The sequence below is a fragment of the Rattus norvegicus genome, chromosome 2 (genome assembly GCF_036323735.1).
Source record: "Rattus norvegicus strain BN/NHsdMcwi chromosome 2, GRCr8, whole genome shotgun sequence".
Lineage (NCBI taxonomy): Eukaryota > Metazoa > Chordata > Mammalia > Rodentia > Muridae > Rattus > Rattus norvegicus.
In genome coordinates, this window is record NC_086020.1 from 171,158,978 (window position 1) to 171,231,066 (window position 72,089).

Below are 72,089 nucleotides of genomic sequence, written 5' to 3' on the forward strand. Positions count from 1 at the left end.
CACAAAGCCAAGGAGACTCCCTCTCTCTGTTAGGCCCTTGTGAACAGTGAGGGAAGCAGAAAATGCAGATTTCTGAGAGATGAGAAAAAACTGAAAGTGCAGAGGAGAAGTCGCTCTGGGGTATACGGAGAGCGCTCTGCGGATCTGAGCTATTAGGTGTTTCAGGAGCATGACAGCTTGTTCTGGGTAAAGGAAAACAGGCCTCCTTCTCTTCAGTTTGTACTCACCATGAACTCCATGTTCACCAAGACAGACATGGTGAGAATCTGGGGGTGGGGTGTGAGGGGAGCATGTGGAGCTGAATAGATTAATGTCCTTTTGAGGCCTGAAGTTCTTTTTACCACAAGCGTCTATGGACTCTGTCACAAAATTTATCACTTTTTCTCTTTTCAAAATAATGATGAACTAATTTACTTTCCTTTATTTATGATAATGATATTTTTTTTGCCTTTGCCAAAAGAGTTTTTTGGTGATGAAGAAAAATGCAAACTTAAGTCGCTTGCACAAGGCCACCCAGCACTGCCTCCAGACAACTCAGAGAAAAGACGGCATGATCCAGAGCTTTGTTCTGTGGCCAGCCGCGGCTGGCAAGAGAGTTCTTTCCTGACAGAAGACAGGGTGCCATCAGAGTTCCTTTCTGGAAAGTGACTGATGGAGATGACTTTGGACCGATCCCCTACAGAAATCCCTCTCTTCTTGGGTTAGACTCTTCCTCTCTCCACCATAATAGAAGAAGAAAGCACAAAAACAACAATGACCAAGCAGCGGGCTGGAGTCAGAGCGCTGGGAGGCGCTGCCGAACTGGCAAAGGAGAAAAGCATGATGCTCCTCCAGAGGTTGGTGTCAAGGGTGCCTTTGGTTCCCTGACTCTTGGGAAAAAACGGAAAACCAAGGCGTCACACCTAGCAGGATACGATGCTGCATTCCTCAGGCCCTGGTTTCTCCTGTGACAACAGCCCTTCCTTCTAGTCTCAGACAGCCTCCTGGAGCTAGCCCTACCAGCCAGCACTCTCCATGCCAGCAGGACTGTGTGAGTCCTTGAGCCCTCTCAGGGGCTTTTCAATGTAGGCAACACTCGTCTTCTTACCTTTCCTTTGCCTCCCCAGGACAGCCCACACATCACTCCCACCATATAGCCTTTGGGCTATCACTATATGCCCATGTCTTCCCTCTCTGGATTCCTCGCACACCCAGAATCCCACTTGAGGAACAAATCTCCCTCCCACTTGTGTTTTGCTTAACGAAAAGCACACATTTCACAGTCCTGGTAGGGTAGTGACCCAGAAAGCCAAGTAGGTATCTCTTGGCTAGTGTTTTCCTCTGCGTAGGAACTCTTGAGTTGAATTGGTTCAAGCTGCACAGTGAGGACGACAATAAACAAAAGCAAATGCCTTCCCACACCGTTATCACCGTTCTGCTGCTGAGGCTACAAAGGAGGTGGGCAACTCTCCTGCCAAAGTTTCCATTCTGCTCAGTCTTGGGGTCAAACAACAGTGCACATCTGGTTTGCTTTAGCCTTATCAAACGGGGGATTTTTTTTTTCTCTTTGATACTTGCTGGTATAAAAATTTGCCTATGATTTTGAAGAAAACCATGAGAATGGGTGGCATATTCAAGCCAGTATTCTCAGCCTCAGAACGCCACTACCTTCGCATTCGCCCACTATCTACTAAAACATCCGTAATTACCACGTAGCTAGCTGCCTTGTGTGCTATGCTGGCCCTGGCAGCGCATGGGTGAAGCAAGTAAACAAATGTTTAAAATCTACGCTAATGAGTGGATTGTGTTGTAGAATTCTAGTTTCAATAAAATAATAAAGACTCTACGGGGAGCTGTCGAAGGCAGGTAAGGATACCTCCTTCTGTCAAGTGCAGTTTCTGCCTGTGTGTGGCACACTGTTCTACACTCTAGGTACTCTCCCAACATCCAGGGCCCAGGTGAAACGTCCCAGGCCACTATGATTTTTTTTTTTACTCTGACCTAAAGAACACAAGGAAGCAGTTAGCCTGCACCTTGTGTCACACGTGTTCTGGTGACATGTTAACTGTCTGATCAGATAAGCTCTTCCCGGCCCCATGCCTTTCATCCTCGCTTGGGATTACTGGACTCCGACTGCTTCACTTTCCAGTCGGTTGAGTCACCAGACAGGGAATGGAGAATACAAGTCATTAGTTTGCAGATAATTTGATACTGTACATGGTCCTTTCAAACGTTTCTTCTGTATTTATATCTTGGCAAAGGCAGACAACATTGTTTGCAGTTCTTCTATTGTCTTGCCAGCTTCTTTTCTTTTTTCTGGAAAAAATCAAAGAAAATAAGACGCAGGATGCATCAAGCCACAACTACTTGGCTCTCAAGCTAGAGGGTTTTTCTACTTTCCCCCACCTCATTCCCATTTCACTAGCGCTCTCTCTCTCTCTCTCTCTCTCTCTCTCTCTCTCTCTCTCTCTCTCTGTAGCTTCAGCTTCTGGAGACTTTCCCAGGGCATAGAATCTGCCCCCTATGCTGCTTGAGAACAGGCTAATCTTCTCCCTCTTTCACACCCCCAAAATTAAACATTCCTGGAAAAAATTATTTTTTTCTTCAAGGTGAGACTGACCGGCTTAATCTCTGACAGGTTTTCCACTTGTGTTGACATGAGAGGAGAGAAAAATTAGGTGTTCCACAATGGGCTCTCTAAGAATGCAAGCAAAAGAACCTGTAATCTAAACCAGTCCAGAATTCCAGTATTTGGGGCATGTCCTGCACTTTACAAATTGTTAGAGCTAACCCCCTTAGTAGAAAGAGAGAAGTGTAGGAATTCTGAGTGACAAATGAAGATATGCCCAGTACAGCATGTAGCAGCAAGCCAAGGCAAGTACGGTCACAAAACTGTTCCTTTGGTGACACAGATGGAAACAGAGGCATTCACCAACATTCAAGGGCAACTAGACTTGAACATAAATTTTAACCTTTGAATCAGAGAAAATTTTCATTTCCATGTTTCCAATATAGCACACATGGCTGCAACAATTTATTGATACTGTATTTATCTACTTCAGGTCAGTTGTATACCTGAAATATTTCCTCCAAATTAATAGATTGAGACTTCTGTGTGGGTGGCACACGATGTCTATCGCCCCTGATGCATCCATTGATGGTTAGTTGCTCTGGTAATGTGCAGTGGTCAGACAGACCAAAGTGGGGAGTTGGACCAACCTCCAAGAAGAGCTGCAAATATCCAGTCGAAGGGTATATTTGATTCAGCTTCTTCGTAAAGGATTACATCAGCAGGGCAGCCACAGGTTTGTTAATGAGCGCGCGCGTGCGCGCACACACACACACACACACCATATACACACAGAAACACATACACATAAACACACACATACACACACACACACACACACACACACACACACACCATATACACCATACACACACACACACACAAATAATTTGTCTTTTCAGTATAGATTTCAAAACACCCAATAATTTCAATATCAATATAATCATGGTAGAAAGCTGTGTCTGAATGGGTTTTCAGTTGGTAAGTGCCTGAATGGGTTTTCTTTTTTGTTGTTAATTTGGGGATTTTGTCAGTGTTCTGAGTTACTAGGGACAATTAAAGAAAGAGGCTCACTCATGGCTGAATATAACAAGAAGATCCAGCCTCTCTGGACTGAATCTCAAACAGCTGAGCAAAAGCATGTTTACTGATTGTTACACAAAAGCTACTTTTGGGTAAACAAGTTCCTTATTACAAAGTCCCTATACACACACATACACACAGTAGGCAAAACTGCAAGACATTCCAGGTGTGCCAGGACAGTCTTGTGACAGAGTCATGGAAAGGCTGTAAAGCTCTCTCAGAAAACAACTCTATAGATAACAAAAAACAATCACGGGTTTCTACAATGATTTCTTCAAGGTCAAAGTACTTCTAGAAAAGAACTATTCATTTCTAATGTTTACTCTAGATACAATGATGCTACTAGATTTCCTGCTACAGAATGGGAGAGTGTGAGTCTTACCTCTCTGAGGAGAAAGGTATCCTGGCAATTGGGAGACAAGGTAACACCACACAACAAACCTCACACAGATTTATTGGGAATGACACGGGAGGCTGCCTCTGCTTGGGAAAGAAGCCCCAGAGAACTGACAAAAGGTCGGTTCTATATACAGGTTCTTGTAGGATGGGGTTGGAGAAGTTTCCAGAGTGGCCTGTTATTGATGGGTTTTTATGACCTGATCTTGGGGTAAATTCATGGATGAATGGGATTTTATTGAATGGGATTTTATGACCTATGGCCCTAAGGCTGGGAACTAGCCATTAGAGTAGTCTGGGGTGGGACCTGGCCTCTCTCCTCAAGGGGCATACAGACAGAACAGTTAGTGTAGAGGATTAGATCAGCTAGACAGACACCCCCTTTTCTGTTCCTTACAAACCTAACCCCTAGAACGTAGCACCATTGCAGGTAATGACTAAAGGACACAGATCTTGTTGGCTAAATGTATACTTTGATATTCTGCTAACCAAAATGTGCAACTAGTGGTGATTAATGGGCCGATGCAATCAGAAAGGTGAAAATATCAAAAAATAAAAACAAAAACAAAAACAAAACAAAACAAAAATCCATGGAGTCGCTCCTGTCCACCCTGACAAAGGAAAGATCCAGGAAGGTGTAAAAGAGGGGTTCCTGTGCATGATTGCCAGAGTGACCCTTGCAACACCAACCCATATCTGTAGAGAACGTCACACAAGCCCTGCAGGAGACCTACTCAGGCATCAACCAAAGCTACTCGTGTTAAGCGTCAACTGCGAGGACAGTGGCTTCCAGATATCAGTGCTACACTTAATTGTTTTCTTTAAAACTCACTTTCTCTTCACTCTTTCTGAATCTGCCCAGAGTTGACCACAGTGTGATAAAAGATAAAAGATAAATGGCCGTCCCCAAATTTCTCCTCCCTATAGATCACTATATTGCTATACCATGCACTTTTCTTCAAGGAATCTCCTGATTTAAAAAAAAATTTTTTTAAAGATTTATCTATTCTTCCTTTATGCAAATTGGTCTTTTCCCTGCATGTGTGTCTGTTCGTCATGTGTATGCAGTACCTTCAGAGGCCAGAAGAAGGGGTCAGATCCCCTGGAACTGGAAATACGGATGTTTGTGATCAGAAATGTTGTACTGGGAATCAAACCAGTTCCCTGGAGGAGCAAGCAGTGTTCTTAACCGCTGAGTCATCTCCCTGGCCCCTTGCTCTGATTTGTAAAGGCTGATGCAGCAAACTTAAGGTCAATGCATTATGTAGCTTTGCATCATTTGTAATCCAAGCAGCAAAGAAAATACTGAACTGTAAAATAGGTGTGGAGAATATAGCTATGGTAACCATGGGTTCCCAGCATTTACATCCTACTTCAAAACACAGTATGCATCCTGTTCTTCCCTGCTCTTACTTGAGCCATTCTTCCCCTCAGAGTTATGCATGTATGTGTATGTGTGTGTATATATATGTGTGTGTATGCGTGTGTGTGTGTAATACATTATATATAAACTAGGTCATATATATATGATATATTACATGTGCTTATATATATTTGTATATAATATATAAATATGTATATATATGAACCAGGATATGATTTGTATATATTTATATAATATGTAATATAGAAATATATATTTATATAATATATAAAGTCATGTACATATATATATATATATATGACTGCATTTAAAATGGGGTTTTTGCAGACATTTGTATCATTAAGATGAAATACATACACAATGGTAATTGGACTTAATCTTGGACTGGTGTTCTAAGGAAAGAAAACTAAGCACACACACATAAAAGAAAGACCAGGTTATGACAGAAGCAAGACTACAGTGATCTATCCACAAGCCAAGGAGTGACAAAGAGCACCCAAACCACCACCACAAGAAGGGACAGTATAGTGGAGACTCTGAATGTAAGTGCCCTTGTGAACACTCTTGGTTCAGATGTAGATTTCGTTTATCTAAGACTCTTGACTCTTTTTTAATAAGACCTTGCTCTTCCACTCAAATCCAGAATTCAGGAATGCAGAAAGTATCATAAAGCCTTAACAGAGAACATCCAAAGATGCTCTGATAAAGAGCAAGTGAAAAAACCAACAAACCAACGCAGTCTCCATTTCATCTCCGGCCTCTACTCTCCAGGTCCCTGCAGAGGCTCTTGCTCCAAGTGCACGCACTGTCTTCAGCTCCACCTGGTGTGACTGGTGCTGGCTTCTCTACCTGGTGCAGGTATCTCACTCCCTCACACTGCTCAGTCATCCTGAGCGGGAGCATGCCTGACATGAGGAGACTCTGACCTCAGGATTAATTCTCGTGGTATTAATTCTGTTCTTTAAAACATGTAATAGTTTTGTCCAAAGGGCTCACAGGCCTCTTAATGAGCTGGATAGTAAAGAAATGTTCAAAGATTAAGGGAGACGTGAAAAGGCCTTGCAAGTTGGCTTGAAGGAGCTTCTACTGGTTAGTTGGGTTAAATAGAATAGTAACTAGTGACAGTAGTGCAAAAGCACATTGAATGAGGTAAATAAGAATTGTTGTTGAGCCAGGGAAAAATGCGTGGAATTAATCCTGCAGATCTATTGTTTGATGTTGACTGCATAGTGAATACCACTGTGTGGTCTATGCAAAATTTTGCCGGGAAGGTAGTGCTCTTACCACAAAAAACCCTTGGTAGCATAAATTTTAAAACCTAGAAATAAATAGGCAGAAGAAAACTCTTGGAGTTGGAGTGTTACCTTGTGGGATTGATTGTGACGGTGGACTGATGGCTCTGTACTAACCTAAAGCTTCATCAAGTCATGTGCAGTAAACATGGAAAAGTTTCTGTATCTTAATTGTACTTCAGAGAGGTGGTAACAGACAACGAACAGTCCAAAGCAACTGAAATGATTCCTAAATTGTCTTGAAAGTTATAATTATTACAACAATAATAAAAAATTGATGGCTGTGTGACTTTGAAAAAGTGGCAGGATACTTTCATGACCTCCCTACTTTCTTCCTCACAAACTTTCCTGTGTCTCCCCACTGGTTACCTCTTAATGACACAGATAAAAATAGAGAGTTTCCAGTGGAAAACTCTAGAAGGCTCCACCTAATCTGAACGGTTTACATCTGTACCATTATCATGGGATACGGGCACAGGCCTCCTCATAATGTGCACTAGGAACCATGTGCATCACCATGGCATTTGGGCCAACTGGGTAATTTAAATCTAGTTGAGCAAAAAGCAGTCCATCCCAATATCCATACTAACCCTTAATCGGGGATTGACTCGAGTATCATCTGCAAAATAACTGCCCTGAGGGAATCACTATCCCTGAACTCAAGCAGTATTACAGAGCAATAGTGATAAAAACTGCATGGTATTGGTACAGAGACAGACAGATAGACCAATGGAATAGAATTGAAGACCCAGAAATGAACCCACACACCTATGGTCACTTGATTTTTGACAAAGGAGCCAAAACCATCCAATGGAAAAAGGATAGCATGTTCAGCAAATGGTGCTGGTTCAACTGGAGGTCAATATGTAGAAGAATGCAGATCGATCCATGCTTATCACCCTGTACAAAGCTTAAGTCCAAGTGGATCAAGGACCTCGACATCAAACCAGACACACTCAAACTAAGAGAAGAAAAACTAGGGAAGCATCTGGAACACATGGGCACTGGAAAAAATTTCCTGAACAAAACACCAATGGCTTATGCTCTAAGATCAAGAATCAACAAATGGGATCTCATAAAACTGCAAAGCTTCTGTAAGGCAAAGGACACTGTGGTTAGGACAAAACGGCAACCAACAGATTGGGAAAAGATCTTTACCAATCCTACAACAGATAGAGGCCTTATATCCAAAATATACAAAGAACTCAAGAAGTTAGACCGCAGGGAGACAAATAACCCTATTAAAAAATGGGGTTCAGAGCTAAACAAACAATTCACAGCTGAGGAATGCCGAATGGCTGAGAAACACCTAAAGAAATGTTCAACATCTTTAGTCATAAGGGAAATGCAAATCAAAACAACCCTGAGATTTCACCTCACACCAGTGAGAAGGGCTAAGATCAAAAACTCAGGTGACAGCAGATGCTGGCGAGGATGCGGAGAAAGAGGAACACTCCTCCATTGTTGGTGGGATTGCAGACTGGTACAACCATTCTGGAAATCAGTCTGGAGGTTCCTCAGAAAATTGGACATTGAACTGCCTGAGGATCCAGCTATACCTCTCTTGGGCATATACCCAAAAGATGCCTCAACATATAAAAAAGACACGTGCTCCACTATGTTCATCGCAGCCTTATTTATAATAGCCAGAAGCTGGAAAGAACCCAGATGCCCTTCAACAGAGGAATGGATACAGAAAATGTGGTACATCTACACAATGGAATATTACTCAGCTATCAAAAACAACGGCTTTATGAAATTCATAGGCAAATGGTTGGAACTGGAAAATATCATTCTGAGTGAGCTAACCCAATCACAGAAAGACATACATGGTATGCACTCATTGATAAGTGGCTATTAGCCCAAATGCTTGAATTACCCTAGATGCCTAGAACAAATGAAACTCAAGACGGATGATCAAAATGTGAATGTTTCACGCCTTCTTTAAAAGGGGAACAAGAATACCCTTGGCAGGGAAGAGAGAGGCAAAGATTAAAACAGAGACTGAAGTAACACCCATTCAGAGCCTGCCCCACATGTGGCCCATACATATACAGCCACCCAATTAGACAAGATGGATGAAGCAAAGAAGTGCAGACCGACAGGAGCTGGATGTAGATCGCTCCTGAGAGACACAGCCAGAATACAGCAAATACAGAGGCAAATGCCAGCAGCAAACCACTGAACTGAGAATAGGACCCCCGTTGAAGGAATCAGAGAAAGAACTGGAAGAGCTTGAAGGGGCTCGAGACCCCATTTGAACAACAATGCCAAGCAACCAGAGCTTCCAGGGACTAAGCCACTACCTAAAGACTATCCATGGACTGACCCTGGACTCTGACCTCATAGGTAGCAATGAACATCTTAGTAAGAGCACCAGTGGAAGGGGAAGCCCTGGGTCCTGCTAAGACTGAACCCCCAGTGAACTAGACTGTTGGGGGGAGGGCGGCAATGGGGGGAGGGTTGGGAGGGGAATACCCATAAGGAAGGGGAGAGGGGAGGGGGGAGGTGGATTTTTGCCCGGAAACGGGGAAAGGGAATAACACTCGAAATGTATATAAGAAATACTCAAGTTAATAAAAAAAAAAGAAATATATGTAATAAAAAAATCCTAAAAAAAAGAAAAGAAAAAATATGTGAGGTCCAAATTGTAATGAATAGATAAGAAGATATTTGCAGTAAGAGGTACTATTAATACATATGAGAACTGTAAGGAAATCATTTAATATTTTTGTCATGAAAAATAACTATAAAAATAAAGTCTATTTTAATTTAAAAAAAATAACTGCCCTGAGATTTTCCAATCTGAGAAAAAGGAACAACGTTAACCTGATTGAAGTAGATCAAAGAAAGAGATGTGACTCCCAAACGCAGTCTGTGCCTGGGCTGAGTCCTGAGCAGAAGACAGCTCTTTGGTGCACCGAAGGGATGCCAGGCAAGCTTTAAAGATAGACTTTAGATTAGATCGTACAATTACATCAAATGCATATGTTCTTATTTTGAAACCTTTGTCATGGTTCTATTAGAGAATGCTTATTCCTAAGAAGCACACACAACAGTGTGACAGAGTGGCACATGTTGATCTAGAAAAACATAATTACTTTCAAATTATTAAAAATAAAATGTGTTTATGTGTACATATATATGAGGAATTTATACAATGATTCTTCAACATCCATAGGAATTGGTTATACACCTCATCTCATCCCCATCAAAACCCAAACCTACGATGTTTAAGTTCCTTATATATTCTCATTGTCTTTATAAGGGTTTTATTACTGTGAAGAGACACCATGACCAGGGCAACTCTTATAAAGGAAAACATTTCATTGGGACTGAATTACAGTTTCAGAGGTTTAGTCGATTATCATAGCAGGAACCATCATAGCACACAAACAAGCATAGTGCTGGACAAGGAGCCAAGGGTTCTACATCTTCATCCACAGGCAGCAGAAGGAGACTTGTGCCATGCTGGGATAGCTTGAGCATAGGAAACCTCCTCCACATGACACACTTCCAACAACAAGACCATACCAAGCAAGCTCATACCTCCTAATAGTGCCAAGCACTGAAACAGAGGTGTCTATGGAGCCATTCCTATTTAAACTGCACACTTTCACACAACAGTATAGAATTTGCATACAACACATATCTTTCCTTATAATTTAAATTACCTCTGCATTACTTGTATTGCACTACATTGTGTACAGTGTAAACTCAAAAGAAAGGTTTATCATACTAAGACTAATAGCAAGGTCACAAAAAACCACTATATGTTTAATAATGATGCTTTTATAAGGAATATCTTGAATATGGCATTGGTTGAATCTATAGCAGTAGAACCCACAGATATGGAAGGGTGATTATACAGAGGGTGGGGGAGAGGAAGAACTATCATAATGCAAATAGGATGAAATAAGTAATTGATAATTTATATTGAATTAATATGTGTGGTGAATCATAAGAATTACTGGGTATAGTTTTCAGTATTCTTGTGACATTCTCTCTAAACTTGGTATCAGATTTCAGTAAAACGTGATTAGAAAAAACAACATGGTCAACAATAACCGTGATGTTTCCAGACAACTTCAGGAATCTCAATGCAGTGCCTCACAGGATTTCTGCCTGACCCTGCTGACTGGTCCCTTAGTGCTGTGCTTGTCAGTTTTATCCACATGTAGGGTTTTTTCCTGTAACTATGGTATTTTATGCTGAGATCATACAACTTTGGCTAATCAAAAGAAAGATTCTAGCATGAGGGAAGAGAAGACCCCCCATCCCAGGGAAGGAAGGGACAGGATTCCTGCCATTCTGACAGGGGCATGGCATGAGGAGAGTAGACATTCTCCTGTAGTATCGGTCCCTGAGAGGTACAATCTAGCAAGCACAGAAGTTCAGGGGGCTTTTATTAGCAATGCTCGCTGGAGGCTGTCTTGGCAAAGGGGGCAGCATTCAACAGATGAAGCCACATGCTCCATCACCCCTACAGATGTTATCTCCGAACAAGTTCCATTCAAACATAGAAATTGCACCCTAACTTTAGCAAGTGTTTTCATAAATCCACATTAGCTTTCTTAGAATGTAACCCCTACAGGCATCAGGGTTTGCAAGAATGAGCAAAGCTAATGTCGTATTGGTGTGGCTTGAGGGCTTGCGATGACAGACCCTCTGAATTATTTGTTTCTATTAGGCAGACACAGGACTCATGGTCCAGGTCATTGTCAACAAGTATGCATAAGCCAGGAAGAACAAGGAACTTATCAAGAGAAAGGGGACACAGACTGAGTACCGAGAGATTTGTGAGTGTTCTGGAAAAAAGAACTTTTGCCTTCAGATATAGATCATATATTTTTCTAACGTTTGCTTCTTTTCATGAAGAAGTCAAAAATGATTTGCAATCGAGCACACAGATTTCTTTGAGGTAAATAACAATTTCTTCTGTTGGAAGCCTTAGTTTTCTCATGGTTCATCCTCTCTGCAACCCTAACATAAGGACATTTTATGAGGAGGACTCAAGTCTGGTGGCTTCTGCCTTGTCATCCCACCAGTACGTACCTGTGTAAATGTTCAGGGCTTCCCTCTAGAGGCCACTCAGAAGGAAGCTCATGGAGGGTGAAGTGAGCAGACAGACAGTTCTACATAGCAAGGCCAAGCCCATCCACCTGTCTTGACGGTGCTGAGAGGATTTCGTCCGGCACACTTCCTGCGCAGTGATTCTGCACTCTCACGAGGCAGCTGGATGTCGTTTGGATTTGGCAGAAGCAATGTATTAAAGACATAAACAAGTGTTTCCTCTCTTCTCCCTTGCTATGTCACATTTCACTGCAAATACACCATAGAGGACTGCCATTCTAGAAACATGTTATACAGTGAAAGTGCAGTCTTTGAATCTTGATGGAAAATACTATAAAAGTTAAAAGTGGAAAAATTCAGAGATTAAGTAAGTGAAACGGAAGATAAAATGAAATCAATTTATATTTGTTCTCTATGGCTGACACAACAAAATTCCAGAAACTTGCTGGCTTATGATAAATACATATATTAGGGTATATATAATTGGATAGTACTTAAATATGTATTTATCTATGTATGAATATATGAATATAAAATAATATAAATATATACTATGTAAATATAATATATAAATATGAAATATATAAATAAATATACAGAAAATATATCCTTATGTATATTATCATTCAAGAAAGCTGAAAGTTCCAAATCAGGTGGAAAGCCAGTGCTCTGTCTGATGCCTCTACCAGGTGGCAGGAGGAAGAGTCAGAAATACCACATAAAACTTCAATGGCATTGGTCATGTGACCTCAGAGATTCTCAATTGGCTCAGGGCATCATGGGATGGAGAAGATACAAGCCTTGAAGAAAATGTGGAAAGAAGTTGACACTGCATGCTTAAAACCTAAATCCTATTCTCTGGAAACATTAAGCTGGTGAGATTTTTCTCCACTCATTAAAAAACAAGAAGAAAAGGAAAAGAATATTAACTGATTTATTTTAACCTCTAATCCCTCCTTAGACCTTAAAGGAAGATTGATCATGTGAACAGAGGGGCTAATTCTATTGCAATTCTTTTGTCTTATGATTATGTTTTTAGGAGCTTACATGATCATCATGTATTATTAATCAAAATAAAGATGAATTATGCCTTCATTATGTGTAGGCCTCAATGCAATTGGGAGCTTAGCTCTGCAAAAGTAAGTTTTCTATAATGAGATGAAAAGGAAGGGTCAGGCCCAGATTGAACTGGAAAATCCCAATCCATTGCCTCGGGGACTTTACAGATTGCCTTACATCTAACTCTGCCAGGTCTGACTCTTCTCTCTGAAAGTGGGAAAACAGAGCACCCCACATCCACGCACATGCTGACAGACTTGAAAGGGGAATACATTATACTCAAAATCACCCAGTTTAATCTCAGGGCACAGTCGGACTGAACAAATAAGGGAGGGCAAGCATTTCCTCAGAACAAAGCAAGCTCTTTCACTTTTGCAAAAGACATGATTTTATGCTTTGGTTAAGCACAATCACCCACACCTCTACACTTACTAAAGAATTTCCCTTCTCTAAAATCAGAGTAGGGTGGGGTGTGTGGGTCGAGGCAGGAGGCCACACAAATTATGCGGTCTAAACTCTCCATACATTACCTTGTGCTATGTGGATATGTGGTGGCTTTAGGAGTAATTCAGAAATAAATGTGTTAGTGTGTGGAAATTTAGCCTTCATACAATAGACCTTAAAGGGTCTCCTGGCACATAAGAGGGGTCTGATAAAGTGTGTTCCAGGCCGAAGCTTTAAATTAAGTATTTGAGAATGTCATCCAACAGAAGAAGGCTAAGGGAAATAGTTGATAGAGACGCAGCTGAATGGTGAAACCGCACACCAACTGTGGAGTCTCCGAGAATACTCTTAGGTACAATTTACTAAGGCAACTAAATAAGGGGCAGCCATAAATTGCAGAGGAATACAGATGTCAGTGGACTCTAGAGCCACCTCTAAGCCCATTAAAACTTTAAACACTCCGATGCCTCATAACCCAAGAGGCTGAAAATACAGGGGCAGCAACTAGCTTCCAGGAGACACGTATGTGCGTGTATGTTGGGCGCGCGGGTGATTCTTACTCCATTCTCCTGGTATTACAATTGCATCTCCAAAAGCAGAACAAAGTGCTGTTGGAAACCATCACGGCGGCCAATGTAAAATGTAAACCTCTACAAGATGAAAGATGCCAAGAGGGCTACTGACCTCTCGAAGCTTTCCCAGGGACTGGCATCAAGTGAGTGTTGGCAACTTTCTTTAAATACAATTCCTTTATGCCCACATGCATTCAACCTTCTGCTGAAGAATGCAACTCTGGAGTCAGACCGAATTCCAACTCCACCACTCATGGGTACTCATGATGACCTTGAACAAGCGGGCTAACCTCTGGATCTGGTATCTTACCATACCAGTAACATGAGAGAATCATCAAATACCAAGCTGTATTGCTCAAGTTCCTTCACAGAAATGGAACCAGTCAGAAGAGCATGTAACGTTTTTAAATAATATAAGGAGTTCGGGGCTGGAGAGGTGGCTCCGCGGTAAGAGCATTTGGTGTTCCTGAAGAGGAACATGGTTCAGTTCCAGTAGCCACATGGCAGCTCAGTCATCTGTAGTTCTAGTTCAAGTGACTCTATTACCCTCTTCTGGTCTTTATGGGTACTGCAAACACATGGCACTTAAATACATGCGGGCAAAATAATCATACACATGAAAAAAAGAAAAAAAGGGAAAAAAAACACTCTTTAAAATAAAAGAGAATTGACTTCTATGCTTACAGTAGCTGAATATCAGAGCAAGAATAATGGTGCGGGTCAAGCTGGAAGGTCACCAAGCCTCAGAATTTCCTTATGTTTGGGAGAAGTTAGTTTTGTGTTCTGTTGAAGTCTTAACTAATACATAAAACCCGTCCATCCAAGGAAGTGTTTTAGGCTTTCCTCATCTATCAATTAAAATGTTAATCTACCCCCAAAACCATCCATACAGAAACATATCCAGAACTGTGGCCCAGTCACCTAGACATACAGCTATTGCATGCTTATGAAGTATTTCTACAGGATTAAAATAAGTTGACTCATGTCAAATACATAGAACTGCTACTGTTGCATTATGACTACTCATCATAGAAATGACCATCAACATTCTTGCTTAAGAAAAGTTAAAAAGAAGCAAAGAATCCTCATTGGCTACTTCCCAGAAGCAGGAATTAGGTCTAATCACAAGGAGCTCTGGAAAATGTGAGGCGGGAAGAATAACCATCATTTGAGGAACGCCAGAAATGAGAGGATAAGCTGGAGCAGGGGCTTGCAGGAATGGAAAGAAAAGATGACGGAAAGCAGGAGAGAAGGCAAGGATAGCCAAGAAAGTTACAGGAGATTTAAGAAGAGAATGGTATGGAAAAGGAGGGTGGAAACATTGACCACCAGAATATCTGCTGCGAGTTTATATCTTTTGTATAGGGAATCTACACCCAGGAAATCTGAACCAAGGCAACTGACTACCAGACTTGAACAATGACGCCACCAACTGACCTGCCAGCGAGGATGAGGGAAATCTCACAAGGCCTTACCCTTAAGAGAAGAGCTACAGGTATCTAGTGCCTCCTGAGGTGGGAAGAATCAATCTTCCCCAGTGACAAGCCCAGGAATTGTTTAACCAATACTGATTGCTCAGCTTAAGACCATACATGAACAAGCAACACCAAATGGACTCCTCAGTGGATTGTGTTTATATATTTATACATATGAAGAAATGTAACGTTAAAAGGTAAATGAAAAATAGAACTATAATAAAGATTAAATAACAAAAACAGGAGGAGGGCCGCTGTGCCCACCTCTCTATGAATGACAGAGTGAAGAAGAACATCTACATTAAGTTGAGTACATGATGTGATGTGGTCCAAGATGGTGACCACCACTTGCCCAGTGACAACTGCTTACAGATAAATCAATGGAAAGGGGAGAATTAGGACACTGGGGAAAAGACAGAAAATTACATGAACCCTTTTCATTCAGTTTTTCACAGTGCTGTGCAGCTTATCTCTCACTTTAAATACATTTACTGCTCTGGATTTATAGCATTAATAAATCCAGACAGAAATTTATTCTGCTCAGTCAAAAGTCTCAAACATAACACTGCATGTTAGACAGTGACAAATTATGTTATTGCAACCTAACTCCAGTAGACATTCGTAATCCAAAAGGAAAAAAAAGGCAGAAAAATAAGTTATGAGGTCAGGGCACCAGTAAATCCTCCCATGTGATGTAGGTTAAGAAGGGGCTCTCAGAATCAGGGATTTGAAGTAGGCTTCTAACGCACTATTGTTCAATATCAGAAATCTCCTTCCAAGGATGCTGCAAACACCCCTTTTCTCTGTAGGTGTGTGTGTGTGTGTGTGTGTGTGTGTGTGTGTGTGTGTGTGCACATGCTCATATGCATGTGCACACTTTATTCAAGTAAAGACTTTTTCCCTTGTGAAAGCCATTCCCATCATGTAATGAACTTCAGTAGAAGAATAGAAGTCATCAGACATAAATTTCATTTAGGATTTACTTTTTTTTAATTCATCTTTTACTACTCTTTCATGCCCACATCTTAAAGGTTCCATTGTTGGCTGCTGAAGAGATGGCTTAGTGAGTAAAGTTGGTTGCCACCGAGCCTATGACTTGAGCTCATTTGCTGGAGCCGACATGGTAGAAGGAGAGAGCTGCCTCCTACAAGATTTGCTTTGACCTCCACACAGATGCTGTAGCAAGCTCATAAAAGTCACATACACAACCGCCCTACCCCAAAATAAATAAATACAACAACAATTAAGAAGAGAACCGTGTTCTAGTCATAGGAAGAAATGATTGTATATCTTAAGACCTCTAAGACACATAAAGAAGAGGATGACAATTGAAAAAAACTAGTGCTTTAGTATCCCAGGTGGCAGGTTTTAATGCAATAGTGATTACCATCACTTGATCCCTGTTGCTCTTGAAATGTCTCTACCAAGACATCATGAAAATTCTAATCTGTTCCAATAAGATATCAAAACTATAAGCTGAGATTCTTCATATTTTCTGAAAACAAACCAAGCAAACAATTCCATGGGTACTTCTCAAGTCTGTGGGCACTTAAGTCCATGGTTACTTATCTATTAGAAAAAGGCATGTAGCTTGAAAGATCTCCTCATTAAGTGTTTCAAATGAACTGCCCAGTTTTTCTTCACTGATTTATGAACCCAGTTTTTCTTTACTGATTTATGAGAAAATTAGATCATTTTCGTAAGGAAATGATATAGAGAGACTTGACTTTCCCTATAGTGGTTACAAAACATAGCATGTGTAGGTTGTCATATATTGGGCAATAGAAGGATCAGATAAGGAACATGAAAGCTAGGAGACCTGAACAAAGAGCAAAGTAGTTTTACAGTGGCCTTCCAAACTCGAGTGTCTCTGGACTGTCAGGGAAGAGGACACCCTCAGTCTTGGCAGGGAGAAATCAGGAATAGCAGTTTGGATGGCAACAGTAAATGTGATGTGTTAGAATTCTTCTAGACTGACAGAATACCAGTCTGCCTGAATAGGACTCACATGGTAAGAAAGAACGCAGACTCAAGGAGAGAAGTGACAGACCCATAACACATCAGATAACTCTCTGGGAACCCCATGTTTTCTTTCATTGATAATATGAGTTCATTTGCATTACCAGTGGCCTGGAAAATCTGGTTCAGTGTCAACAAGTATTTGTTGGATGAGTGATCCATCTACATTGCTAACATCCATTTATCACTAAGCTCCATTCAACAGCCATTAATTCTGATGCAAAAATAGATGGATGGATAGCCCTACAGGCAGCAAATTTTCCCTGGATGCCACGGTCAAGTATAGGGAATGGTCAAATCCCAAGCATATGCAAATTCTTTATAGGTGGTGATTGTAATGGTCAATTTTTCATCACTGTGACAAAATACCTCAGACTGGCATAAGGAAAGGTTCATTTGATTCGTGATTTTAAAAGTTTCTGTCTTTTGGTTCCATTGCTTCAGAGCCTGAGAAGAAAGTACATTTTGATAGGAGTTCATGATAGAAGACATTGCTTATCACATGACAACTAAGAGGCAAACACCAACAACCTCTTCAAGGGTTCACCATGCATGCATTCTGGTTGGCAGTTCAATCTCTATGAGCCCATATAGGCCCATGTCACTTGATTCAATAGATTTTCTTGTGGTGTCCTTGACCCCTCTGCCTCCTCCAATCCTTCATCCCCCTCTTCCACAGGATTTCCCACAGACAAATATTAAGTGGTTAAAAGCACTGGCCACTCCTCCAGAGGACCCAAGTTCAGTTCCCAGCACCAGCTTGGTCACTCACAACCTTTTATAACTCTACTTCCACTCTCTTCTGGCCTTGAAGGGCACTATACAAATACAGTACATACAAGCAAGATATACATATAAAACAAGAAAATAAATCTTATCAAATGAATCTTCAGCATATAAGTGTCTTATTTACTTTTTCTGTTATTGATTTAAAAAAAAAGCCAATGAAAACAACTTAAGGGTTGATTTGGGTTTAGAGTTCCTGGGGAACAGAATCCATCTGGCTGAAGCAGCATTGCAGCAAGCAAAGAAGAAAGGACAGCAGGAGCGGGAGCGGGAGCGGGGGCCGGGGGCGGAACCGGAGCCGGACCCTGGTTGGTTACATTGCATCCAGTTTCAGGAAACAAAGAGTAAACAGGAAGTGAGGCCAGACTTTAAAGCCTTAAGGCCAGTCCCTAGTGACCTCTGCTTTCTAAAGGTTCTAGAACTTTCCTAAACAGCCCACTAGATGGACAAAATGTGTTCAACTTGGGGGCCTATGGAGAATATTTCCATTGAGCAAGAATGGAACAGAAGTCTCTGACTCTCTTCCCCTCCTCCTCCTCCTTCTCTTCCTCCTCCTCTTCCTCCTCCTCCTTCTCTTCCTCCTCCTCCTCCTTCTCTTCCTCCTCCTCCTTCTCTTCCTCCTCCTCCTCCTCCTCCTTCTCTTCCTCCTCCTTCCCTTCCTCCTCCTCCTCCTCCTCCTTCTCTTCCTCCTCCTCCTCCTCTTCCTCCTCCTCCTCCTTCTCTTCCTCCTCCTCCTCCTTCTCTTCCTCCTCCTCCTTCTCTTCCTCCTCCTCCTCCTCCTCTTCCTCCTCCTCCTCCTTCTCTTCCTCCTCCTCCTCCTTCTCTTCCTCCTCCTCCTTCCCTTCCTCCTCCTCCTCCTCCTTCTCTTCTTCCTCCTTCCCTTCCTCCTCCTCCTCCTCCTTCTCTTCCTCCTCCTCCTCCTCCTCTTCCTCCTCCTCCTCCTTCTCTCTCTCTCTCTTCCTCTCTCTCTCTCTTCCTCTCTCTCTCTTTCTCTCTCTCTCTCTCTCTCTCTCTCTCTCTCTCTCTCTCTCTCTCTCTCTCTCTCTCTCTCCCCCCCCCTCTCCTGGCTTGACACGATTTAAAAACAAAGAATGGAACAGGAGAGGTTAAACTCTGACATCTGAAATAACTGACTTTCTTTATTTGAGAGAAAGCTGTGCACCACTTTCCAGTTTCTTTCCTTTCCCCCAGCACATACACTCAAAATAACTTAAAGCAAGCAAGGTAGAATACTGCTATCTTATAAGTATTTAAACCAATGGTACCCAGCCAGGTTTTTGGGGAAGTTAAGAACTTCTGTAGTTGCCTGAGGCCCTTTAAAGGACGTATTCCTCTCTACTTGAGTTCTCTCTCTCTCTCTCTCTCTCTCTCTCTCTCTCTCTCTCTCTCTCTCTCTCCCCCATGACCCCCACCCTCAACCCCTGCTTCTTGTTGAGTCAAAATGCAGACAGTCTTTCTACCTCTCAATTCTGCCCAAGAAGGATCATCCTCCTATGGTGTGCTGTGATCCTCAGAATCTGTGAGCTGGAATAAAACATCCCTCCTTTTTCGTGAGATTATTAGTTATACTCCTCCAGAGCAACTCCATCCATGCCACCAGCTTACGTAGCTCACTAAGCACAGTGGCTGGGCAATGGAGTTGAGATGAAGACGGGGTATGGCTCAGAGCTCATTTGCCTCAGCAATATCCTCTTCTGAATGTCCACTTTCCAAAGTTAAGAAATGTTACATGGTTGCGAAATTATAAACTTTGGCAGTAACTAACGTCTAGGCTCTTACTCTTTTTGTCATCGTGACTGGCCTCCATCCCAGCCCCTCCCTTTGGCCTTTAACTCCTGTCTGCAAGTCTCACCTTGCCCTGTCCCCATCCAGGATTTCTCCCGGTATTTGCAGGAAGCTGTGGAGAATATTATCATCATGTGTCTGCAGTAGTGGAACAGATGAGCTGGCTGACTAAGAAGCTGCCTCTCCCCATAAGGAACCCACAGACTGGGGCACTGCACTCAAGTTCACTGTTCAGCGTATCGATGATGCTTTTACTTTCTGAATGCCTCTGACCCGTGACCAAAATAGAGGGCACCACCCCTACCCCAGGAAAGGAAGCAGTGAGGCATAAGAGCTAGAGCATCCTGTTCCCTAGACCGCCTCTAGTTGAAGCCTGCACCCTTGCCACCTAACGGAAGGGACACACCTTGCCTTTACTGAGGAGAGTTCATTTCATCAAGACAGAAGCAAGGGCTGACCCTGTCCATGAGGGACCGACCATATCCTGCCCCCGTGGTTTTTGCTTTATGTCCTTTCAGATTGGGATAGAAATTAATGAGGATGGGGGGGGAGGATTAAAAATACATTTCCATTAGCAAAAGAAGCAGGAAGCCCTGAGATGGCCAGGAAGGGGGACATTCTGGTTTCCACAGGTCTCTGCTTGCACAGCTGGCCTGAGCAGGGCTGGATTCCTGCATGGTCCTCCCGAACAGAGCTCTACAGGTCCTGACTTCTCCACAAGAAAGAAGCAAGATGGCAGCCCTTGGCCTCAGGGGACTGGTGGAGACTTTACGGGCTGTTTTCAAAATGAGAGCTAAATTCCTGACATTGGTCTGGGAGGAACTGGTGAGGATAAGGGAAAAATGGGCAGAAGCCAGCACAGCTTTAGTTCAGATTTATGGTCCAGCCACCCTGGGATTCCCAGCAGGCCTTTGCTACATGGTGCTTTTTTCTCTCTCTCTCCTCCTAAAAGTTTGTCTATCTGAGCCAAGTCTTCTCTCTTCCTTCCCTGGAGAGAACAGGAAAAAGGGCCTGCGTCCTGCATTTGAAAACATCTGGTGGGACCATCAGGGGAGAAATACGAAAGCTATAATTTAACTTACCTTTTGGGATAGGTTTTATTGCATTTGCTTTCTTGGATGAAAAAAAAAAGTTTGGCATTTCCCCATTAGTTAATGGGTTCGGAATTTTATTAATCAATGTCGAAATGTTCATAAACTAACGCCACCTTTTATAAGCAGGGGCAAGAACCATTTCCAAATGCTTCCAGTCAGAAGGAATAATATTAAAATGCAGGTTGCTTGTGTGCTAAAACCAGTCTTTGGGGAGTGGAGCATAAGCTCTCAATTATCCCAATCACATCCAGAGTCACAGACCAGGACCAGAAACGCAGCCCAGACTAAAGAGTATCCACAAGACTCAACCTACAGGATTCCCACTGGAGCCCAGGTTGAACCCTTCACTTCTCTGTATCCTACATTGCCCGAGCAGACCCCTGCCCAGCCTTCACACCGCCCCAAACACTGTCAGAGTTGATGACTACTAATGACACATCGACACACGGGAGGTTCTTGCGACCACAGTGGCTCTTCATGGAGGTTGCACATTGTGCTATTGTCTCACTCTGGACTTCCCTGGGAATCCCAGGCATTGTAGTCTCCTTCAGATGAACTCAAGCAAGATGAACAGAGGACGTGTGGAAGACAGGTAGTTTATTGCAGAGTAGAGCAGAGCACACTCTATAGAGGTAAGAGTGGAAAATCGCCAAGTAGACTTTTGTGTTAATTGACATTTTGGCAGACTTTATACCAGTTCTAAAATTTAAAAAAAAAAGTACAAAGGAGAACTGTTCCCGGGACACATTTTCCTGTCCAGGCAATCAATGGAACCATTTGGGTTGATTTAGGACAGGAACAATAATATGTCCTTGCTCTTAATCAGGAAACTAGGTGTCAACTGTACAAGGTGTAGCTGGTTATCTATTGTTGACTTTCTGTATGAGTCTTTTGAATAATCTGAGCCCTGAGATTTCAGTTCTTGGTTTTGTGTCTGTAGCCCAACATTACTAGCCTTTTTCTGCTCTAGGTCTACCAAAACCTAAGCAAACGGCCTCATATCCTGTCCCTACAGACGAGAGCTATTCTAGCTGCCAACACGTCACTGCTATGGTTAACTATACCCTTTACACATGAGGCAAGATGAACTCTTCTTCCCTTAGACTTCCTCTTACCAGGTATTTGGATATAGGCAAGGGAGGACTAGGCAGCAAACACAGCCTTTCCACTGTGAGGCAAATGACAAAGAGAAGTGAGTGTATTCCCACTTGTAAATGTCATAAACATATTCTATATCAGATTTGTTCATAGCAGCTCCAAACTATAAAAACCAAAATGTTCATTAGAACAGGGCAGATAAACAAAATACTGTTTGTGCAGCAGAATGATAAATAACAAAAAAAAATGTGTAAGCCACATCTGCACTGACATGGCGTTGGCCCAGATCCTAGAGATGAAGGGCTTAGCCCCACCAGACAGCCTTATTTCAGCCACGAATTAAAAAGTCCAGACCACTCTGTACTTCAACTCACCCCCACACGTACACATACCTCAAGTTCAATAATTTGCTGGAATGACTTATGGAGCTCAAGAAAACTTTGCTACTGCTGTTTGTTATAAAGGTTACAACTTATAGGGAGCAAAATGGAAGAGACACACACGGCAGGGCCTGAGGCAGGATTGAGCTCTGTCTCCCTTAACGAGAATTAGAATCCAGTACACTGACGTGTTCACTAACCTAGATGTCGGTGGAATCCTTTTATAGAGTTCTATTCCAAAGGAATTATTGATTAAATCACTGACCAGTGGAGATGAACTCTACTCTTAGGTCTCCTCCCTTCCTTGGAGATGAAGTTCCAGACAGCTTTCTAATCATGCCTTATTCTTTCCACTGATTAGCTCCTATCTGGAACTGTCTAGAGACCCAAGGCACCAATAATCTTACCCATAAACTCACGTATGGCTGCAGAGAATTTTCAATATCAGGAAATGCTCCTAATATTGAATTTCATCCTACCTCTTGGGAAATCCCAAGGTGTTTAGGAACTGTGTCAGATCTTAAAGATCAGGTTGAAAATGAAAGATTACTTTTTATGACATCACAATTTCTACCCAACGTAGACATCTGTTCTTGCCTTGCCTCTTAGGATCCTATCTCATACATAATTTCTTCAGCCTGGAATCCCCCCCCCCCGCTCCCCGCAGAACCTTCCATCCATTTTCATTCCTAAGGCACTTGTTGAGTCATGGTTTTCTCTAATTTTCAAGTGATCAAAGGCCATTCATTGTCTACCAGATAAACACTGTCAGATAAACACTTTACTGGTTGGCTTGGCACTGAGAGTCTTCTGCAAACAGGCTTCTAAATACCTCTTTATGTTCTATTTCCTCCCCCAATATAGGTCTTTCTCTTAGGTCGAAGGAAGCATATGAAGAGTTTCCCTAGCTATGTGTCCATTTTCCCCCCACCCCTTTACTTTTTCCTAGCAATGTTTCCTCTCTTGTCTCCCTGTGTCCCTGCTACAGCACCGTCTGCTGAGCTCCTGCCTGTCCCTTCTCAGAACCTCTGCTTACCCATTTCCTTTCCCAAGAGAAAAATATCTCTTTCTGCTCTCAGTTTCCCTTTTCCCTGTTTGTATTACGTCATGTCACCTCATGATGATTTAAGTCCCCATTTCAGTTGTAAGCTCACTTAGGACACATCTTATTCCTCTTGGAATTAATGCACCTTGAATCTACCTAAGATGTTCATAAAATACATGGAGATGAAAAGAACAAATACAGGAGGGAAAGGAAATTAATGACTAGGTAATAGTTATATTGAACAAAACTTGATGAAATCATTCTCACTTAAATTCCAGCTTAGAAGATTAGCTACATGGATGTTTAAATTATAATTGGGTAAAATCCACTTACAAAAAATTACTGTACAAATGATGAAACCTCACAGATACTATGTTGAAGCTTCCTTCTCAATTCAGACTAACAACTGTGTTTGGCCCCCCCATTTCTGTGGGCTTCATATGCAAGGATTCAACAACCACAAATAAAAGCACTCAACAAATGTTCTGTTGGTCAGAAATGGTGGATACACAGACTTTCTTTTCTCTTGCCACTATTCTCAAAACAATATTGCACAACTATTCTCACTGTATTTAGTTTCTATTGGTGATTACAGGGAATCTATAATTTAAGGCATCAGAAAGATTTCCATGGGATGACATGCAAACATTATGTCATTTAATACAAGGAACCTGATTGTCCACAGTTGGTGGTACCAGACGGGGGAGTCTTGGAACAACCCCCTCAATTCTGGGGGCTGGGCCTAGTCTTCTTTAACTAAAGCCAGTCTGAGAACCTGGCTAAGGCTTAGTCTCTGAATTCCTAGTACACATCTGCTTCTTACACAGCCAGGTACAGCCTTTCAGTTCACTCAGAACTAATTATAAGAGATTCTACCCCTCACCACAAATGTCACTGGAAGAAAGTGCCTGACTTCTCTGAGGCTCCATTTCTTTGTAAAGTGAGCCTTACAGATCTACTTTTTTTAGGTTCTCTGGAGAGCATAAATAGGAGATGCCAACTTCAGCAGGAAAATTTCAGCTGTGCTTTCTACCTCCCACCTAGGTGTGCTCTGGCTGCAAATGGCTTTGGCAGAAAAACAGGGAGAGTTCTCTCTTCCTCGCTGTGCACTGGAAAGACATTTTTAATTATTCTCACCAGTTTTGTGGGAAGTTGTAACAGGAGGCAATTTGAAGCAGGCCCTCGAAGTCATATGAATTCCTTCCACCTCTGAGTTAGCTAAGACCAAAGGAACTTTTGCCAGACAGGAGAGAAACATTCCAGTCTGATGACATCAAGAGGCCTGTGGGGTCATCCAGGGAGATCACGGTAGAGGATGAAGACCGTGACCTTCATGATAGAGGCTTTGGGAGAACATAAGGTGGTGGGGTCGAGCATGTAAAGTGACAAAGGCAACGAGTACTCCTGCTGGCTTCTTTCGATGAAGACATGCCTTGATCACCAAAAAGCAAACACCCAGGCATGCTCTTTTAAAATGCCAAAAACAAATGCAAGATTTTCCCTTGGAAAACAGTATCCACACTGTCAGACAACTTTGAAGGAAGATGAGAGGGACTGGGCCTGCCTGGTCCTTTTATGCTCAGACAGGGCCTCCGCACACATGAAAGCTACTGTTCATTGCTGGGCCAGAACCACAGGCCAAGCCTCCGGAGCTCTTTGGCTTTCCTGAGGGATGACCCAACGCAGTGCCAGCTGGCGGTGGATCTGAACAAATTGGCAGGGTCCCACCTGCTCTAAATGAGTGCATGTGTATCTCTCAGAGCCCAGGCAGATATTCATTGACTGGGCTAATGAAAGAGCTTAAGATGTCCTGCTCGCCCACAATGGAGCCTAAATCTCAAAACCAAACTCCCCGAGAGGACCAAGTAAAAAGACTTCACTCCACAAGTCCTCTGTAGAATGACTCTACCCAAAGAATCAAATGCATTTTTGTGGAGAGAAGCTGGTTGGGTTGAAAACCACCCCTGCCTCCAAAACCAACCACTAAACATAAATCTATATCCTAAAGAACATAGCCCTATGAAAACTGTTAATTTAATCTCAGAGGAAAAGGGGGTCTGACTAAAGTCATCTCAATTCTAAAGTGGATCAGATGAGATCCATCCTGCGTCATCGCACCCAGAGCCTTGTCAGTATCCCAGTGTTGCAGTGGTGGGATTGGAGCATGCATACTCTCCTCAGGATCCCATAAACCATGGAGACAAACCAGACCCAGCTGGAAAGGCCGAGGAAAGGAAACCCCAAGGCATTGATTGAAGGATTGATTCTACATTCTTTCTCCCCCCCATTTTTTGTCCTCTGATAAATCCCCCCCATCACATTCTTTCTCTGATTCCTTTTCATGCACACTCTTCAAGATAATGGGCCTTCTCTTTGGTTATAATATTTGTCTCTTCAAACTGTTAGAGGTGTGATCAACTAATTACTGTGTGATTGTGTGTGGGTTTAGCCAGTTGGGGCAGCTCAGTAAGACGTCAACAAACATCAGAAGACAAAGGAGCACCTTAGAAACCCCTCTAGAGCCAGGAGATGACAGCGCCCAGCAACCAGCCTGATTGTGGCGAGTGGTCATGAAAGGCCGCCATGTAAAGACAATTGATCTGGGGACTGAGGCACTTCCTTCAGATGTAAACAGAGAAAGCTCCTGAGGTTGAGGCTAAGTTGGAGAATCAAGGGGACAATGGGACAAAGGAGAGTCCTGCTGAAGACCCATGAGCTCCACATACAGTCAAGTCTGAAGAGGAAAGAAGTTAAATCAAGAGGTGGGAGGAGAACAGAGGAGGACACACGAGTCATAAAACAGAGAACAGCGTTAAGTCCCAACTCGGATCACACCTCCGTCATGAGATCCCTAAGCAGAGCCACTCAGGACGATCTGATGAGCCCATGGAGTCCAGCATCAGGTTCCATCACTAGCTCACCAGACAATCTCCATTAAGAAAATCCATTCAGCTTCTGCTCCACAGCCCACAAGTTCTCTGCTCCCTCCATCCATAACTAGGGTCATAGAGAGGCAGAGTGACAGTAGGCACAGCTCAGCAGCCCCTGGAAGGGAGCCAGTGCAAGACAAGCAGTGGGTGCTTTTCTAAATGTCTTGAGATGACTCTTTAGATGAGAGAGGCAGGGGCAGCAGCAGGCCACTGCCCATTAACCATAACTCAGGCCACCGGGTGAGAAGAAAAGGAGGCTGGTGAGGCAGCCAGAAAGACATCTTCAGCTCTCGGTGCTTCTCAGCCCTATTGATCTGGAAGAAGGGGATTCAGAGACCCAGACACATAGGCTCCTATTCTGTGCATCTGTTGTCCTGGACAGCAATGGATGGCCTTTCTACCAATAGCTCTAAGGCCCAGTGGAGTCAAGAGCCTTCTCAGAATGGACAGGGTCACAGAGGTGGTAGCCAACCCATGCCCCTCACACATACTTCCTAAAGGTGAGCAAAAGTGAAGTCTGTCTTTGCTTTTACCTTCTTCTTGTATCACATTTTGAAGACAAGCAGAAATTCTCAGAAGACATGTAGACATTCTCAGCTAGTCAGTAACACTCTAGAATCTTCTGCACTCCATTTCTGATCTAAATTTGCCAGACCATGAACAGAAACATGCAGCTTTTTAGGTGTTTGGGGAAAAATGGTAAGAGTCACTTGGTGGAATGGGTCAGTGTTCACCCCACATTTCCCACAATGCTATATTTACGGATCCATCCTAGAGAAATGTAGAAGGATGGATGACTAAAATCAGAGATTGTTCAGGATTTTTTTTACAAGATCAGAAGGATTAAGTATCAAAAAGTGAAAATGTAGTTGAGTGAGTTAGAGCAACAAGGACTCCTCTTGACCCAAATAATTCCATACTACATTTTATCACCAAACACTGTTTATATCTGATGGAAGTCAAAAACAATTAAAAGCCAGATGGTCCTATTTTGGTGAAACAAAATGAAAGGGAAAGAGAAGGAAATAAAAATGTAAGGAAATAAAAGCGATTCTGAGAATATATCCTTAACATGCTAACATAGTTCTGTGCACTGTGGCTTTACTTTGCTTCATGATTTTGGCCTAGGGTGAGCTTTACTTATTCTCTATATTACTTTTTAATTAAATGAAAGGAGGAGGGAGGAGAAAGAGACAAATAGAAAGAAAGTTAAAGGGGGTTCTGTATGATGAGATTCCTGTTTACGAGGCTTTTACTACACAGGTACCTTAGTGGACGTGCCTCACCACCAGAATCTTGAAAAATGTCCTTGTGGATTTTGCCCAGGGTCCCAGGAAGCCATCAGCACCCAGTAGGGACAGAAGGAAGAGACATGAGGGACAGGATGGGAATACACTTTATTCTGTAAGTCCTCCAGCTGTGTGTCCAGCAAATGATTCAAACTAAATCTCTTGTTCCAGAACCATTTTTGTTTTCTGAGTCACACATTCTGAATCTACAGGAAAAGGAGAAAGCCCTGAGGGGATGCGCTGCTCTAAGGAGGCTCTTTCACTCCATTTCTCTCCAGTCCAAGTAAGAGGAGTTTAAATCTTTTCTTCCTTTGGAGCATCGGGAGCATGTGCTTACGTATCTCAGGGTGAGCAGCTGAGAGAGCTGGGCTGCAGGCCCTGCCCAGCATCCACTTCAGTCCTGAATTCCTCAGGCCCTCATCTATAAAGCAGATAAGGTGCCTCTAGTTGTAGCCTACTCCTACTCTAAGCTCGTCTCATGTCACTTGGGGGTGCTTCATGGGTTTTTGCCAGGAATGTGGGAAGGCATCAAACAAGAGGCAAAGGAGATACCAAATGAACCCTTCCTTGTGTTCACACCCCCAGATATCAAGAACAGCCCATGTCTATCTCTTCTAAATATTGAAGCTCAGCAGAGGCATCATCTGGAGGAGAAAAACTTTACAGCTAGAAATCTGGGAACGAGCAGTCTGTGATCTGGTTCTGACATTCTCTATAGCTCTACATCACCTTTAAGCACAGAAGACCTCTCCTGGCTTTTTTCACTTGAGGCAAACACAGAGGACCTGGACCCTTCTTGTACTTTTCAGCCTGACTGTCTTTGGCTCATACTGCACAAGGCTGCCACACTGGATTGCTTCAGAAGTAAGATGAAAATATTCACTAAAGACGTGTTATTAAGTCCCCCGTCCACAAGAAAAAAAAAGTGAGAAACCCATGGAGTTGGCCTGTCTACACAACACCTGGCATCAATTAGCCCTGGCAGTGTCTGAGTGGCTCTATGCAAGCGTGCTCAAAAGTGAAGTGCAGCTATTTGGGGCTCTTTGCTTAGATTCTGTTGAGTATTTTATTCCATATGAGGAAGTGGGTAACTGCTGAGTTCGTAGCACTGGTACATGCTATGTAGCAGTGTGAACCTAACACTCATGTATCTGTGTTATATGGGCGATGCCCTTTCGTACCTGCATTTAGAAGTACACATGGCTGGGAGTGCTATGTGGCTGCTTAAAATAGCAGCATCAATGAGGAATTTTCAAAACCATTTGAGCAAGATTGAGAGTTCTCCCTATTCCTGGAAATAAGGAGAAAGAGGTGAGGGTAGGAGAAAGGAAGGGAAGGAGAGAGGAAGACAAAAGAAAATGAAAACCCACTTTAAAGCTAGTTTTACAACCAAGGTAGTATAAATTTCCAACTTGACTGAGCTAGGAGTTCTTGGTCTGTGATATTGCCATGAACTTGATTTTACTTTGTGTTTGATTTTTATGTTTTGGAGCAGTCTCATGGTGTAGCCCAGGCTGATCTTGAACTTGAGATCCTCCTTGAACTTGAGACCATTTAGGATGATGTGAATGTGCCACCACACCAGGCTGCATTTCTATGAACTTGAAAAGCAGAATCATCTACAGAAAAGGTTTCCATGAGTATTCCGCAAACAGTTTGTGCTTGTCTCTTCTGTGGTGTTGGTGGGGCTCACAAGAAGAGAGTTATGTTGACAGAATCCAGAGCAATAGAGGCCAAAACCATCTGAAGGAAGCTGAGACAATAAGATTGCTAACAGCTCATGTAGAGGAGCCTCATCTCCACACCCTTCCCTCCCCTCACCCAACCCAGGTCCTGAGGAAGATCTGAGAGCTATCGTGAGATGCTTTGGCCTTCGAAAGCACAACACACAGCAACTTGATCCCCAGCCACTAAGGGAAGGGAGAAAATGAGGGAAAGGAACCCATGACTCAAAGATCTCAAAGTTTCAATTAATTGATGTATCTTTTTGACACACTCACAACACAAAATAATAAACTAGGGAGGTGATGGGTATGCTGATGTACGTCACTGACTCCAATTTTACTCCGTGAATACGCACAATTATGGTGTGTCCAAAATATTAAAAAAACAAACATGTCACCACTTACAGAGGACTTAAGTAATTAAATAAAATAATAAAACAACTTCATATGCTCAGCGACAACCCAAACAGACTGTTTACCTATGGCATACCAATGTTTAAAGTCTTGAACTAGTCACCTTTCTGTTGCTCTGATAAAACACCACGACCAAAAGCAACTGATAGATGAGCACATTTGTTTTGGCTTAGAGTGCCAAAGGGACAGGGGTCCACAAGGCAGGGAAACATGGCAGCAGGCGGACAAGCAGTTTGAGCTTACACCTTCATCCCAAACACAAAACAGACTGGAAGAGAATGGAGGTTTACATTCTCAAAGTCCATTCCTAGTGTCGTACTTTCTCCAACACGGCCACACTTCTCAAACCTCCCTACGCAACATCACTACATGGGTTGCAAATGTTCACATGCCTGAGCCTGCAGAAGACAGTTCTCATTCAAACCACCACAGCTCTTAAAAATTCTTAGAAACAAAAGTCTTTACTAAAGAAAGAATGGGAAAAAATGTAAGAACACATCAAAGGCTGGAGATAGGAAGTTTACCAAATGGCCTGTGTGTGGAATTTCCATTGATCACAAACTGATAGAGTCTAAACTCATCTGCTATCATTTCTACCCTAAATCACATTGGTATTAAAACCATCGAGGAACAAAAGAACCAAATCAACCATAGATACCAATACTATATGTAGGTTTTTATTTGAAATGTATTTTCTTTAGTATTTATAGTTAAATGTTTACCCTTCCTGGGAGGCATCAGACTGAATATTCAACACGACTCTTCTGAAGCCTGATTCACACACATTTAGTTAAAGTTTTGGCTCTCAGGGGACAGCAGCATGAATACCTGGGTTTTACATCATCATTGGAAGGTTCCGAAAGGAATGAAGATGCATTCTTGTTTCTTACGACTTCATTCTCCACCTTTCTTCCCCTTACTAGCTGAGGTTTTGGAGCAAATAATGACAAATAAATGTCGAGCTTTTCATCAGCATTGAGCTTGACTCTATCTTTGTGCATTTCCCTCAAAGGACCCTTCATGGTGAATTGCTCACTTGCTATCAGACAGCAAACACATCTTAGAGATTCATCAAAATGACAAAGCTGAGCCTCTAGGGCAGGGAAAGGTCAGCAGACTTCGGGGAGTGCTTGGTTTGCCTGAGTCCTTCATAAAAGCTCTCAAGATGGGCCCCCCTTTGTTGCCCTCCATTCTGGTGGAAATGATTTGGTGAACGCTCTGCACCTTCCTTTCCCTTTAGTACCACCCTTGACCTCTCACCCCACCCTTTCACATTAGATCTCTGTGCTTCACTGGCCTTTCCGGATGAGGAAGAGTCTCACTAAATTAAGAATGGACCTTTTCAGAAGAGGTCAGTCAGCCTGCCGAGTGGTGAGAATGAAGCTGCCCTTTCCACTTTGACCATTGACTGAAACTCTATTCACAGGCTCCAGGATGCTAGGGAGACAACTCTCTGGGAACTGCTGAGGGACATCAGGTCCCATTCCCATAACCTATGCCCAGTCACCCTAAAGAATCAGCCACTAGCCATAGCTCCCTCCCACCCAGCTACATGGTAACCCAAACAAGTCCCTTCTATGTACATTTTCTGTAGCGTGTAATTGCCAACTGGTGACAGGGAAGAATGGGAAGGAAATGCATTAAGAGAGCTTTGACAGAATTATTGTCACAAGGGCCCCAATCCTATATGCCAAGAGGAAACATCATGACAGGGCAGTGCCTGAGGAAGGACTGTGCCCTGAGTTATTCTATAAAGAACTCATCGCCTTCACCAATGCCACACACACCATAAACATTGGTGTGTCTCCTGAAAACACAGATTCTCACAGTCACGAGACTGGCAAGGGCCTTTAGAGTCGTGTCCTTTCTGCCATGAGAATTCTCTTTCCAAATCTTCCACAAAGGGCTACACAAGAGTAGGAACACTGCTAGTTCCCTATAATGGATCCAAATTAGACCCGGTGTTTTATGACAGTCACCATGTTTTCCTTATTTTATTGGTTCCTGGGTTCTTCCTGGAGTGCCTCCCATGACAAGATTCTGGGCTCCCCTCTTGTCCTAGTTAGAGTCGCAGTCAAAGTCAGTGGAGAGATGGAAGTTCAGCCACATGTACACTACCATTGTTCCCTAAAGGCTGTACTCGAGTTCAACCTAGGATGCTCAGAATAGAAAGTGTGTGGAGGTGAGAAGTCAGGAGAAGAGGATGTGGGAGTGTCCTGAGCACACATTGTTAGGGGAGGAGTTAGAGGACTAGGGCTGAATTCCTTGCTGTGAAAGGACTTCAGTGTTAGAAATAATTAGAAAATTGAAGTGTCCATGGACAGCTATACAAGGACTTTTCATACTTGATCCTTATGAAAAGGTAAGACTTGTCCATCTCATTATACAATCAAACAAAAGAGTATCATAGAGTTTCAATGATCTGCCTAAAATTCAAGAGCCAATATGTGGTAAATATTTTAATTGGCCAGATCATCTAATATCTGTTGGTCAATAATACATCATAGAATGACACACCACCTCAAACTTGGGTGTGTTTTATTTCTGCCTTTTAGGTTTTTCTAGTCACCCCAGTTTGATCAATATTTCTTAGCTCTATCATTATCTACTATTACCCTGAGTACTTTTCTCATCTTTCCAGACTTGCAAACTCTAGACTTGGCTATCTTCCTGGTCCCACAAACCAGCTCTGTGAGAATTCTTCCCTCACTGCTATATGTGGGAACACTTCTTTACCTCTTTCAGGGACAGGGTAAGATCTCTGCAGTCAGGCATGATGACTGTGAGTAATCAGAGTCAGCTCTTGTGGGTCTTGGCCTCAAGATGCATTAGATGTATTTTAAGTTTTCTAAATTCTCCTGCTAAATGACCTCCAATTTTATATGTATAGGTATACACAAATGTAGGTATCCATCTGTGTGCATGCATGTGTATGGGAATATATGTATATATTTATACATGTGTGTACATGTGTATGTGCATTTGTATGTGTGTAGATGTTTATGTGTGTATACACATGTGTATGAACATGTATGTGTGTATTTCTCTCTCTTTTCCTCTCTCTCTCTCTCTCTCTCTCTCTCTCTGTGTGTGTGTGTGTGTGTGTGTGTGTGTGTGTGTGTGGTCTTTTCCAAAGAATATAGTATTCTTAGATGCTTCCTCTTATCAGAAAGAGATGGGAGTTGAAAAAATGACTAAGTACACAGTTGGGCTAGACTGTCTGTCTATCTATCTATCTATCTATCTATCTATCTATCTATCTATCTATCTATCTCTACATCCCTATGTATCTCTGTGCACACATGTGTGCCAGAGTGTCTGCATTTTCATGTATGTGTGCCACGCTACACACATTGAGATCAGGGGACGGTGAACAGGAGTTGGTTCTCTCCTTCCACTATATGGGTTCTGGGGATCATATGCAGTTCATCAGGCTTAGTAGTCCCCGACCTTTTAAGCATTCAATAGATAGCTTTCAACAGTGGCTTCTAGACATGACAGGACTATTACATTCATGAGCTCCCAGAAGCAGTGGTTATCTACAAGACCTGTACATAAACAAGCCACTTACTAGCCCTTTATAGGAAGGGTTTCATGAGCCCTCCACAAATAACTGTGGAGGTATGGATAAGTTGATGGGCTCTCGGGGTATGAGTTGGTTTTCTTTAGGGTATGGTTGACATGTTCCAATGAATGGCCCCACACCCTTGTACTCAGGAACATAAAGGCAGCCAAATTAGAATAGGTAAGTTGTGGGGAGAGGGAATTGAAGGAGTGGGAAGGTAGGAATAGACCTGAAAGTGGTCAGGGTGAATAGCACCACAATACATTGCATGAAATTCTCAAGGAACTAATTTAAAATGGGGAAAGATGATATTCAGCATAGTGCACATTCTATTCTGAAGCTCAAGAGACCCTTTGCAAGTGACTCAGCTTCTGACACAGTGGCCAGTCAGGCATCATTAGAGCATGCCCTGTAGGATTCCCCTGAGACTGAAGGTTGGTATGGTGTTCTTATTAAAGAGCATGGAGCACTCCTGACAGCTGCTTATAAACCAACGGACCATGTGCTTAGGTCATGAAAACTAGAGCAGTCAAACAAAGCCAACCCAACAATTATGAAAAAAGAAAGAAAAACAACCCCTTTTTTCTGAATCTGTTCAAAGGACAACGAACTTATAACCCACGATGAAATTTCTTTAAAACTCTTGTTTTCCAGGAGGTGGGAGAAGAAAGAGGGAGATCTCAAAGGGTTCTGGTCTTTTGGGAACCCTTAGATGGTTTTAGCATGTTGGGGGAGGTAGTGCACATGGAGGACTTTGGCTGTACTTGGGGAAACAGCTTCAGATGAAGCAGAGAGTCCATTTTAAAAACCATTTGAGGGCTGGGGATTTAGCTCAGTGGTAGAGCGCTTATCTAGGAAGCGCAAGGCCCTGGGTTCGGTCCCCAGCTCCAAAAAAAAAGAACCAAAAAAAAAAAAAAAAACCATTTGAATTGAGGCCCAAGATATGTATGCCTTGAACAAGATGATTGTATTGAGGTTGGTAAGCAGTTAAATTGCAAATGTGTACTACAGGAAGAATCAAGAGGAGTATGAAGTGCAAATCCATACAGAAAGATGGCAAGCCTTGGTCGACAGAGAATAGGAGTGAATAAAGGTCACCTCAATATTCCCCTAGGTACTTGGTGGGCATGTTGCTTTATTCCAAAGGACTCTGTGTCATGTTCCAAATACTTTACTATTTTGTGACATTAAAGTCCTCTCCCTCCCCCCACTCTGCAAAGCAGACCTTGTTCCATTAATCCTTTCTAACAGCAATTGAATTCATTTCCCATAGGTCCCAGCCGACAATGATATCTATCATTTTGACCAATAAGAAAAAAGTACAATGAGACAAAAATGCTAGTTTAGGACCCAGCATCACAGGACAAGAAGGATGGACACACTTCTGCAGAACACTGAATTACTTCTGAGCTGTGAGGGTTTAAGTGGAGGCCATAGTTCACCCATGAACCTTGGATCAGAGGAATTCAGTTGGATGATCACACCCTTCCTTTCCTTACTCTGGTCATTTTGAGTTGTAACCTTCAGTAATTCTGCACACTGTGAATGTGGCAGATTGGTTAGCCAGGGAAGGGCTTTTTCTAATAGATGGATTCCTTCTTAGCTCGAAACCTGTTTCCCAGTGCACGCATCCAAATTACTCTGCCTCCTAACAGCTGCATGAACAGATCTAGCAAAGTATACTAAGGTCCTTGGAACTGGATCTGACAGCTAACAAAGGACTGCTCAGTTAAAATTTAAAATATTGTTTAACTTCTATTTACCAAAATTTTTATTTAAATTCTACATTCTCCCTACAATGCCAATGTCTATTCTTACTTGACAATAATAAGTAGAAGAGACTTCCAACTGGACAAAACAGATGAAAGAATACATTCACCTCCATCCCGAAAGGGCACCAAATCGTTCAAGTGTTCTTAATCTGCAAAGACAAAGTGATCAGGACAGGGGAAAACGGTGAAAGGAAACACCAAATAAACCAGAATCTGCAGAGAGCAGTGGTTAACACCATGTATTCTAGCAAAGCAGAGGAAGTAGAGACCGAAAGGGGCTTCAGAGGAGATACTCAGCAAACAAGTGGAAATCAGAGCGATTTGGGTACACAACATCCAGGGGAAAGCTAAGAGCAGATGCAGCAGTCTCTGAAGGCAGGACAGGGAGCTGGTGGAGAGACCAGGAGAACTGGTTGATGGTCCTTAGAGCCCTGGGGGGGGGGGAGAGTAAACAAAAACCTCTATGAGCCTTAAATTAACAACAGATCCAACAAAACTTGGTAGCAAAATTCCCCAGTGGAATCAGGAGAATTAAGGGAGCCCAGAAATGCAGATATACAAAGAGAGACTACCTGTGTCTCCCCACCGCTAACAATATTCTGCTTCCAAATCTTGAAGCCTACACACTCCAGGAAAAATTCACTGTCAGGGATTAGCTACTCTCCCCACTGAGGTAGCAAAGTACATGACAAAGTAACTCAAGGAAGGAAGGAAGGAAGGAAGGTTATAGTTTGGCTCACAAAGTCACAGCCACTCCATGACGCAGATCGCTACACTGTATCTGCAGTGCAGAAACAGACGAAGAAGAGTGTTAGTGCTCAACTCTTTCTCCTTTGCACTCAGTCTAGAACCGAATCTCAGAGCCCGTTGAATGGTACTGTCTACCTTCAGGGTAGCTCTCCCTATTTAAGTAAACCAGTCTCAAGCCTGACTTGCAGACTACCCAAAGAATTGTCCCGGTGCTTCTATATCCTGTCAAAACGATTATTGATATTAACCATCATGGTCTTAGACAGAGGACTAGTGTAAGTGACATATGAGGGGTTCCCTAGGAAAACTCTCTGCCAGTTCTTGATTCTTCCTATCCCAGGTTTTTGTGAGCAGAGCAGGGAGCTGTGACCAGAGTGTATTTGATAAGACTCGCCTCTAGAGAACCAGCATTTAAATAGACTAGGACTGTGCTACTTTTAGTTAGCTCATATACAGCAGTTCTAAATAATTTTGTGATGGGGCTGTCTGTTCCCCCAAAGACTCAAGTTCCAAGCAGTTGCTGGAGCTACCAGGCCACGATAATATAAAACATCAAATTCATACATTTTAGTTTTCTAAATGGAAATTTATTTGGAAACTTAGTTTCTCATTACCACCAACTCAGCTAAGGATGGTCCCTTCAAGGGTGACTTCAAAGTTTCAGACTCCTCCCCTTGACCTCAGCCAGGTCTGCCTGGACTGCACAATGCCTATTGCATGACATGGTCCTGGGTTTAAATATCGGGTTCCAAATGCTACCACCATTTGACTCTAATAATGCATTTAAAAATAGATAACAACGTTTAAAAATTAGGAAACCTTTGGATTGCTTTTTGTCATTTTGTGTCACCACTTGAATGGTTACATTTTCTTAAAAATTTGAAGCAGTGATGCAGAGCACCGTGGGGAATAATTCAGCAGTTCTGTTTATAATTACAAAATTTACTCTACACATAAAATACTTGGCTTTAGTTCGAGTGACGTTTTAAAAATGGGATTTACCTATGTTACTGCTTTTGAATCTAAAGGCTGAAGGAGAAAATTATTATAACTTATTTTCATCACTATTATTTAAAATATTTTGATTAGTATGTGCATTATACATGCGTGTTACCAGTATTTATGCATAAAGTTTATAAGTTGATCTAATGTGCTAAATATGTCCCTCATTTGGAGCCTACTGAATTCATCATATATATGAAATACAGAGACTAAAGTTAGAATACAAACCAAACTCAATTGAAACTTAGAAACAAACCAGAAAGCTTAAAATCCATAAGCTACAAATAAAACTTGACCCACTGATTGGGACTATGGTAATATGGCAAGCACTTAGAGCATGTTTTAGCTAAAAGAAGAAGAGCATTGTCTCTTACATCCATGAGGTTACTAAGAACCGGATAAAAGCTGTCATCTCTATCTTCCTTGTGCTTCTGTCTCCTTTACTCTGGGTCCCTGCTCATCTTTGCACACAGGTAAGTTAACCAATCAAGGAGTCTGTCTGACCTACTCCATCCTTTTAGGACAGAAGACATAAAAATAGCAGCAACTCAAACACATTCCTGACAGCTTTTATGGTGTTCTCTTTCAGGTACCCCAAGGTTTGTACAAAATTCTCCAGTCACTACCCTAGACCTGTGGAATCACCTGGTACTCTAGGAACAACAGCGCTGCTCAGGACAGACCACGTCCCAGATAAGAAAGGTATCCACCAGGAAGGAGGTGTACCTTGGAGCAAGAACAATCACCAGCTTGAGAAACACCCTTCCCTACAAGCAACAAGGAACTCCTAGGACTGCGTAACAGAACCAAGACCATGGCAAGCCTCAGCCAGACCACACCTTGGCCAGATCACTTAATTATGCAAGCCCTTCCTTCTCCCTGCCTCTGTGCTTCCTCTGTTTAAGCTAGGAGCTCTTGTCAGTGCCAGAAATTAGAGTAACTGGCTCCCTTTCCGATTTCTGTTCCCGATGTACACAGAGATTAAATCTCTTTTCTCTATTTTCAACCATTATTCATCTTGATTGACAGAACAGGACAGGTGGCTGAGACCCAGTCAGCTATTGGGAACCAGAGCTGCTGATTTTGCTCCCAAACTTGTAGGAATAAGAAAAGTAGGGTAATGTTTTGAAAAGGTATTTTTAGACCTCAAGAAAGAGCACAAAGAATTTAAAATATAAGTGCAAAAAGTCTAAATGGAGACAAAGATGATAGATAATCTTCAAAATGATAATAAGCCAGTGGAGCAACAACCACAATAACACATGCTATAACAAACATTCCCAGAACTAAAAGCCATGATTTTCCATGTAGAAACTCCCACCATGCACTCGGGACACTAAGTGAAAAGCCAGCTACCCACAGCAAGTCGATGTGAAGTTTCTGAGTATTAACAATAAAGACAAAATCCCAGACAGAAAAAAAATGGAATATACCAACTGGCAAGCACCAGCATTTTTCTGAAATATATTGAAAAATAGAATATGCTAGTGCCAAGCTAGTCATGGCCCAATTTTGAAAACATTCTTGATCTAGAATAGACCACAAAGTTAACTGTCTAATAACGATACAAAAACATCATATGGGCGAGCTTTCAAAAACTGTTAACTATTGTGGCAGAACGCTCCAGACAGGCATGCTGCACAAAACAAGATGATAAACAGAGGTAGATGAGGATGAGCCATACAAAAAATGGGAAATAGTTTCGCTAAAGAATTGCAACAAGAATTCTGACAGTAGTAAGAACACTCCCTTCAGCACCTACACGGTGTCCTTGAAAGTCCTCAACCACAGAACAGGACAGTGGAATGCTCCAGAGATAGTGTCATTGACAAAATAAAATGGAACAGATCCTCAGACCGTGTGTCCTGTAGGATGTGGAAAGTAATTGGCACTGGGATGAAATACTGGGCAGATGTTTTTAAAGACAAGGGTAGGTTGAGCTCCAGGAAAGTCAAGGCTGAGCCCTAAAGGAAATGTAATGGTGATGAGCTGGGAAGGGTGTTGATGTCACACCCTAACAGTGTAAACATCCAAGGTGGATTTAGCAAATAACTGAACAGTGGAGAGATGGGTGAGCTAAGCTCCCAGTTTCATAACTGCACCAATAATCAACAGAAGAGGTGGCAATGTCGTGGCACTATTTAGAAATATGGAGCAATATGGGAAGGAATCAAGCTAAAATAATAGAGTGGATATCTCTGGGATTTATGATTTGGTGTGGGAAATAAAAGAATTATAATTTTATTTGAAGTCTTCCCCAATCTGTGACCTTTAAAGACTTCATAGCCATGATGCTTTGGGTAACATATTTAAAGGGAGAAGCAGGAAACAAGAATTGGAGGCTCCAATGTTTAATACAAATTGAAAATGAATGTAATATGAAAGGAGGGAGGGACATCTGAGGGTTTGAACATGGTACTTTACTAACTGGCATCTATATGCCAGATCAACTCTCAGGCCACACGCAAGCATGCTGTGGAAGGATGGAAGGAATGTTTATTGGGCATCCAGTGTATACCAGCACTGCCACAGAAGATTGATGGAAAATACTGTGACTGGCCCTCCCCACGTTCTTGGGGAATAGAGTAAGCTGTATTCTAGATAAAGTACAAGTCTCCATATCTTGAACAACTTCCTGGGAAGCATTTGTTTTAACTTCTAGTGTAGGAGTCCTAAGGACAGTGAGTGAGTACTGTCTGATCATTCGTTCTCATACAATTAAGACTCAAGAAACTTGACCTCATTCAGCTAGAGGGTGGGAGAGCAATACTACAGCCATGGCTTCTATAGGACTCCTACCCTGAGTATTTGCAGAATGAAAACCACATTTGGACTCTTAGTACTCACCATACCTTGTGTGGCATACAGGAAACGCTCACTCAGAGTCTGTCAACTGAAGTGGATGAGGCTCTAGAGTTCACTTGGTTCATCAACTGGCAGAAAATCAAGTTCCTCAATATGTCATCTCAATACGTGCTATGCAGGGGACATGTGTGAGGCTTGCCTAGATGTGGCTTCTCCAGAGAAATGGCCTGGAGGAATTGTGATGATTTGAATACAAAATGTCCCCCATGAACACGCGTGTTGAGTACACGGTCTTCAGTTGGTGGTGCTATCTGGGAGGTTGTGGACACTACAGGAGGTGGGGCTTCTCTGGTGGAAATGGTTGGCTGAGTGTGTGCCTTCAAAGGGTATACATGTCCCTTCCTTTCTTTCTGCTTCCTGACAGCCCTGAGGTGAGTAGCACCTATCAAGGGTTTCCACTATTGTGATGTCCTCCCTCATCAGAGACCTCGAATCCCAAAACCAAGAGACCACAGGCTGAACCCACAGAAGTCATGAGCCAAATCAGTTATTCTTCCCTTGAGTTATTTCTGTCAGGTGTTTTATCACACTAAGGCAAGAATAAGAGACCCTGGAACCTCCTTTAAAAAGAAGAGGGATCTACACCAGTCACCTCCCATGCAACCTAAAGGGGCAGTTTGTAGCTGTGCTTCAGGCCTTCACAGTGAAATGCCACACCCTTTAAATAGCAGAACAGTAGCATTTTTATTGCAAAATAAAACAAAACAGCAAAAATTAAATAGATAAGGAAAGAAGGAAGGAAGAAAAGAAGGAAAGAAGGAAGAAGAAAGAATGAAACTCCATGGAAACACTTTTGGAGTCCACAGAACTTTTTAAAAATGTCATTAACAAACTGTAAAATCAAGGAGATAAAAATCAGACAGCCCAAGGGAAATAGCAATGTCCCCAGCACAGGCCCCTCAGCCAGAGGCATCAAGAAACCAGTTTCCATGCAGAGGTCCAGAAAGCAGGAGGCCAGAACTGATGCATGTCTCCTGCTGGCAATGGCTTCCAGGGTAGGGATGAACCGTGAAAGGAAAGAGGGGAACTGGACCAACTGAAAACAGAGGGGACAAATTTGGACAGCTTGCACCCTAAGATGGGGTCCTGAGGACCCGGTGAGACCTTCAGTGGGTTTTAGGGAAGTAGAATCCTGCACCTGGCTTTCCCTTGGCTGGATCCATACCTCTGCTTAGGGCCAGGAAAACAAACCCATCCCTGAGGTTTCTACAGTAATGCATTTAAAACTTCCCACAGGGAAATGCCTTCTAAGGATAGTGTTACAGAGCATTCAGAGCAAGATAGGACAGACAACATTGTCTAGAGATTATCCATACTGTCATGGTAACGGTAGCAAGATTTGTGTCTGCTGATGATCAGGAACATGTAAAGATGTTTTCTAGTCACAGAGTTGCTTTGCAGGACTAGGCAGGAAGTGAAACCGTATCAAGAGAAATGTGTCAGATCCTAACTAGGCACATGGTGGTAAGCCCTGGGGTGTAAATCCCAGCCTACAGTGAGCACGGGTGTGCCAAGCAGCTGCAACCCTGGGGTGCAGGAAACAGATCTCAAGCCTGCATGGTTTAGTTGCTGCTTCCAGAGATACTAACATGAGAAGCGACCATTCTCAAAGTGCAACTGCTGCTTTTGAAATGTCCGTTTCTAGAGTTTCACTGATTTTCCTTTTGTAGATGTGATAATAGGACTGGAGGTGGACATGGAGGAATCTGTTTTGGGAGAGTGCTGGGCAGTCCTGCCAGCGCTCAGTGCCCAGAACCGGGATTGCAAGAGCATTTCTGTTATTAGAGGCTTTTGCAAGTCTGTTCTCAGAAAGCAGATGCCCCTAAAAGCGATACTCCAGAAGGCTTGTGATATTTCCTCCTTGAAGTCCCCAAGAGCTGGTAGCCAGGAACAAGAAAAGCTATATTACTAAGAACTGAACCCATGACCTCAGGAACGAAGTTCCACAAATCGCTTTTGGGACTTGGGTGTGGTTTTTGGAAGGATGAACATATTGTGACAGCTGTGTTTCCTGGTCTTGGGCATGTGGACAGAGGTAAATGCAAGATTAGGTGGCTTGACAGGTCTCTAGCAATGTCTTCTGTGCTATTGAGCCCTCAAGACTCTGCAAGGTCTCCTGCAAGATCTCGATTTACTCCTTATGCAAATTCTGGTGACATGGCCAGTCCACATCAGGGTAGAACCACTGGGCTACGGATAGTTGTCTCCCAGGCCTTAGCACTGTGGTGGGACAGACAGGTACATGAAGGATGGTCAGTCCTGATACTGTCCATAGGACAACAGCACCAGCCTGTATTTTAGCTTCAGTTTCAGATTTCTCACCTCCAAAGTCAGAAATGCTGACTGAGTATTCCTCCCTCCCTTTCTTTGGTACCATTCAAGGTCATATTAGAACCCTGTTCTCTGCCTCTAGAGTCTTCCCATACAAGACCTTCAGACATAAAAGTCACTGCTACAGAGATAAGGGGATCAAGTTGGCATAACTGCTCTAAATGATAATCTCCTGTTCTTATATTGTCATAAAATTCTGAAAATGAGTGTTCCTGAATTGGCATTTAATTTCCAGCAATTAACCCGGGGTAACTTAGGATCTTTCTAGGACATCATGTCAGCAATCCTTGCCAGTAGTTTTATAAAAGGAAAAAAATGAACTTTATCCTACGTTCCACCAGAAAGACATTATTTTACATCCTTACACTTTGCCTCCTGTGTAGTATCATCTGCCCTATAACATATCTTTTTATTGCTAGAACAGATCTTCACATTGTACATGGATGCCCAAAATGTAAAATGTAAGCATCCATGTTCGATGCCTAGAAAACACACACAGACACACACAGGCCCACGCACGTGCGCGCGCGCGCGCGCGCGAGCACACACACACACACACACACACACACACACACACACACACACACACACACACACCAGGTTTATGCCTGATCCCAGCACTGGGAAGGTAAAGAAAGGTGGGTCTCTGGGGCTTGCTGGCCAGGCAGCCTAGCCTAGGGTTAGCCTAGGTTGTTTTGTTCCAGACCAATGAGAGATCCTATTGGTTGATGTTGGTCATAGATGCCACATAGAGAGAGAAGTTCACCAAGATGCTAAGTCTTCAGTTTTGGAAGGAGCTTCTTGAAAAAGACTGACAGCCAGCTAGCTCACTCTAGCTACCTTTCTCAAATATTCTACAAGGTTACAAGGTTAATTGGAGCTGGGAAAGATTCCAGCTACCAAAGCTATCTTGTCCTTGCTGCTCCTGAGAGGGAGCAACCCACACAGATCTCAGTCCGTTTGGCCATGGCTAGCCATAATCAAAGGTAAGAACTCCAGGTTTGCCAGGAGCGTATTAGGACGAAGCTTTGTGCAGCGCAAGGTCTCACATAATGCCCATTGCAGATTTTCTAGAGAGACATTTCTCAAGGTTCAAACAGTCTCAGAACAATTCCTCAGCTTCTACCAATTGACCCAAACATAGCAAAGGCTTTGTTGAAACATTTCACCTAAACCCAGACACAAAGGCTCTGCTCTACATATCCCTACATCTTCCCCCTTTTGTTTGTAGAGGATTTATTAGGGATAGCAATTATCGCTGGAGAATTATGGAGTTGTACATAAATATGCCCTTGTGTTTATATCGTTGTCTCACCATTTTATGCAAATAAATCAGCACACATTTCAAAGCCAGTAAAGTTATCACCACAAAGAGAATTATAAAAATCAGAAGAGCAAGAAATGTATCAAGATGATGAGGTTAAATGAAGCTACAGCATGTGCAAGACGTTCTATAACACCCATCCCTGTTAATTCAGGCAGCTTCTTAGAAAATGTTTCTTTAATTTCTTGCTGCAAATCATAAATCATTTGAGAAGAGTTAGGATGATCTAATGAATGCATTTTAGCTTTTTCCCAATCATATTTGCTGTCCTTGAATCTTAAAGGCATAATGCAATAAGAAGTGGCAATATTCCCATCACATTTCATTTGTTCTCTCTTTAATTCTAATACTCCGATGAGTATTCCAGCTTCTCTCCATTCAGCCACCGCATCAACTATTTTTCTATCTCACTTTGTTGCATCCAAAGTTTATGAGAATGCATACTCCAGTCTTTTACAAATTCAGCAGTTGAACTTCTTCACAGAGAGCAACTCCAACTGTGGTAGCAGAAACAGCTAATCCAGAGCTTCCTAGGACCACTGTAATTATCAATGCCACTGTCCATTGAGATTTTCTTTCAGCAAGCTTCGGTACTAGCATCTATCTACACAGGCGAGCCTTGCCTTGGTCTGGACAACCCATTGGCATCCAGACTGCTGGTCTTGCTCTGAGAATATATAAACTTTGAAAAGCAACATCTACAGACATACCAGCTTTGACACAGGTCTGAAGAGTACAGCGTGGACAGTGATGCTATACTTATTAGGATGCCATTGCCCAGGTCCTTCCAGTAACAGATAAGGTAATGGCACACAAGCCATAAAGGTGTGACGTTAATCTAAATTAAAGGACAAATTAAACCTGCCATTATTAAAGTTTAACTTTCTGCTCAGGGATAGGGAGTTTTAGAGAGGGAGATCTGGATATGGGCAGCATAATAAATTGGTCATAGCAAGGTAGTCATAGCAACAGGTGGTTATAACAGGTTGAAACAAAGACACAAAGACATGGTTGCCATTTGGGGGGGGGGAGGCAGTACAGAACTATTTATAGTTAAGGATACAGAGGGGTTATAACCCAGTCCTTGAAAGACAGGTTTATTCAAACAGGAGTGAACCTAGCTTGTCTTTATTATAAGATGACTTTCAAGCCTAAGATAGAGACAGGCTGGTTCATCAGTTATCAAGGGCCCTGGCCTTCTGTGAGCCCTTGGAGGATTTTGAGCAGGAAAGATGCTTCTCTGTGGGAAACAGTCTGTAGGGTGGAAGGAGAAATACTAGTTCAGAAGCCACTGTTATAACAGAGGCTAAGATGCTTGTGGCTTAAACGGGGTGTTAGAATTAGAGTTAATGGGTAACCAAATTCTGGAGAAATAATATACTCGTGAAATAAAGAAGTCAAGGGGCTTACCTAATATGCTGGCTTAAAAATGTGAGTTTAAAAAAATGACTTTTTTTTAACCTAAAGAACTTTTAAAAATATTATCATACTATCTATTTGGCTAGAAAATACCAATGGAGGAACACTTAGGCCGAGACATCCATTGGCTCTATGAGGAAGTATGGGATGCTATTGGTCGCTAAGGCTAAGTTGTATGCTCTGGGCAGTGGATGCTGAAAGGGGTCCAGAATTGTGGGCTTTCACACAGCTACCCCAATGATTCTGAGAATTCATAAAGAATTGTGGCTTGCTCTTAATTAAGTAGTCCAACTTTCTTTGCAATCACTATGCATGGTCTTCATAACAAAATAAAGGGCTCTCTGGGATGGGTCCAATAAGTAAAGGTCACATGGGTAAATTTTCGTGCTCAGTGAGTCTGGCGATTATTCAACTCAGGTGGGGGCTATTTCACAGGCCTTCTTTTCCTTCATCATGCTGTGGCTTTGATTCTGTTGCTGTGCTAAGATACCCTGAAAAAAGCCATGAAAAGGGGGGGGGTTTATCTTAGCTTACAGCTCCCTGTTACAGTCTGCTCATCACTGTGAGAAGCCAAAGGGACAAGAACTTTGAAGCAGCTGGTCACATGACGCTCGCTGTTAAGAGCAGAGAGACATGAATTCATGGAGGCCTGCTTACTCCAGCTCCACTCAGGGCCCTTTCTGTACTTCAATAGTCCAGACACACAATGCTACTGCTCACAAGGGGAGGTCTTCAGACCTCAGTTAATCTGATCAAGAAAGTCCCTCACAGGAGTGGCCAGCAGGTCTGCATTTGGTTGATCCCAGATCTAGCAAAACTGACTATCTCAATCCATTGTTACCACTTTTTATTCTTCTGGTCCAGATAACTTTACATACCAAACTCAGTGTTTTAGCCACAGGCCCTTAAGCCCTGCATTTTAGATGGAACTTGTGCATCGTCCTCTGGTCTTGTTAAATCTCTGAGATGCAAACAAAAGAGGAGATAATAAATGGGTGTGTGGGGTTTGCTGTAATTTCCTTTAGAGAATAATGCAAATGGGTTGCTTTTTAAACTATCTTGCCTGCTAAACCTAGCATATTACCTACTGCATATCCCAGATCAACAGCTCCAACTGGAGCCCCTCTACGAGGCTGAAGCTCTCACTATATAAGTTGTATTTCTGGGCACTATGGGTTTATTTTTTAATAACAACATTTCATAAGTGAAAGATCCATCTACCTTTATCTTTTGTCTCCAGTTACCAAATTTAACCACAAATTATGTGGCTTTGTCTGAGAGTTTCCAGTGATGGACGTCCATTCAATGAGTAAGGAGGGCAAGGGTTATTATGGTGCCTGGCAATGGACGACTGGAGCGATGTCGGGCAGAAACCTATCTAGTCTAGAAAGTCAACACTTTCTTTCTCTTTACTACAGAGTTGTTGAATTCTTCCTGCCATGAAGTTTACTGATTCAAAGGGAATCTTACTGGGCTCTGCAGCTGTCTGATATTTTCAAGATGCTTAAATGCAATGGTACTGATCACATCTTATTTAAGATGAAAGGTCAGACCGTGATCTCTACCCATCACATGACTCTGCTAATGCTTAGTAAACTCCCAAAGCTGGAGTGTCACCAAAGTCAGTACCCATTCTGTTCCCACAACTCCAAACAAAATATCTATTTTTATTTTCTTTTATAAGTGTGGAGAGGAATTCTATCATAACACAGACTTTATTAAGTGGGATTGTATGTGCCTTGGATCACATTGAGTCTTCTGAATCATGAACATTGGAAATGGAAAGGAATTAGCCATGGCATAGTCCAAATTTGTCACTTAATAGATGAGAGGAAAGATGGCCCAAGACCACACAGAACTGATTACCAGAATCCAGTTCCTTAGCCTAAGCACAGATCTTTCCATCCACTAGATATAGCGCCTGCCAAGGCCACTGCTGATAGTCTCAGGCGGCCATACAATGGTCGCAGAAGTTGACTGAGGAGCTGATAGAGCATGGATGTCTGTTTGCCTCACATGCACACAAACCAGTTGTCCAGGACTAGAGAAACCCGATTCAGCCAGCAGAACCTGTACGATGTATTTCAGACAAGGATACAAGTAAGCTTTTGGCTCTGCCCTAGATTCCAAGCTAGAGATTGTGAAAGGGAGCTTGGAAGGGCTAAAGGAAGAGGAGAGAAAGAGGAGGGGAGATCAAAGCTTGTGCTCAGATGTGTACAAAGGTCAGAGGCGCTCGTAAATCAAGCCTTCACCTTTTAGAAGGTTATTTTCAACATCAAGAACCATCAGAGTATTTCTACTATCTCCATGGATGTTTGCTTAAGTTCAAAACCCGATCAGGTTTTTAGAACACAATTATTTTCTTAACTGACACTTTCCTTTGAACCTCAATTCCCGATTACTAGCAAATCAGCTAGTAATACAACCCCATCCTGTACTGTAATAAACTGACAGCTCACTATAGGACTAGTTTTTAAAACGCAGTTGGTATCCCAGGCAACACGGTAGTAACCATGAGCCTCATGTTATTACCTTGGAGAGCACATTTAAATGTGAAAACATAATCTATACTGGATGCCAACTGTACATTATGGCATTTCCCTGCCTGTGGCTATTTGCCAATAATCAATCTATATTTCTATATGCATAGCAGGGTACTGGGACTACACTGTGCTTTCTGTTTTTTAAAACAATGCTTTGCCTTCTATTCTGATGAAAAGCTTGACAATTCCCAGGTAGCCAGTCTCAGGAAAGCCTTCATCATGACAATGAAAAGTGAGACACCGTGTCAGTTACACTGTGACACATCCAGGTCTAGAGTTCTGCTTCTTGTACATTTTGAATGGCATGTATGTGTTTTTTTTTTGTTTGTTTGTTTGTTTGTTTTAGATTTCTCTCTGTTGCAATGACAGAAACCAAAGGAAATTAAAGGTAGATGACTGAAGTATGTGCCTCTTTGGATTACCAGTCAGCTGTGTTGCCATATATTGGATTAAAAGTAGGAATGGCATGCCTTTACGTGAATGTTATGAGCTACCCCAGACTCCAGAACCATGCGCAAAAGAGAAAGGCAGCTTCCAGAGGAAAGTGAGATGGCATCAATAGAAGAGACAAGACCTTGGGCAATCGCTCAACCTCTATCACAGAAGCCCCTCCTTACAGCCCAGGGGAACACAGAGATCCACCGGTGGACAATGTGCAGAGACTACAGAGCACTCGGTCCTAAATGGGACGCCTTCATCAAACTCCTCCCCTCAAGGCTCGGCGAGCTTTGTGGAGGAGGCAGAAAGACTGTAAAACCCAGAGGCGATGAATGGCTCCCAGGAAGCCGTATCTTGCAGATACCATTAACACTGATGCACATGTGAACTGGCAGAGATTGCGACAGGACACACAAGACCAGCACAAGCCCAAGCCAGGCAGGGTCCCGGCACTGGGCATGGGGTCCGACCTGTAACCAAGAAGCTATCTGCAATCGATACCTACCGTCGAACAGAAAAATCTGTTTCCTCCAATGGTGTGTCACTGCGTGTACCAAGCACACACCATACAACCACACAACCACGGCACTCCCTGTGTGCAAGAGTGGCTGGCCAGCACGAACTCAATGGCATTTTTTGTGGACTTTTGTTTTGCTTTGTTTTGGCTTTTTTTTTTTTATCTTATACGTCTTTTGCCTGTTTTTGATTTTTTAAAAGACCCTGGGTACAGCAAAACAATAGATGCCAGTGCTGTTTTGCAGGCTTACTGAGGGGAAAGGGAGGTTAAGGGAACCCAAAACATGTGTGCATGAAAGGAGAGAGGAACGGAGGACTAGGAAACCAGCTTTCAAGCCAGTTTCCCACAGTGGCAGCCGGGCAGCACTGCAGGCTTCACCCGGTGCTCCTGTTCAGGAAGAAGTCCATCTGGGCCTGGTGTCAGAGTGGAAAACATCTGTACAGACAGTAGTAACTAAACACGAAGAACAGGGCTGTGGCCGCGCGCCATGCCCCCTTCCTCTGCACTAACAGACACCTCAGCTGTCAGCCGAGCACATCAGACCATCTTGCAGCTACAAGGAGCCACGTGCCTCAGTCCTAGCTAGCGAGGGGAGCATGTGAGTGCTCTGATGTGTCGTGAAAAGCTTTGCTTATTTTCTTTCTTTATCATTTCTTTATCCTTGCTAGCTAGAACGGGGATATGCTGGCTCCTAACGCTCTTCCAGTTGGAGCTGGAGCAGACATGATGGAACCCGAGCAACTGGAAACAAGAAAGATTCAGGGTTTGACCAAGTCCAGGAATCCGGAGCAAAAGACGATCTTTGCTAGACTGCATCAACCATCTCCTAGAAAGAAATTGTTACCTTGCTTGAGTTGTTTAATATTTGGGGTCCCTGGTACTTACGATTGAAACAAATCTTCAGTGGATCTAAAATAAAGGAGCTACTTCAGCATGCTAGGATCTGTAAGTAGAACTCAGTAGACATCAAGGCTTGAACCTCCTGGTAGCCTGGCACCATGAGGTGTCCAAGTCACATTGTTTCCTTGATACCATGAAGCCTCTCCTCAGATGCTTTAGTTAGCTGAAGGGGAAGAGAGTCAACCATACTTTGGGCACCCCTGTACCCAAAATCCAAAATCTGGTACCAGAAGCGTTTGGATTCGGGAAGATTTTAGATTTTAATTAAACAAAAAAAACTTTTGAGATACCTAATTTAACCAGTAAATCCTGTTCAAATATTCCAGCATTTAAAAAAAGAACACTGAAACACTTCTGATCTCCAGTATTTGGGAAAAGGGACCTCCATCTTGTGCAGAAAATCTCTTTCCTAAGGTCATTTCCTAAGGTCACTGCTGGAAAGTGATGGGACACAGGCTCTGAGCCTATGTAGCCATGGCTCCAAAGCCTTTCATGTCTACTACACTGGGCCATACTGTATATGAACAGATCATGAAAATATTGCAGGAAAATCCCATCTTACCAATGGCTAAGACACCAATGTTGACCAAGTAGCAACCTTACCAATCCACCGAAAACCTTGTTCATCTTTTTAAATCAAGTGAACACTCAACTTGAAGAAGTTTCCTTAAGAAGCCTCCAGGAAGTTTGTCCTCTACGGACGACTGGCTCATTGTAAGACAATCTGCATTTACCCTGGAAGAAAAGCAAGTCCTGTGACCTTGGAAACTAACCCAAGTGGTGATTGAAGCTCGGAGCCGAAAGCCCCTGGACCTAGACACAGAGCACACGGCGCCACCACCAGGCTGAGAGCTTTTGCATGCCAGACTGGCTTCTTACAAGACTTACCTCCAGCCCCAAAGTCCACGGCCCTTCACAAAACTCCAAGTTCAATGCCAGAACTTGGTCAACCACTATTACTGAGCTGACAGATTCCTGGCTCTTCTGTATCCTTTCTCTTGTTTTCTCTCAAGTGACTAAGTAGGTCTAGTTCAGTTTATTGCAAGAACAAATGCTCTTCTGCAAAACTAATTCTTTTGAATGGCTGAAATGAAAAGTAATACGCCACTCCACCCTTCAGAGGCCACTCGGACCTAAACACATGAAAACTCGAGTGTTTCTCAACCCAAGGCTTAATTTGGGATGAGGACAATAAAGAGCCTTTTCTAACCATTGTGACAGGGGAAAAATGCACAGGTCTCTCAAGAGAAGATGGCAAGAGTCCGTGCGGAACTGATTTATGAATCTTCCACCAGGAATAAAACCCCACCAACACAGCACCTACTCAGCGACTATTTGGTATTTTACATATTCTGTGCATATTTGGAAATATTTTTAAGTTGGGACTTTTTTAAATTATATTTTAAGAGAAAATACATTCCTTTTCATCATTAACTTTTGGGCAGCTGCAATAAAAAAGTATTCCTTCCTCACAGAAGGGTACTCATAACTGTGGGACAGCGCACAGACATGCAACTATGAGCAAGCCTAGGGACAGTGAGTGACTGTTAATCTAGCACTGGCTTTGGGTGTTTGCAACAATTTGGAGAAACTGCCTTAAGGAGTCAGTTCATTTGCACTTGCAGAAGACACTGCGAGCAGAACCCTGTAGAAAAGCACATGAACACATGTGTGTTCAGTGAGAAAAAGGAGGGCATGTGGTGGTAACCAATGACCTGGACAGAGGAAACAAGTCTTAGTGTTTGAAATCTATTTTGTGAGATCTGACACTGTTGGTATACTGTAGCTTTCTAGGGTCTTTGAGTTGACTTTATTTTCTAGGATGTTAATCCATTTAGGACACACACACACACACACACACACACACACACACACACACACACACAGAGGTGGGGAGGAGAGGGGGGAGGGAGAGAGAGAGAACCAAAGCATCAATTCACAAATGAGTGTTGCTCTCTCAGGGGGTCTGAAGCAGCCTACTGTTTATCTGCATTTATTTCCTATGGCTGTGAAGTTGTACCACAGATTCAGGGCTTAAACCCAACAGATATGTCTGTCTACTCTGGCAAAGCTGGAGGCCAGACACTGAAATCAAAGCATCATCATGCCTGGCTCCTTCTGGGGGCTCTGGGGATTTGCAACACGCCTTTCACTTCACGACACTGCCCTCAGTCTTGGTTTTCCTTGGCTTGTGAATGCAGCCTTCCAGTTTATTTCTTCTACACATGGCCTTCCCCACTGAGGCATTGTGTGTCTTCTTTTCCATCTCAGAAAGATACCTCTCCACAAATTCAGGACCATCCTGATCTCAGATGATTTAGAGTGTTGAATGTCCTACTCTATCTGTCTTCTCCCCCGAGACAGGGTCTCTTACTGTATTTGGAGCTATGCTGGTAGCCAGCAAGTCCCAGCAATCCTCCTGTCTCCCTCCACCCTCAACAGCACTGGAATTAATAGCATGCACCTAACTTCTAGAGTTCTAAGGATTTGAACTCAGATCATCATGCTTGCAGAACAACCTCTCTTATACCATCTTTCCAGACCCTCAGGACGTTTTTTCCCTAATAAATTTCTGTTGACAATTCAGTTTACACAGGTTATCCAAGGACTAGTTTCAACCCACTCTGGTAAAAATGGTGTCAGAGTTGCCAATTCCTAAAGTTCACAATCTTGACTTCATTCCCAATCCCTCTCCTTTTGTCCCTTTTTTTTTCTGATCTTCTCTCTCTCTCTCTCTCTCTCTCTCTCTCTCTCTCTCTCTCTCTTTCTTTCTCTCTCTCTCTCTCTTTCTCTTCCATAGTAGACACATCCTCCTGACCTTGCATCAGGACCACGCCTAACTCATTACAACATTGGACAAACCAGAGCAGGGTGTACATCAATGAAAACAAACACAGCTGGAACCTTGTTGTCTTCTCTCCATCCCATTTAAGCAGGCACAACATAGAAGCATGCTGGACATTCTTCGACATAAAGTTCTCACAAAGTCATAAAACAACCAAATAAAATAAAATAAAATACCCCAACATACAAAGAAAGCACAAATGCAGTGTGTATTTACGCCAAATGGCTTTTATTGTGCATCTTATGTGTGGCATGTTCTCTAAAAAGTGCCCGGGGCACAATGAAGATCCAAACAGACAAAGTAGCCTACTTTGTGGTTTACATTTATACATCTAAGCATATCATTAATTGTAGTGGAAAGGCCCACACAACATTAATATGTACAAACCAAACACTATTCACCGAACAACTCCTTAGCACTAACTGTTCCTAGGCAATACTGAAGGACAAGCAGGAGTTGGTGAGATTCCCTGATAGGCAGACAGATGGGGAGAGAAGCCATTACTAAATAATAAAGACCGTTGAGTTTCCAAGATGGCTGGTTTCTTCAACTTCCTGAGTTAAAACAAAGGGCTGTTGGCTTTTTCTTCTGCCTGTGGATCTACCTGACAAGTTCAAGGCTAGACTTGTTTATTGTGTGTCAGTTATTGTGTATTGGTTGGCTTTTCTGCCTTTGTCCAAATTGACCAACCCTAAACTGGGTTTGAAGACCCCCTCAAAAACTCTTAAAGCTCACATCCCTTGAGGAAAGATTGGGTTTTGGCCTCCTGAATCTTCATGGTGCTTGCAGAGAGTATTTTCTCCATGTTCTTATGTTTCCTGCTCTCTCTCTCTCTCTCTCTCTCTCTCTCTCTCTCTCTCTCTCTCTCTCTGTGTGTGTGTGTGTGTCTCTCTTTCTTTTTCTCTTTGTGTGTGTGTTGCGGGGAGGGGGTCCTCACCCATAATGAAAGTTTTCTTCTCTGACTGATTCTGCCTGCTGTGCCTCAGCCTCCCTACCCCCACCCCTACCCCCACCACCACCACCACCACCCTGCAACCTTCTGTAATAGAGACCTTTCTTGCCTCTTAGCTCTTTAGCTGGCAGGGAAAACCCTATGAAGACCCCCAAACAGTAATAGCAACACTTGAGCTCAGCATTCCTGTGTCAGTGTTCACATGACCAGCTGTATCTACAAGGTTTTTCCCTCTGTTCTAGCAACCACAAGCATTTTCCCATCACCATAAGCTCTAAATCATTAACACTTGCCTCAGTTACAAATCAAACTCAACAGTTTTGTTTCCCATTGAATCATACCAAGTAACCAATTCAGTGGCCTGCGATACCATTCGATTTTCTTGTCTATCAAACAAGCATGTCAGCATTGTTCTGTGAACTCTCCTTCTGAGAACAACCTCACTACAAATGTCTTTGAAACTGGCTAAAATAATTTGGTATGCACACTCTGAGTAAATGTTTGTTTGCTTGCTTGCTTGTTCTGTGTCCCAGCACACACTAGTGTAGGATTCTGCATATTACTGAATTCTTAGCTCCTAAGTGTTCTAGGAAAAAAATACCTTATGTTAACCCAACATTACATAAATGTGTCCCTTGTTTGTTCTTTCTAGTATGTATTAAGAAATGATCTATAGAAAATATATATTTCGTATTTCCATTGGCTTTAAGACATAGGCTTAGCTGTTGATGGCAAATCCCAGACACCACAGAACCAACACAATCCAACTTCTCTGTGAGGAGAGTAAGACAGATGAGGAGGGATGGATTGAGGCCCAAGCCTATCATTATTACTATAAAGATGTCATTTTAGAATTATTTTACAATCATGTGGTACAATTTTGTTCTTTGGAAATTTTCAGTTCAGATTCTGAATAGTCCTCGGCTAATACCAGTGGGTGAAGAATGGCTACTGTAATTTTTATATTAGGAGTGGGTGACAGCAGCCAGACACACTTATCAGCATGTTAAAGTTAAGTGCCACCATTTGGGGGATTGTGTGGTGTCAATTCTCAACCACAAATACAAAGAAAACACATCAGGGTTCACAGGGTGGAGCTCAGTTATGATGCGGTTGTCCAGATGATCAAAAGAGAGGGCAGGATGAGGATGGAGCTCATGTTGAGCATTAGCCTAGCGCATGTGAAGTCCAGCTCAATTAATCCTCACCATAGAATGTAAAAAGAAATGAAGAGATGAGGTAGAGTTTCAAAATCTTAGGAAGAACTCACTAGGCTCAGAGAATACACACCCCCTACACAATCGATGCAATAGATATGGTAACCTATACATAGAAAACTATATAACACACCTCAGGTCTCCTCGGGTTACTCCTGGTACGCTAGTGTGCTCCCCTCCAGACCCTCATCCTTGCCTCCCTCACAGGGATATTCTTACTCCTGACCCATGTTCCCATCCATTCTGACCCACTCCCAAATTGGCAGTCTCAGTTCGACCTGAACTTTTGTGAGTATGAGTGTGTGTGTGTGTGTGTGTGTGTGTGTGTGTGTGTGTGTGTGTGCACTGCACTGGCTGCTGAGTGCTATGTAAAGGTCTAGGAATAGAGATGACAAGTACATGACTTCTTGTGTTATCAAGAAGTACTCTTTGCCACCAACCTCTGCGTTCCTCTTCTTCACCCTTTCCTACCTGCCCTTCCTTCTCTCCTCTCTTTTAATTTTCTCACCTCTTCAAACTACTATGTCCCCTGATGTCTTCCCTGAGTCATATTTAGAATTACATTCCTAAAAGAGCCTTGAGTAACTCACCTAGCTACAAAGTGCACCCTGAACTTTCAGGGTTGATCTATAAATTCTCAGGAAACAAATATCTTCTTCCATATTCAAAATCAAAGTAAATTCATGGCTATATAATTTTATCTAAAGATTAATCCTTATTAGTTTCAAAGGATACATGTCTTTCCTTCTGGAGTCCACATTGGACACAAGTTCAAGAGAGATTCGGGTGAAAGTCTGAAATTGGAAACCAGACATTCTAGACATTGGGTTTTCAGTGTTCTGCAAGTCCTGAATGCTAACTGTTAACAAACCAAACCTTGAAGATCCCCTGACTCTCCCAGATGTTGAGTGGAAGACTCAACAGTGAATTCTCACCTCCCTTTTAAGTTTGGTTAAACTTTCCATGGGGCCCCAACTTGAATGATACTTTGAGTTGTCTCCATTCTGGTTCTCCTGTCCTCTCACATCTGCATTTTATCATCTAGTAGGGAAAATAGGCCAGATTTCATATAGTTGCCCAATGTGAGTCTAAAGTCTGTAACATCCATTATGTACTTAAAGGAAAAATGTCAGGACCATCTAATTACCTTGCAAGGTAATGTATGAATGACCCATGAACCTCTAGCAAGGGAATGTGCAACAACAAATAGAAGATATCCATAGTTTAGATCTTGAAAGTCCTCAAAGCCCATGTGCTTAGTGCTTGGTCTCTATACAGTGACACAAATTGTGAGGTGGTAAGACCCTTAGAAGGCAGAATCTAGTGGGAAGAAGTCAGGTCATTTAACAAGTGCCTTTGAAGGAGATACTGGAATCTGGACTCTGAACTCTTCTCTTCTTCATTTCCCAGTTGCTATGATAGGAACTGGAGGGTCTGCCACCATCTCCTGCCACGATGTACCATGCCTGAAACTTCAAGAGTAGAGGTAGGAGAATTGAAAGTTCAAAGTTATCCTTCGGTACTTACAAGTTCAAGGCCACATCTAGGTCCTGCAACACTTGGGTGTGGACCTAACTAGCTAGAATAAAGACTTTCAGTCAGCTATGCACTGGCCATATCTGGTGAGCTTCCCATAATACTCAACACTCAAGGTCTTACACAATAGGACCCAGTGGATTACAGACTGAAGTCTATAAAACCATGAGTCAAAACAAAAAGACAAAGAAAAAAAAGGCAATTCCTCTATCCTGCAAAAATGAAGAAGGTTGACTGGTAGAGAGATCTACTTAGTTAACATCACATTCTACACAGCATCGTCCAGGACAGAAGCATTGCACATGAGCATGCACAAACAAGCAATAACACTCTAAAACTCTCCATATAGCTCAGTCTTTACAATGAGCCTGTGGGGTATTATTATTATCATTATTATTATTAATTATGCACATTGTGGTCAATATGGAGATGAATCACTGGGATCACACTTCTGGCAAGAACTTGCCCCCAGCTGTGAGGTAATTGCTCCTAAAGCAGCTTTCAGATTCTTCAAGGTTGATCACAGCTGCAGAACTGCTCTGCTCAGGGTCTTGCTCTTCCAAGAAGGCAGCATCAGAAAGTGAGTGAAATAACTTATTGTCGGCGCCAGCACCGACACAGTACCGAGAATCGGGCGAAAGCCTACAGGATGAAAGAAACACACACACACACACACACACACACACACACACACAGGTTATCATGTCAAGCCAGGAGAGGAAGAGAGGAAGAGAGAGAGGGAGAGAGAGAGAGAGAGAGAGAGACAGAGGAAGAGTGGAAGAGCGGAAGGAAGAGTGAGAGTGAGGAAGAAGAGTGAGAGACTCCTGTAGCTTTATTCACCACTTATATACCCAAGTCTCCAGGTAGAAAATATCTGGGAAGCACAGTGGGAAACCCTAGTTCGTGACTACCTGGCTCTTGACTTCGGTGACAAAAGACCAACTACGAGACCTGAATTAATTAGGGAGAAATCCCAAAAGACTAGCCTGAATCTCCAGGATAAAGGCTGAGGAAGTAAAAGGCAGAAGTAAATTGACCACCACCCAGGTGTGGCCCATGTGTGTCAGTTCCACATGCATCAGCCGGGCTCAGCAGAGGTCATGCAGTGGAGATATCGGGTGTTTACTACTTGGTCTTTTCTTCCTGTGCTGTAAATACATGGGAGAGGCCTCTGTCCAACAATCCCATGACTTTAACTGTGGCCATGCAGTTTCAAAGCGGCCAGGCCCAAATCCAATATGGCACTACAACTTATGGCCTGGCCACTGCAGCTTGACCCAGGACAACATTGGACAATATTCACACCAGGGCTCCCCACTAGGTGAGTTCCTGCCTTGTGAGGCCTGTACCACTGAATTCTGGAATTTCCCGTTTACAATGCTGCTATACAGTACCCCCTTGAAATGGAGTCTCTTGTGTTGCTTCTAGCCCAACCTAGAGCACAAATGCTATTATATGGAGGAGCAGAGAGACAAGGCAGCTGTAAGTCATCCAGGTCTCCTATTCCACATGCTTTTGAGACATTTTAATCTTCTGTCTTGCAGTACGTGAGGAACAGTGGCCTCTTCCCCTCTGCAACCTCAATCGCCCTTAAACTACATAAACTTCATGGCCTAAGGAAATCCCTCCTGAGCCTTCTATCATCCCTATTCAAATTATTCCACTCAGATTCATTGCTACATGTCTCTGGGGGTTTTCTTTTAAAAATTGGGCCATCTCAAGAAGAAACATACATACATACATACATACATACATACATACATACATACATACATACATAAATCTGATTGTGAAGAGATGTCTGTGGAAATTCTCTAAGCAGAATTGATTATCCCATCTTAGAAAAAATGGGAAATTAAAAGCCTTTTGGTATGCTCAGGATCAGGTTGTGGGTGTGCAATTTAGTGGATTGGCTTGGCTAAATGGAAAGACGATGGGTAAGAAAAAATGTTTTCATTTATCATTGATGTTCAATATAGTGTCTGGAAAACTCTCAGCAGTTGACACAATATTACTTAGACTGCTCCACTACGCCTCCAACCAAAATAAGCCAGCACCGGATGATGCATCACTTAGAACACAGCAGTCTTGGTGAGGGAGAGAGACAAGCCGACTCATTAAATGGAATTGGAGAACAGAACAGTTAGGGAACATTTCCCATGGTAAAATAAGCCATACTTAGGAAAGAAGCTATGGCAGAGGCAGGGCAGAATGTGCAGTGAGGTGTGGAGACCCTAGCCACTGACAGTCTCTCAGAAATGGATCAGCTGCCAATGGACACTGCTTATGTTGTGGTCCAGCAAGTGTTACTTGTGCCTAAATCTGATGCCACTGTGTGTGTGTGTGTGTGTGTGTGTGTGTGTGTGTGTGTGTGTGTGTGTGTGTGTGTGTTTATGTGTGTGTGTGTATATTTTCATGTACATGCAGATACAAATATGATCCATGTATATGTGTGTACATAGAGGCCGGAACTCAACATCAGATGCCTTTCTCAATAATTCTCTACCTTATTTTCTGAGACAGGGTTTTTTACTGAATCTAGAGCTCACTGATTTGGCTAGACCGATGGCCAGCAAGCTCCAGGGATCTGCCTTTCTCATCTTCCAACCACTAAGAGTCCATATGCTCATCATCTTAACTCAAGTCCTCATGCTTCATATGACAAGCACTCTACTGACTGAGCCATCCCCTGTTGTTGACGCCACTTCTATTCTGAAGAGAAACTCCCCAACTCAAAGTTGAAAAACCAAGTAGTAACCTGGTTGGAAAGACAAGAACCACTGCACTAATCTTTTTCAAAGATTGCTCAATGAGGCTGTCATTGCGTCTCTCAGCTTTGTCTTCACCACCCCCAGATTGTGGTGTGTGTGTGTGTGTGTGTGTGTGTGTGTGTGTGTGTGTGTGTGTTCACTCTTCTATACTTGGAATTCAATGAATGGAAGAAAACATAAGCCTTTACCTGTACTCCATGTAACGCTCCTTCTCAAGGTCTTCTGGACTGACTCTGAGGACAGAAAAGACTATACAATGGCCATTTTAACGAGGAACCATCTTTTATAAAGGAAGCTTTGTATTTTTAAACAAAACAATTCCTCGAATTCTCCTGTAAGTCTTCTGAGCCTCAAATAAGGTAAGAGACATGTCAATGTGACTGACATTAGTCCCTTTAAGCTACTGGGGTCATCATGAAGCTGGGATAGGATTCTTTGGTTGTACTGCCCTAATTTTATCCATACAATATTGCCTCATCTGACCCTTCCTTGTGCTTGGAAGGTCATCCTAAGCTTTCTTCCTCCATCTAAGTTTCTCATAGGGAGTACCAGGTGTTTTACTTTTCTGAAGCAAGTGTGTTTCTATTTGCCATGTTTTTCCAGCATAAATCAACGGCACCCCTACAATGCTCGACATTCCAAAATATCACTCATGGTAGTAATGATGGCATAAGACTCGCTCAACATAAGGACAGATATGAAGTCATCAAAGAATCCCATCCAAGAAGTGCATGCTGACAGGAGCCTGCTATAGCTGTCTCCTGAGAGGCTCAGCCAGAGCATGTCAAATACAGAGGTGAATGCTAGCAGCAAACCACTGAACTGAGAACAGGGTCCCCATTGGAGGAACTAGAGAAAGGATTAAAGGAGCTGAAGGGGCTTACAACCCCATAAGAACAACAATACCAACCAACCAAAGCTCCCAGGGACTAAACCACTACCCAAAGACTCATGGAGAGACCCATGGCTCCAGCTGCATATGTAGCATAGGATAATCTTATTGGGCACCAATGGGAAGAGAAGCCCTTGGTCCTGCCAAAGCTGGACCCACCCCCCCCCAGTGTAGGGGAATGTCAGGAGGAGGCAAGAAGGGGGGATGATTGGGGAGGGGAACACCCTCATAGAAAAAAGGAAGGGGAATGGGATAGGGGGCTTATGGACGGGAAGCTGGGAGAGGGAGTAACATTTGTAATATGTAATAGATGTAAATAAAAAATATCCAATAATAAAATTAAAAAAAAAGAATCCCATACCTGCCTCATGTTCATGACCCCAGTGTAAGCTTTGCCTGACTCTAAGAACTGAAGACAGGCTATATTTTTATACATCTCAAATTCTCTGTTAGCTGTGTAACTTCAGGTAAGCTACTTCAATGATAGCCCTTCCAGGTTCCTCTCCTGTAAAGTAAATGATCACACCAACACCCATTCACACCACATCCTTTCAAGCTACTAGACTTGCTCCTGGTGATAAGAATTAACATATACTATGTATTATTATTATTTGATTAATACAATTATCATAACATGGTAAGGATGCAAGCTACAGAACTTTGAGCAAGTGAATTTTGAGCCCTGGGCAAGAAGAGAAATAAAAATGTTCTTTAACAATTTTGTCATATTCTCCATAGGAATTAATTTTATCATTAATACTTGCCCTGAGTGCCGACCTCCAATGGCTTTTTGGCTCAGTTATTGTTAGGCCTGGAGCCAGTCAGCTGTCAATCCTTCCTCCTCTTAACCTAACTTCACTGTACAGACCAGTCCTCAGAGAATCCTGCAAAGTGAGCTCACCAGCTGCACTCTGAGTGCAGTTCCCAGTGTTCCTTTGACAGAATGCTGGGCTGAGTTGGAGAGCCCCCCTGAAATCGCCGTGACAGGGTTATTTCAGAGCCTTGGTCGTTAGTTTTTCTTTCTTTCAGCCAGGTTTCTCTTCTTTAAAGTTACCCTTACACTCTCTCTATTTATTTACTTTGGCCTTGGTGGACTAGACCACGGCTAAAACTTTATGGACCTAATAAAATTCCCAACATTCTCAGACACGGGTCGTGATGTTTGTGCACTGGGCAGAAAACAAAGGCGTATTATGAAGAGCGTGGACACGCTTGCTCCAAGTGAGCCTTGTGCAGGCTTGCAGAGCCAGACCGCAGCTAACCTGTGTCACACGCAAGGCCTACGGATCTCCCTTCCCACACCTACCTGCTTTTCGCTATGCTCTTCTCACCATGACACAGCCGATGGCTCACATCCTGTCCTCGCTTCCGAGATGTCTTCGGTGTTTCTTTCTCTTTGAGCAGCTCATCTTCAGGGAAAACTTGGTTAACCTGATAGAGCAAGTTAATTTGTTATCTCTCCCCGGTAGATGCCTTCTGGTGGCAGTTCCATAGTTGGAGAAGTGAGAAAAGCTCGTGGGACCATTGAAATGATCCCACACTGGAGGCTGCCCAATGCATATAGATTGGGTACAGCCCATAAAGCCGGAAATGTCCACATGGTTTCGTCTCACCATGGCTCTGAGAATCAGTTTGGCGTCAGCATCTCTGTTTAATCATTTTTCAGCACTCTGGTTTCTCACTGGATGCCCACAACATGTCTTATTAGCTAAAACAAGGCTCCATCGTTTTTCTTTCCTCTTCTCTGTAGCAGTTTTCTTCCAGAAATAAAGGAAGAGCAGGTTTGATGCTGGCCAAGAAAGGGCCTCATCAGTTAACACATTCTTCAGATGGCTGATGTGAGAAGTGTTATTAAGTAGTGTTTCTTAGTTCCCTGCAAAGGATTAGTGATTTTTTAGAATTTGGGCTAAGAGCTGCTGTTCATTAAGGAGATCATAAATCCAGTGGTCATCAGAATGGCTGCTTCATTATTTAAGATGTGAAAACACAGTGGGAAAATATTACAAGATTAATTATGCCTAGAGCAAATAAACAGTGCCGCCAATCTTCAGATAAAATTAAGGTTGGCTTTTTTCCTCCAAAAATATTTCATTTATGTACTTTCTATCATGCATGCTGTTTTTAAAACCCATTTTTGCACTAACGTTTTGCCACACTTCCTGTCCCGGCATTTCCTTCTCTTGCTCCCTAGATCTGCACACGTTTTCAATTTAGATTGCGTTTCCAGCAGATGTTGTGCCTTTCCAAGTACCCCTTCCCTTTCATTAAAAATAATATGTAATTCATTCTAGTGTTGTGAGAGAAAATAGCCTAAATAAACACGTTCAAAAACCCTGAATTACTGGAGGGAATGGAGGAGAGGAGAACAGAGGAGAGAGAAGAGGAGTTGGGGGGTGAATATGAGTGGGTGTCTGAGAAGGGTTCTAGAAAGAAGAAATTTTGTTTGCAAACTCCAAGGAAACCAATACTATTCTTCACCAGGTCCTAAAAGAGGAAGGTAGTTGAGCAGATCAACCACAGGAGAAATTCAGCCTAGACTTTCTGGTCTGGACCCATTCCCTGTAGACTCAGGGCTGTTTACATGTTCTGATGCATCGCCCAATGCTCTGTCTAAACAAGGGCTCACAGACTCACAAATCTAATGAGGGACTGTGAGTATGCAAAAACATGTATGCCACTGTCATAGCACAAACTCAAAGGCCAGTTCTTTGCGATGGACTCTGAGCCCTTGAGCTGAACTCTCAGTGCACCTCAGACTCCTTCTATTGCCTTGTTCTTTGCTGAGCAGGAAGAGTTCATCTGAACTATCAGTACCTCATCTCCCCTTTTCCCTAAAGGAACCAACCTAGTTCAGTTATCAACACCATCTTTGGATTTATGCCGATGTTACCTCTTTGAGATCATTTGGGGTTTCTAAGGATACTAAACTATGCAGTGACCTCAATCTTCATTTTAGGAGTGCTGGGTGTATGTAGTCCAGCAGGGAGTCGGAGGTAGAAAGGAAGGGAAGTGCTTGTGAAGTCCCCCAGCCATAGGCTGACCTTGTTAACTGTAATACAAACAGCAAAGTCTCTGGGCACTACCATGAAGCTACAAACATCTGGGAGTCCATGAAATTGCCACAGAGTTATCCTTGGCTGCCCAGCTTGGTAGAGCAGAAAGGCCAATTTTGATGCATATTTTTTTAAAAATTCTGATTAACTTGTTATGTTCTCATAGGTATTCAAAAATTGTGGAATGAGTCTCTACTCATCCTTCCACTCCCTAAGTTTAGCAGAGTAACAAGAGTAGGTAGCCAATTAATATCTGATGTTTGAATGAGTGAGTGAATGGATGAATTAATTAATTAATTAATTAATGGCAGTCCAGCTGTGAAAGGAGGCAGTAGGAGTAGGATTAAACATCGGAAGGCTTTCCCAGAAGTCCTGATAGTCCAGTGATGGCCTTGGGACTTAGTGGAGAGTTGTCCTCAGTCTCCAGACAATCTTTGAGAACTGCACAGAGGGAGGAACTGTGCCTAGCAAAGGTTAACACTGCTTCTGAGCAAACAGTGAAGCCTAGTTAGGGAAACAGATGAAGAAATTACTCACCCAGAAATGCTACCCGGAGAACCGAGATCTTCTGTTCTACACAGGGAACTTCAGTTAGCCACTAACTCAGTTTCCTTAGCACCTTACCCATAATGCTATGAGCAACCCTGATGTCATTTTTAGGGGTATACAATCTGTTTACAAATATTTTAAATTGCAGCCTCACTCTGAAACGATCTGAGGGATCCCCAAAGATCGCCTACCAAGTCAGTCAGTAGCAAAAATGTATGTGTTCAATACAGTTTATCTGAAAACAGAAGATCCACCCACGGTCACTACTTCTCAACAAAGACAAATGGTTGCATTAGGTCAATTGTTCTCAACCTGTGGGTCAGATGACTCTTACACAGGGGACACCTAAGACCATCGGAAAACATAGATATTTGCATTACGATAACAGTAGCAGTATTACAGGTATGAAATTGTAACAAAAATATTTATGGTTGGGGATCATCACAACATGAACTATCTTAAAGGGTCCCAGCATTAGGAAGGTTGAGAACCTTCATTCAAGCATCGGGTGCTTTCCTGATATCCCAACAGAGAATACAAGAAGTCCTACAGACTGAGAACTGAGAAAAGGAAGATTAAGAGATTGAACTGATTTTCAACTAATATCAAATAAAATCAATTTTCAACTAAAAGTCATCAAAAAAGATAAGGAAGGACACTTCATATTCATCAAAGGAAAAATTCACCAAGATGAACTCTCAATCCTAAATATCTATGCCCCAAATAAAGGGCACCTACATACGTAAAAGAAACCTTACTAAAGCTCAAAACACACATTGCACCTCACACAATAATAGTGGGAGATTTCAACACCCCACTCTCATCAATGGGCAGATCATGGAAACAGAAACTAAACAGAGACGTAGACAGACTAAGAGAAGTCATGAGCCAAATGGACTTAACGGATATTTATAGAACACTCTATCCTAAAGCAAAAGGATATACCTTCTTCTCAGCTCCTCATGGTACTTTCTCCAAAATTGACCATATAATTGGTCAAAAAACGGGCCTCAACAGGTACAGAAAGATAGAAATAATCCCATGCGTGCTATCGGACCACCACGGCCTAAAACTGGTCTTCAATAACAATAAGGGAAGAATGCCCACATATACGTGGAAATTGAACAATGCTCTACTCAATGATAACCTGGTCAAGGAAGAAATAAAGAGAGAAATTAAAAACTTTTTAGAATTTAATGAAAACGAAGGTACAACATACCCAAACTTATGGGACACAATGAAAGCTGTGCTAAGAGGAAAACTCATAGCGCTGAGTGCCTGCAGAAAGAAACAGGAAAGAGCATATGTCAGCAGCTTGACAGCACACCTAAAAGCTCTAGAACAAAAAGAAGCAAATACACCCAGGAGGAGTAGAAGGCAGGAAATAATCAAACTCAGAGCTGAAATCAACCAAGTAGAAACAAAAAGGACCATAGAAAGAATCAACAGAACCAAAAGTTGGTTCTTTGAGAAAATCAACAAGATAGATAAACCCTTAGGCAGACTAACGAGAGGACACAGAGAGTGCGTCCAAATTAACAAAATCAGAAATGAAAAGGGAGACATAACTACAGATTCAGAGGAAATTCAAAAAATCATCAGATCTTACTATAAAAGCCTATATTCAACAAAACTTGAAAATCTACAGGAAATGGACAATTTCCTAGACTGATACCAGGTAGCAAAGTTAAATCAGGAACAGATAAACCAGTTAAACAACCCCATAACTCCTAAGGAAATAGAAGCAGTCATTAAAGGTCTCCCAACCAAAAAGAGCCCAGGTCCAGACGGGTTTAGTGCAGAATTCTATCAAACCTTCATAGAAGACCTCATACCAATATTATCCAAACTATTCCACAAAATTGAAACAGATGGAGCACTCGCGAATTCCTTCTATGAAGCCACAATTACTCTTATACCTAAACCACACAAAGACCCAACAAAGAAAGAGAACTTCAGACCAGTTTCCCTTATGAATATCGACACAAAAATACTCAATGGGAAACCGAATCCAAGAGCACATCAAAACAATCATCCACCATGATCAAGTAGGCTTCATCCCAGGCATGCAGGGATGGTTTAATATACGGAAAACCATCAACGTGATCCATTATATAAACAAACTGAAAGAACAAAACCACATGATCATTTCATTAGATGCTGAGAAAGCATTTGACAAAATTCAACACCCCTTCATGATAAAAGTCCTGGAAAGAATAGGAATTCAAGGCCCATACCTAAACATAGTAAAAGCCATATACAGCAAACCAGTTGCTAACATTAAACTAAATGGAGAGAAACTTGAAACAATCCCACTAAAATCAGGGACTAGACAAGGCTGTCCACTCTCTCCCTACTTATTCAATATAATTCTTGAAGTTCTAGCCAGAGCAATCAGACAACAAAAGGAGGTCAAGGGGATACAGATCGGAAAAGAAGAAGTCAAAATATCACTATTTGCAGATGATATGATAGTTTATTTAAGTGATCCCAAAAGTTCCACCAGAGAACTACTAAAGCTGATAAACAACTTCAGCAAAGTGACTGTGTATAAAATTAACTCAAATAAATCAGTAGCCTTCCTCTACACAAAAGAGAAACAAGCCGAGAAAGAAATTAGGGAAACGACACCCTTCATAATAGACCCAAATAATATAAAGTACCTCGGTGTGACTTTAACCAAGCAAGTAAAAGATCTGTACAATAAGAACTTCAAGACACTGAAGAAAGAAATTGAAGAAGACCTCAGAAGATGGAAAGATCTCCCATGCTCAGGATTGGCAGGATTAATATAGTAAAAATGGCCATTTTACCAAAAGCGATCTACAGATTCAATGCAATCCCCATCAAAATACCAATCCAATTCTTCAAAGAGTTAGACAGAACAATTTGCAAATTCATCTGGAATAACAAAAAACCCAAGATAGCTAAAACTATCCTCAACAATAAAAGGACTTCAGGGGGAATCATTATCCCTGAACTCAAGCAGTATTACAGAGCAATAGTGATAAAAACTGCATGGTATTGGTACAGAGACCGACAGAGAGACCCGTGGAATAGAATTGAAGACCCAGAAATGAACCCACACACCTATGGTCACTTGATTTTTGACAAAGGAGCCAAATCCATCCAATGGAAAAAAGATAGCATGTTCAGCAAATGGTGCTGGTTCAACTGGAGGTCAACATGTAGAAGAATGCAGATCGATTCATGCTTATCACCCTGTACAAAGCTTAAGTCCAATTGGATCAAGGACCTCCACATCAAACCAGACACACTCAAACTAATAGAAGAAAAACTAGGGAAGCATCTGGAACACATGGGCACAGGAAAAAATTTCCTGAACAAAACACCAATGGCTTATGCTCTAAGATCAAGAATCGACAAATGGGATCTCATAAAACTGCAAAGCTTCTGTAAGGCAAAGGACACTGTGGTTAGGACAAAACGGCAACCAACAGATTGGGAAAAGATCTTTACCAATCCTACAACAGATAGAGGCCTTATATCCAAAATATACAAAGAACTCAAGAAGTTAGACCGGAGGGAGACAAATAACCCTATTAAAAAATGGGGTTCAGAGCTAAACAAAGAATTCACAGCTGAGGAATGCCGAATGGCTGAGAAACACCTAAAGAAATGTTCAACATCTTTAGTCATAAGGGAAATGCAAATCAAAACAACCCTGAGATTTCACCTCACACCAGTGAGAATGGCTAAGATTAAAAACTCAGGTGATGGCAGATGCTGGCGAGGATGTGGAGAAAGAGGAACACTCCTCCATTGTTGGTGGGATTGCAGACTGGTGCAACCATTCTGGAAATCAGTCTGGAGGATCCTCAGAAAATTGGACATTGAACTGCCTGAGGATCCAGCTATACCTCTCTTGGGCATATACCCAAAAGATGCCCCAACATATAAAAAAGACACGTGCTCCACTATGTTCATCGCAGCCTTATTTATAATAGCCAGAAGCCGGAAAGAACCCAGATGCCCTTCAACAGAAGAATGGATACAGAAAATGTGGTACATCTACACAATGGAATATTACTCAGCTATCAAAAACAACGACTTTATGAAATTCGTAAGCAAATGGTTGGAACTGGAAAATATCATCCTGAGTGAGCTAACCCAATCACAGAAAGACATACATGGTATGCACTCATTGATAAGTGGCTATTAGCCCAAATGCTTGAATTACCCTAGATGCCTAGAACAAATGAAACTCAAGACGGATGATCAAAATGTGAATGCTTCACTCCTTCTTTAAAAGGGGAACAAGAATACCCTTGGCAGGGAATAGAGAGGCAAAGATTAAAACAGAGACTGAAGGAACACCCATTCAGAGCCTGCCCCACATGTGGCCCATACATATACAGCCACCCAATTAGACAAGATGGATGAAGCAAAGAAGTGCAGACCAACAGGAGCTGGATGTAGATCGCTCCTGAGAGACACAGCCAGAATACAGCAAATACAGAGGCGAATGCCAGCAGCAAACCACTGAACTGAGAATAGGACCCCCGTTGAAGGAATCAGAAAAAGAACTGGAAGAGCTTGAAGGGGCTCGAGACCCCATATGTACAACAATGCCAAGCAACCAGAGCTTCCAGGGACTAAGCCAATACCTAAAGACTATACATGGACTGACCCTGGACTCTGACCTCATAGATAGCAATGAATATCCTAGTAAGAGCACCAGTGGAAGGGGAAGCCCTGGGTCCTGCTAAGACTGAACCCCCAGTGAACTAGACTGTTGGGGGGAGGGAGGCAATGGAAGGAGGGTTGGGAGGGGAACACCCATGAGGAAGGGGGATGTTTGCCCGGAAACCGGGAAAGGGAATAACACTCGAAATGTATATAAGAAATACTCAAGTTAATAAAAAAAAATTGAAAAAAATTGAAAAAAAAAAAGAGATTGAACTGGTGAAATGCCAAGAGATCTGGGGCATGAAGAGGGGCCCTGCTGACCACCATGTAAGCCAGGGAAGCTACAGTAGGGACATGGATCTGAGCACTCCCTTTTCCCTGAAATGTCTGCCAGCAATCATCACCAACTGCAATCAGGAGACAGAGCAAGACTCAGCGGCTAGAGATTCAGTAATTGCTTTATCCTCTGCTGTATCTGCATCAGCACAGAAGCTCTGGTCCTGCCAAAGCTACACCTCACTGCAGAGTGGGACTATCCCCCGGATCAGGCAGAAATACGAAAGCTGCAGCACTCTCAAAGGAAACCAGGGGACCCTGAGAGACACCTTGCTGTCCTAAGCACATCTCTGTTGTGCTTTGTTTCTGATCACATCCAATTCCTGGGCTCGGGGTTCTAAAGATTAGCAAAGAGATGTTCTTCCCAGAGCTCTGCACACCATCCAGAGACCCACCACCCCGCTGCAGGTTTGATCTCATAAGATAGCCATACTCTATGGACTTTCTTCTCATGTTTCCATGGGCTTACAAAACAAAAACAACGCAGAGATCAATGATCGCTCTCAAAGAAAGGAGGGAAATGTATTTTTCATACAGAGTTTGATGGTTGGCTTGATTTGAGAAAAACTGCTCTTCATTAGTTTATCTTGAAATTCTTACATTTAAATTGACCATTAATGGACAGGGTAGACGGCAACTTTGTTTACTTATATGCTACAACCAACCAATTTACTTAATTAAAAATTAATATGTTTTGCCAAAGATGTCTAAAAGATGTACAGCAACATTTTCCCTACAGATACATCCTTGCATACAGAAAGGCATCTTGCTGACCCCACTGAATCAACGCTTTCATGTCAAGATTACTAGAGGGTTATTCAAATTTGTCTTCATGCCTTGTCAAGCATTGTATTCTGCCTCTAAGCCAACACTCAGAGCCGCACTGGGAAAATGGATCTACAACATTTCAAAAGGAGAAAAGAAAATCTTTAAAGATTAAAACTGAAGGGCAACAACAACATAACTTCTAATTATTCAAATATATCTAAGTAAAATCCTGACACATGGTCTTTGATTGCCATTCAAATGAAATCATCTTTCAATGTAATTTTTCTCTTCATACATCAGCCACAGTGGACTGTTTTTTTTTGTTGTTGTTGTTGTCGTTTTTGTTGGGTTTTTTTTTTTTACTGTCCTCTGGTTTACCTGTGGATTCTCTGTGTGATATCTAACCTCTCTCCCATCTCTCACACCCCAACAGAGTCTTCTCCAATAAGGGGCACCAAAAGAAACCTACTCTGTGAAAGTGACATTGCCATTCAAATGTGAGAAGACAGAGGTGGGAACAGAACAAAGAAGGATGCTCTTCTTAGGTGGCCCCATGAAACAGAGCTCAGGTATCTGTCTCCTTGATTTCTCTAATGATGAAAATGTGGATTTATAGTCTCGAGCTTCATACAACTATGGTATGTACCTCCAGTTTTACAGTTTATTTAGCTACTAGTTGTGCAGTAGCTCATGCTTCTGTCAGTTCTAAAGAGTATGTCCTCTTGAGAATTCCATAGGTGCCCTGGGAAAACCAGCCTCATCTATCTCCATATCTTATAATGCCCTAGTCATACAGTTTTGCCTTCCTTAGAAAATAGTCTGTTTCCTATTGGCAGTCCTAAGCACTCTGACCTGGAGTGAAGTTGTAGCCCCATCCTCACCCAGCAAAGAAGTGGGAAAGGGGCAGGGTAAGATTGAACAAGGCCTTGGGGACCTGTTAGATTTACCTGCATGTGTCTAACCAATTAGGGTCCTGAAAACAGAGAAAGCAAGAATAATGGGGGCACATTTGTCTCAAGAAGCAATAGCCAAACATTTCCTAAATTTGATAAAAATACAAACATTTACAGGCTTGGCATTCTGTAAATAATAATTCTTATATGGATACAGGAGAGGAGAATTGTACAACAAAGAAAAGAGACATGGAAAAGGATTTGTGAAAGCAGGTGGGATGACAGGAGTGAGGGAGATAAGACAGGGTAGGAGGTAACAGTAACCAGAATGATTTCTGAGACTTCCAAATAAAATATTTGATCAATAAAACTATAAAAGTAAGTAGCTATTATGCGTAAATAAAAGTTTTAGGGTAAAGATGTCTTACTAAGGGGCATACACTTTAGAAAGCTCTAAAGAAGAGGCGTGTCTACCCTGAAAGACCCTGGACTTCAGTTAGGGAAGGAAATACAAGGTGTTTTTGCACAAGGAAATTAAAAATACTCCAAACCTTAGTGAACTTCAGAGTTTCAGAGCAGAAGCTAGCACTTCAAATTGAGAAAAATGGGGGAATTTGCAGTGGGAAGGGCTACATGAATTTTAACCATCCATGCCCCCAAAAGAAAAGTGAAAATTAAGACAGACAAGCAGACAGACACATACACAGAGAGAGAGAGGAGGAGATTATTCTAGAATTCCAGTGATTAGCATGGACCAAAGGAATATCTAAAGTATCTGTGACTAGTTTGATTTGAGATTCAAGTAGCCAGTGCATGGAGACTTGGAGTGTGATAGCACAGGGATACGGGGCTGGAAGGATGGGGGATGCAGCTCCTTTGAACGTCAAGCCGAGTAGTCTACACTGCCATCAGCAATAGGCAATCCTGCGTGCTGTTGAGAGCAGGAGTACACACCAAAGATGAGTGTACACGGTGGAAAGATGAATCAGACAGTGTTGAACAGCAAGGCTGCTAAAGCCATGACAGCAAGGATTCGGACAGGAAGTGATAACCACACCAGGGAAAGCAAAAGAAAACATTATTTGCTAAATTATCAATTTCTATAAGCTTTAGTTTTGATCTGGGTTCTGTGTTACAGTCTGAGTCCACAGGGAGCAAAGAAACAAACATAATCTCACCTGCTGTGTAGTAGGAAAGAGAAAAATCTATTGCCTGCTTGAGGAAGTCGAACAGGTTTAAAAAAAAAACATCAAGTCATCAGACCATAGAAAACAGAAGAAGTAGTTTTGGGTTAAAACATTTTACGACCCAGCCTTCTAGAAGGGGATAGTAGCATTCACTGAAGGAGGGTGGCAGGAAGTGTGCACACTCCAATCTTAAGGTATTCCCTGAAGGGAATGTAGAATGTGCACATGAACTTCATAATGTCCACAACTAATCAAAGAGTGGACCTGCTGGGGAATAGAAAAAAACTGGATCCCTCTAATCATAGGCAGGAAGAAGGAGAGTAATCAAAGGGAAATCAATCCCTCGGTCAGATAATTTAGGTGAGTGAGATGAGGTAGAAAATACAGGCTTGATTATCCCAGTCCTTCCCAGTGAGGTGAACAAGGGCTGCCCACATGCCTGGGTAGAGGTCCAGGTATTTTCCAAATGTAAGCCGAGGATGACCACACACCATTCCAAGAAGGAGAAACAGAGTGAATGAGAAAGCCAGGAATGTAAAACAAACAAACAAAAAAAGAAACCGAAGCAAAAAACTCAGTGGTGAAATAAACAAAGATTTTTTTAAATTGTATTTTATGTAAAGGAGTGTTTGCCTTCAGATATGTCTGAGCATCATGGGCAAATCTGGTGCCTGTGGAGGCTAGAAAAGGTCATCGGACCCTCTGGAATGTGGGTTACAGATGGTTGTACGATATCATGTGGGTGCTGGGAACTGAATTTGCAAGAGCAGCAAGTGCTCTTAACTGCTGTACAAGAGGATATGAGAAGAAAATTCAGAGGTGACCCCAAGTCAAAAATCCAGAGAAGCAAAGGCAAGACACTGAGCAAAAGTTGAAAAAGCCAAGGCCATAAGAAAGAAGATCAATTTTTGTCTTACATCTTAAACTACTCTCCAGTTTCTGTTTGTGAAGACATTTAGCACAATGCTCTTTAAACTCAGAATGCATAGGCAATGGCCCACAAGAGGGTTAGAAGAGAAGCATCTAGTTTGGGGTTTTTTTGCCTGTGCCTTGGACATGGTGTTTGTTAAAGGGCACTGGGCTCCCAGCCCTACCCCTGGCAGGACCATTCACACTCAGAACCT